At 35.8% G+C, this 72089-nt stretch overlaps 1 pseudogene; it reads left to right on the top strand.

The window, feature by feature from the left end:
- The first annotated feature begins 40814 nt into the window (after positions 1–40814).
- Positions 40815–41584, top strand: LOC101720522 (ferritin light chain-like; annotated as a pseudogene).
- The last annotated feature ends 30505 nt before the right edge of the window (positions 41585–72089 follow it).

Below are 72089 nucleotides of genomic sequence, written 5' to 3'. Positions count from 1 at the left end.
TATTTGTTGGTAAATTTTTTATTACATTTTCAATTTCACTCATTGTTATTGGGGTGTTTAGAATTTCTATATCTTCTTCATTTAACTTTGGCAATTTGTATGTATCTAGGAATCTGTCCATTTTTTCTGTGTTTTCCATTTTATTGGAGTACAGGTTCTCAAAGTAGGTATTGATGATCCTCTGAATTTCTGCTGGATCTGTTGTGGCTTCACCTTTTTCATTCTTAATTGCATGGATTTGAGCCTTTTCTTTCTGTTTTTTGATAAGGTTGGCTAAAGGTTTATTGATTTTATTTATTCTTTCAAAAAACCAGCTCTTTTATTCATTGATTTTTTTGTATCATTCTCTTAGTCTTCATTGCATTGATTTCTCCTAGGATCTTTATAATTTCCTCTCTTGTACGAGCTTTGGGTTTGTTATGCTCTTCTTTTTCTAGGAGCGTGAGATTCTGCATTAGGTTATTTAACTGGGTTGTCTCTGTTGTCCTAATATGGACATTCACTGCTATGAATTTCCCATGTAGAACTGCTTTCATTGTGTCCCAAAATTTCTGTATGTTGCACTGGCATTATCATTTGCTTGGAGAAACTGTCTAATATCTTCTTTAATTTCCTCTGTGACCCATTGGTTGTTCAGGAGAGTGTTATTCAATTTCCATGTGTTTGTGGGTGTTTTGTGGTTTCTTATGTTATTGATCTCCAATTATATTTCACTATGGCCTGATAATATACAGGTTATAACTTGAATTCTTTTACATTTACTTAGATTTGCCCTATGAGCTAGCATATGATCTATTTTGGAAAATGACCCATGTGCAGCTGAAAAGAATGTGTATTCTGATTTTGTGGGGTGGAACACTCTATAAACATCTATTAAGTCCATTTGTTCAATAGCTTGGTTCAATTCTAGAATTTCATTGTTAATTTTTTTCCTCAATGATCTGTCTGTGATAGAAGAGTGTTGAGGTGCCTCACTACAATTGTGTTATTGTTTATTTGGTTTTTCATGTCCATTAATATTTGTTTTGTATATTTGGGGGCATTTGTATTTGGTGCATAAATATTTAGGATTGTCATCTCTTCCTCTTGGATTGTTCCCTTCACAAGGATGTAGTGACCATCTTTGTCTCTCTTAATTAGTTTTGGTTTGAAATCTTCTTTGTGTGCAAATAAGCTTGCTACCCCTGCTTTTTTCTGGGATCCTGTGCCATAGAGAACTGTTGTCCACCCTTTTACTTTCAGCCTATGAATTTCCTTTTGAGTTAGGTGTGTTTCTTGTATACAGCATATTGCTGGGTTTTGCATCTGAATCTGTTCTATCTGTATGTTTCTTTTGATTGGTGAATTTAGGCCATTAACATTTATAGTTACAATTGATAGATATTGACTCATTCTTGGGATGATGTTTTATTGTTGTTGGCTCTTTTCTTATTTTTCCCCCTTTCCCTTTAGTGCCTTAACTTGCGTGGTGTCTTCTCTCTGTTGGCCCTTATGGAGTTGTGACCTACATTGTCTTCTTCTAGGATATTGCATAAAATTGTTTGGAGTGCTGGTTGGGTGTTAATGAAATTTCTCAGGTGTTCTTTGTCATGAAAATATCTAATTTCCTCATTGATTTTGAAAGATAATTTTGCCAGATCCTACAATCTAGGTTGGAAGTTATTTTCTTTTAGTTCTTGAAATACTTCAGTCTAGGCTCTCCTTGATTTGAAGGTTTGTGTTGAGAAATCTGCCATGATTCTGATGGGCTTTCCTTTGTAGGCGATTTGTTTCTTTTCTCTAACTGCCTGTGGAATTTTGTTCTTCTGTTGGGTTTCTGGGATCTTGACTATTATATGTCTAGGTGTAGATTTCTTTTGACAATGGCTGGGTGGAGTTCTATATGCCTTCCTTATCTGTGTGTCCAATTCACCACCTTTGTATGGGAAGTTTTCTACTATTACTTCTGTGAATAGATTTTTTATGTCAATTGTACTTTCTCCTGTTTTTTCGTGGACTCCTATAAGTCTTATGTTATTCTTCTTTGCATCCTCTAGCAGCTTTTGGATAGATTTCTCATGGTCCCTTACTATCTTTAAGAAATCTCTGCTTTCATGGTCCTTAACTGCGATCTTGTCTTCCATATCTGATATTCTGTCTTCAGATTCTCTTAGTCTGCTCTGCATGCTTTCAAAGGACTTTTTAATCTCCTGAATATCTATTTGAATATGTTTCATGGATTCCATTTCTTTCTTATGTTGGACAATCATGGTTTCCATTTCTTCCTTATGCAGGGCGTTCATGGCTTCCAGCATGTTTCTGATCTCATGTATTTCTTTTTTTTATTGTTAAATTCTTTTATTGGTACATTTTAGGTATACAACACAATTACATTTCTCATTGAGAATTGTACCTTTACATAATGCACCTTGGTTCTTATTTTTTCCCCATTCCTATTCCTCCCTTCACCCCCTCCAACCTTCCCTATTTACAAAGCCTTTATTTCCATTTTTTCCATTTCTCATCATTTTTCCTTTCACTTCTTTCCTTTCGTCTGTCCCTCCCACTACACCTACCCTTTTGGACATTTTCTTCCTATTTTGCATTATCGATTATTCATTCTAATCATTGGTACATTTTAGGTATACAATATAATGACATTCATCATTGGAAATTTGCACCTTTGCATAATCTCTCTTGGTTCTTATTTTTCAACCTTGCCCAGCCCTCCATTCAACCCCTCCATCCCTCCCTATTTACAAAGATTTTATTTCTATTTTTCCATTTTCTCCTATTAATCCCATTCCCTTCTATCCTTTCCCTTACTCCTCCCACTTCTTTCCCCTTTGCCCCTTTTCTTCCTATTTCACATTACCTATTATACATTTTAGTCCTTATTCACACTTTCAGTTTCTCACACCAGAGAAAATATTCAGTATTTATACATGTGTGTCCTATTTATTTCACTTAAGAGTACCAGCTCAATGTGCATCCACTTATAAATGTCTTTAATCTCTCATTTTTTATGGCTGAGTAGTACTCCATTTTATAAATAAAACACATTTTCTTTATCCAGTCTCCAGTTGATGGGCATTTAGGCTGTTTCCAAGTTTTAGCTATTACAAACTGTGCTTCTATGAACATGGGTGCATATATATCACTGTGGTATGATCCTTTTAATTCTTTGGGGAAGATCTCCAGCAGTGGAATAGCAGAGTCAAATGGGACTTCCAGTCCTAGTTATTTGAGGTATCTCCATACTGATTTCCACAATGGTTGCACCAGTCTACACTCCCACCAGCAGTGGAGCAGGGTTCCTCTTTCCCCACAGCTCCGCCAGCATTTGTTATTGGTTAATTTCATGATAGCAGCCATTCTTTCTGGAGTGAGGTGGAATCTCAGCCCTGTTTTCATTTGCATCTCTCAAATGACCAGTGACGTTGAACATTTTTTCATGTATTTATTTGCTATTACTAATTCTTTGAGAAATATCTGTTCATTTCAGATGGCCATTTTGGGATTGGGTCTTTAAATTTGGGAGGTCAGATTTCTTTAAATTCTTTATAGATTCGAGATAGTAGACCTTTGTCTGAGGAAAAGCAGGTGAAGATTTTTTCCCACATTGTGGGTTGTCTCTTCACATTGCTGGTGGTTTCTCTTGCTGTGCAAAAGCTTTTTAATAAGAAGAGATCACACTTGTTCATTGTTTGTTCTAGTACAGGGACAACTGAGGTTTTGTTCATAAAATCTTTTCCTACACCAATGACTTCAAGAGTTCTAACTAACCTCTGTTCCCACTGGTTCAGTATTTCTATTTTAATATTGAGATCTTTAATCCCTTTTGATTTTAGTTTAGTGCATGGCGAGAGATATAAGTTTAGTTTTAATATTTGGCAAGTTGAAGCCTAGTTTTTCTAGCACCATTTATTAAAGAGGCTATCTTTCCTCCAATGAGGGTGTTTGGCTCCTTTGTCGAACATGAGATGGCTGAGTGTGTCTCGCATTGTTTCTGCATCTTCTAACCTGTTCCACTGGTCTTCACATCTGTTTCTTTGCCAGTACCATGCTGTTTTTATCATGGTAGCTTTGTAGTAGAGTTGCAAGTTGGGGACTGTGATACCCCTTGCCATGTCTCCGTTATCTAGAATTGCCTTTGCTATTCTGGGTCTCTTCTTGTTCCAAATGAATTTTTGGATTGTTTTCTCAAGGTCCATGAAGTATGCTGCTGGGATCTCAATTGGAATTGCATTGAATTTATATAGCAGTTTTGGAAGTATGGCCATTTTCACTATATTAATCCTTCCTACCCAGGACCAGGGGATGTCTGTCCATTTTCTGATATCATCTTCAATCTCTCTTTTCAGAATGCTATAGTTTTCAGAGAAGAGGTCTTTCATATCTTTTGTTAGGTTGATTCCTAGATATTTCAGATTTTTGAATGCTATTGTGAAAGGAATTATTTGCCCTATTTCTCTCTCAGTGAGTCTGTCATTTGTGTAGAGGAGAGCTATTAAATTTTGAGTGTTAACCTTGTAACCAGCTACTTGACTGAATTTGGTTATTAAGTCTAAAAGACCTTTGGTGGAGTTCTTGGGGTCTTCTATATAGAGTATCATGTCATCTGCAAATAATGCCAATTTGACTTCTTCATTTCCTATCTTTATTCCTTTTATTTCTTTCTCTTGTCTAATTGCCATGGCTAATGTTTCCAAAACTATATTGACCAACAGTGGTGTTAGTGGACATCCTTGTCTTGGTCCTGATTTTAGTGTGAAGGATTTCAGTTTTTGACCATTTAGTATGATATTGGCTGCTGGTTTTTCATAAATGGTTTTGATCAGTTTGAGGTAGAGACCATCTATTCCAAATTTTTGTAGGGTTTTTATCATAAATACATGTTGGATTTTTGTCAAATGCTTTTTCCGTATCTATGGAGATAATCATATGGTTTTTGTCCTTGTCTCTATTGATATAGTGTATTACATTGATTGATTTGCATATATTGAACCATCCCTGCATCCCTGGGATGAATCACACTTGATCAGGGTGTATGATCTTCTTGATGATCTTCTACATTCTATGTGCCAGTCTCTCATTAAGGGTTTTTGCACCTATGTTCATTAGTGAGATTGGCTCATAATTCTAATTTTCAGTTGGGTCTTTCTCTACTTTAGGGATCAAGGTGATGCTTGCTTCCAGAAATGAATTTGGGAGTATTACTTCCCTTTCAATTCATTGAAGTGTTTAAACATTAGTGGCAGTAGTTCCTCTCTAATTGTCTTGTAGAATTCAGCAATGAAGCCATCAGGGCCCAGGCTTTTCTTAGTTGATAAATTTTTAATTATGTTTTCAATTTCATTGGTTGATATTTGGTTGTTTAGAATTTTTAGGTCTTCTTCGTTCAACTTTGGTAATTCATATGTATCTAGGAATCTATTTCTTCTCTGTTTTCCATCTTATTGGTGTATTGGTTCTGGAATTAGGTATTGATGATACTCTGGATTTCTGCTGGGTCTGTTGTAATTTCACTGTTTTCATTCCTAATTGCATGGATTTGGGCCTTTTATCCTTTTTCTGATAAGGTTGGCTAAAGGTTTGTCAATTTTGTTGATTCTTTCCAAGAACTAACTCCTGGCTTCATTGATTTTTTGTATCGTTCTTGGTCTCCATTGCATTGATTTCTCCTCTGATCTTTATAATTTCCTCCCTTGTATGAGCTTTGGGGTTGTCCTGCTCTTCTTTTGCTAGAAGCTTTAGATTCAGCATCAGGTTGTTTAATTGGGCTCATTCTGTTTTCCTAATATGCATATTCACTGCTGTGAATTTCCCCAGTAAGACTACTTTCATTGTGTCCCATAGATTTTGATATGTTGTATTGTCATTGTCATTTAATTGAAGGAACTGTCTGATTTCTTCTTAATTTTCTCTGTGACCCTTTCGTTATTCAGAAATGTGTTGTTCAATTTCCACGTGTTTATGAAATTTTTCCAGTTTCTTTTGCTATAGATCTCTAATTTCATCCCACTATGGTCTGATAATATACAGGGGATAACTTCAATTTCTTTGCACTTACTTAAACATGTTCTATGTGTGAGTATGTGATCTATTTTGGAGAATGACCCATGTGCAGCTGAGAAGAATGTGTATTCTGATTTAGTTTGGTGGAACACTCTGTAAACATCTATTAAATTCATTGGTTCAAGAGTTCGATTGAGTTCTTCTGTTTCATTACTTTGTTTTTGTCTAGTTGATCTATCTATTTGTGACAGTGGGGTGTTGATGTCCCCCACTACAATTGCATTAGTGCATATATGATTTTTCATGTCCATTAGTATTTGTTTTATATAGTTGGGTGCACTAGTGTTTGGTGCATAGATATTTATGATTGTCATCTCTTCCTCTTGGATTTTTCCCTTTACAAGGATGTAGTGCCCTTCTTTGTCTCTCTTAATCAGTGTTGGTTTGGAATCTACTTGATCTGCAAAGAGGATAGCTACTCCTGCTCTTTTGGGGGTTCCCGTCACATGGAGTATTGTTTTCCACCCTTTAACTTTCAGTCTATGAGTTTTCTTTTGAATTAAGTGTTTTTCTTGTATGCAGCATATTGTTGGATTTTGCTTCTTGACCCATTTTGCCAGTTTGTTTCTTTTGATTGGTGAATTGAGACCATTAACGTTGATGGTTATAACTGAAACATATTGACTTGTCATTGCCATGACTTTTTCTTTTTGTTGGGTTCTCCCCCTTTACATTTAATTTCTTGTCATGCCACATGGGTTCATTCTGCTTTGTTTCCTGGGGTTGTGATCCTCAATGTCTGTTCTTAGGATATTGTGTAAAATGTTTTGGAGTGCTGGTTTGGTATTCACAGAGTTCCTAAGGTGCTCTTTGTCATGAAAGTGTCTTCTTTCTCCATCCATTTTGAAAGATGGTTTTGCAGGGTACATCAATCTGGGCTGGAGGCTGTTATCCTTTAGGGCTTGGAATATGTCATTCAAAGCTCTTCTTGCCTTGATGGTTTGTGTTGAGAAGTCTGCTGTGATTCTGATGGGCTTTCCTTTGTATGTGATTTGTTTCTTTTCTCTAACTGCTTATAGAACTTTGTTCTTCTGTTGAGTTTCTGGAAACTTAACAATTATATACCTATGTGTAGATTTTTTTTGATCAAGGCTATTTGGAGTCCTATATGCCTTACTTATCTGTATGTCAAGTTCTTTTCCCCTGCTTGGCAAGTTTTCTTCCATTACTTCTGTGAAGAGATTTTTTTATGTCATCTGCCATCTCTCCTGTTTCTTCATTGACTCTAATCATTCTTATGTTATTCTTCTTTGCATCATCTAGCAGCTGCTGGATTGATTTCTCATATTCCCTTATAATTTTGAAGCAATGTGTCTTTTCCTGGTCATTAATTGCAATCTTATCTTCTATATCTGAAATTCTGTCCTCACATTGGCTCATTTTGCTGTGTAGACTTTCAATGGAGATTTTCTCATCCAGAAATCTATTTGCATATGTTTTATGGATTCCATTTTTTTCCTATGTTGGGATTCCATCATGTTCCTCAACTCCTCTCTAGATTTATTAATCATGTCTTGCACTAGGAGCAGAATTTCTCCTGTTATCTGAGAAATTATTTCTGATTTCATTTTTTCTAGATCCCCTTTTGTTGCCAGTTCAGTGGGTCCAGGTGGTTCAGTATTAGAGTGTTCTACCTCATTTCCCTTTGTGGTTGTTGTAGTTGATCTGGAAGTCTGGTTTTGAGACTTATTTATGTGGTTTCTCATTTTGACTGGGGCACGGGGTGCAGGTGCTATTGGTGCCCTCACAGATCACCCCCTCTGAGGTGGGAGAGCTGGGACAGGGGCTGGGAGTGGCAATAGGAATGGAGGCCTGGAATCCCCTTCCTCTGGACAGGAGGAGTGGGATGGCAGCTTAGAAGCCCCTACCTCTGGGCTGGGAGTGGCGGGAGGGTTGGTGGCCCAGAAGCCCCTTCCTCTGGGCCGGAAGCAGCAGGCTCATCTATTTTCTTGCCTATTTCTGTACTAGAGCCTCTAATCATGTCTTTCTCTCTACTCACCATCTCTGTATTTATCTGGGAGATTATTTCTGCTTTGAATTTTTCTAGAGCCTCCTGTGTCTGCTTTGTTACTTCCTCTATTATCAGTTCAGTGTGTCCAGGTGGTTGATTATCTGACTTTTCCACCTCATTTCCCCCAGAATTTCCTTTTTGTGGCACTGAATCCTGTGTTTGTGCCTTGCTTAAGTGTCTTCTCATTTTTCTTTTTGGTACTGTCCTTGGTTTAATTCCTGAGTTGGTATTTCAAAATTTCTTAATGCAGATATCTTTGTTGCTTGTATTTAAAACCCTTGCGGAATGATTGCTTTTCAGAGGTGTCTTCCAGATATGGCTTGTTTTTAGGTTTTGAGGCTTTAATGACTCTGATGCTATTTTATTTTTCTTATACCAGGAAGGAAAACTGATTAGATCAATCATAACATGTTAGGCCAAATGTTACAGTCAGCAATACCATAGCATCATGCGCAGCTTCGAAAATGACAATTTGTGGTAGTTATTAATCTATCACATTTAACTATGTGAAGTATAATCCCCTGTGCCTCTGTAGTGTGTGACCAGGTAGCAGAAGAGCTGAAAGGCGTGGAAGGCGGGATGGAATTGGACCTTGCCGGCACCTGTGTGGCTAAGTGGAGCACCCAATGAAGGCAGGGCTCCAAGCTGCTCCCAGGACCTCACCGTGCCATTGGCAGGCACCAGAACACAGCCGAGGAGCCTCAGGCTGCTTGGCCGACCCGCAGAGAGAAGCACCTATAGGATGATGTTTGAAAAGTTAATATCTTATCATTATGTTACATTTTTATCAATGTGTATTCCCTAATTTAATTTTTACTTATTCTGAATGTGAGAAATAATGCAGCAAGTAAGCTTTCTTTCATGTTGAGTATATATGCTGATAAACTACTCCTGAGTTGTTCTCTTTATTGCCATTGTGAGAAAATTTAGGACTGTTAAATACTTTCTGGATATTAGAGTTACTGTACAGTCATATATTTTCTCAACCTTTTAATAGTTTATTAAGTTTCAAACTTCAGAATAAGTTTCAAATAGCATATATTCAAATTAATTTTTTATATGACTATTATTATACCCTTCATAGTTCATACTGTTTTTGTTTTCTTTTGTGATGTCTCATTCAAATTCAAAGCCTTGAACATGGTAGACGTGGGATATAGAAATGAGCTCTATTTAACCCATATTTGAATATATGTCCCATTGTCTAAGTGTTTGTCACGGTTATTGCTCTATGTAAATAATAAACCTAAGTACAATAAAAAGTAAAATAAAGTAAAATAATAAATCTATAGTAAAATAAAATAGATAATGTAACAACTTCTTTTAGAAGTGCTCACTAATGATTTCTTTGTATCTGTTACTGTGATTCAGGAAAATTTTCATTTTTTTTATTATCATTTACAGCAGCAGAGATGTGATAACTATATTTTTTTTGTGGCACTGGGGATCAAACCAAAATTGTTGAGTCATATCCTCAGCTCTTTCTTTCTTTTATTTTTTTTTATTTTGAGATAAGGCCTTGCTAAGTTGCCCACACAACAGGGACCTCAAACATGCCATTCTCCTGTCTCAGCCTTCTGAGCCATGTGTCACCATGCTAGGCTCCAAGATGAGCTTTAAAAATATTGCCATATTGTACCAAATATGGCAGCAGTATAACTAAAGCCCTTTTCACTCACGATGTCAGGGGGCATCTCTTGTTCTCATAAAGTGTCTTTGTCATAAACTATGATGTTGCATTTTATTCCCATGGAAAAAAATCCCATAATGTTTTCTGAAACAATTGTATCTTTTTTTTGATATGATATTATATGAGGTAATGTGTTCCACTAATGACAAATTCTTGTAAATAACCCTAAATACAGATGATTGCTAAATAATTAATGAAAAATACATTTAGGTAATGTAAGCAAGTATTGTTCTCAGATATGAATATAAAATTTTTCTGATATTATTTACAAATAATATAGTGTTTCAATTTCATGTACCTTTTAAATGTTTTAAAATATTTCCATATCATTTCATGAAAATTCTGAGAAAGAAATTAATTTGCTCTTAAAGACTATGGAATTATTGCACGAGTAACTTTGTTTTGGCTATTCGTGATACTGACCCTTTAAAGGCCAATAACACATAATCAGCCATTCCTTGATCACTCAAATAGAAATCTAAGGACGTTTTACAGTTGAATAGTTGCATTTCATTGTGAAATGGGGTGTATCCACAGAAATAACCCTTTTCATTTTACCTAATCCCAAGAAATAAAAGCTTTAGCTAATAATAACTCATCCTTTCATTAGAAATGTAATTCTAGTAACGGAAAAATCTGAAATAGATGACCTCATACGATTCACCATGGAATGTCAAATAGCTTTGAGTTAAAGAATAGAATCAATTCACCAAACTAGTAGGTATGAAAGTTTATTTACAGGCCCTCTTCCTGTGAGGGAAAGCAATGATGGAGCACTCCACAGCCCAGACCCTTTACAATGTTAACATTGGTGTTAGGATCAGAAATATCAAGCACTCAAATTTGATTTCTTCAGCTTGTAATTTAAAAATACTTTATCTGACACATACACATAAGCCCGGGCAAACCCACCTCTATTAAAAGGATGCTCAGTACACAGATATGAAAAAGATCTGCATTTAAAATTATCAGCTAATTTCAACCAAGGCGATAACTACTATATAATGTGAGCAATAACATTTCATTCACAAATGGCTCATCATGAACTCACTTAATGGTAGATTATTTACTTTATTTTGTATGAGTGTAAATATTATTTTAATGGTTTCTATGAAAATATGTCACTTTAGCAATTTGATTTTAGGTCATTGGAATATTATATAACAGTTTTTGCTATTAGTATTTTATGTTTTAAAATGTTAATGTATCTATACAATCACCATAAAGCAATAAGTAAATACATATGTATAGAGGTAATAAAAGGATGTAGTAAGAGACACAGACAATATCTACAGTGTGACTTCATTTCTACACATGCTAAAAACTGGAAAATATAGCCATATCACTTAAAGATACATTCAAAAATAAAAAAAAAACCTGTTGTTTAAAACATTAAAGTAGAAATCAGCACATTGATGGGAGAGAATTGAAACAAAAATACAAATTATGGTATTGGCTGCCAAAGTGTAGATATTGTCTTAATTATTCACTTTCTTGATGTTTTCTTAGATGGGTGTTAACTTATGTGTATGAAATTTTATTCTTTAAATGTTTTTTTTTGTTTTTTTTTTTTTACTGAGTATTGAACCTAGTGTCTTTGTACTGAGCTACATCCCCAGCTTTGTTTTTATTTTTATTTTTAAGACAAGAATTTCCTAAGTTGCTAAGTTGCCCAGGCTGGATGTAAACTTGTGATCCTCCTGCCTCATCCTCCCAGACTATAAATTTTATTGAAGTGGAAAAACCTTGGTAAAATCTCACATTATATTTTTATTTTTTGAGGGTGAGTAAAAATAGAATGTGAGCTTATTTTTTGGACTGTCAGTTTCATTCCAATATTCTACCTAACAGTGTTATGGTAGAGTCTTGGTGTCTTGATTACTGTAATGTCACAATAATACATGCATTATGATATTTCAACCTTTTTTTTTTTAAAGAAAGGTGTTCTGTCTGTTCTGTTTTTAAAATTCTATATGGTTGTTTAAATCAACTGGTAAATTTCTTCAAAATTATCTTCTCATATTATAACAGATAAAATTTAATGTATGAATTTTCAGAGAATTGATTTTTTAACAGTATAAAATCTATTATACATCTACATTTATTAAGTATTATTTTATCCTCAGGAAGAGTTTTTTATGGTCTTGGGGATTGAACCAATGATCAGGGATTTCACACTGAACTACCTCACCAAAGGGTTTTCTTTGAATACTGTAATTTTTAATTTAGAATTTTTGTCTTTTATTAAATTTATTCATAATTATTTGTATTTTTGATGCAAATTTTTAAAAGTTATTGCATTGTAATGATATTACATAAACATACAACTGGATCTTGTTATCATGAGTATTACAACCTTGCTAAATTTACTTGCTGCAGTAATAATTCTTTTGCAGATTCCTGTGTAAAAGCTCATACTGCTGCAGTCGGACAAACTTTGGCTTCTTTTCTGACCCGTGTGCCTTTTACTTCTTTATCTGCCTCATTTTAATGGCTGCATTCTGCACTGGAGAACTGAATGGAAGAGTTGAGGGTCAGCATTATTAAAGTGTCTTGAGTCTTGGGAAAAATTTTAATATTCCAGAGTTAAGTGTGACATTCGCCACAGATTTTTGTAGATACATTGTATAAGACTGAAGATTTCTTACAGTTCTAGAGCATTGCGAAATGATGCCATGAGCATATTTTATCAAAGTTTCTTTCTAAATCTCTTAAATTGATGTTGTGAGTTCTCACATTTATTAATATAATCATTGACATTAATTCTATTTTAAAGCTAATCCAATCTTGCACTTAGTGTAAATGTCCCATGACCATTAGATGGTATTCTTTTTGTATTTGATGGATTAAATTTGTTAATATTTTGGTAAGGATTTTGCTTCTGGTTTATATTATTTTTAGATTTTATACTTGAGGATATAGCAGCCTTATAAATATATTGTGAGTATTCTCTCTTTTCTGAAAAACAAAAGCAAAAATAAAAAACTTGTGTTTTCTATGTTGATATTTTCTTCCTCAAACATATTTGTGATATAATTCACAAATGTAACCACCTACTCTTCAAGTCTATTTTTTAATAGGATATTTGATAACTAACTAAATTTACTTAAGTATCAGCCATTATTTTATTATTTTCTTTCTTATCATGTCATTTTATTTTTTCCATCAGTATTTTTTAAGAGTTCCTGTTTATCAGCCAGGAGTAGTGGCACAAGCCTGTAAACCTAGCACTCTAGGAGGCTGAGGCAGGAGGATTGCAAGTTTGAGCCCAGCCCAGGCAATTTAGAAGTTTAGTGAGATTCTGTCTCAAATTTGTTGGAAAAAGGGCTGGAATGAAGGTTAGTGTGAAAATCATGGGTTCAATCCTTAGTGTCAAAAATTTTTTTTTTTCTTTTTACTTTTGATTTCTAAAATTTTTAGTGGGCTATTCCAGGTATAGCTCTATTTATACCTACTCTGCTTAAGATTTTCTGGGCTTCTTAATTCAGTTTATAGTTTCATAAATCTTTTAAAATTTGTTTTCACCTTTCTGTCTTCTCCTTCTTGGACTTCAATTCCATAATTGCTATAGTCCACTTGCTAATTCCTTCATGAAGCTTTACTCATTTTTTGTCAAAACGTTTCATTTCTGCTCTCAAGAATACATAATTTCCTGTGATGTATTGCTATGGACTGAATGCTTGTGTCTCTGGCTGAGATTGTAATCCCCACTGTGATGATATTAGCAAGTAAGAACTTTGAGAGGTCATTTGGTTATGAGGCTTGAGCACTTATATATTGAATGAGTGCCCTTATAGTTAGCCCTGGAGAACTCTTTAGCCTTTCTCTCATGTGAAGATATTAGGAAAACTTGGAAGAGAGTTTTTGCTAGAACATGACCATGCTCATGTCCTGATCTTGAACTTCTAGGTTCTAGAACTTTGAGAAATAAAGTTCTGTTGTTTAAGCTATCCCATTTTTGGTACTTCATTATAGTAAGCAAATTAAGACATATATCTATGTAATTTGGCTTATCTTTTCCATTTTCTAGATAATGTTAGACCCATCATTTAATTATTTTTATTTTAGATATTTTAATTTTTTATTGTTCTAAAATTTATTTTTTTTCTGTTTTTACTTGTTCAATTATAACTCATAAGGCAGTTATTACATAGAAAATCTAGAAGTTATATCCTATTTTTCATTTTAGGAATCACAAACATTATGTATTACAATTATATTTTGGGGACGATATTGTCAAGCATAGCAATGAATGTTTACATATAAATATAATAAGGTATAAAATACCTACTTTTTATTGATAAAAGCCAGCAAGCAAGGTAGATCAGGATAGTTACAGCTGACATGAAGGATATGAGCATGTTCAGTTTGTGTAAATCCATATATTGGTGGCACAGTTATATTTTCTACATGTACACATAAAGTGAGGAATGCATATTGAAAGAAATTGGCAAAGATAGTCAATATAAGAGTGTTTTCAAGAAAAATGGAAAGTTAACTATGTAGAACATTGTTGAATGTTCAGTTCAAGAGAGATATAAGGGATATTTTCTAGTAATTACAGCATAATACCTATCAATGGGGATTTTGGCTAGAGCAGGTTCTTGGATTATGATTGAAATCAAATAAAAATAAACTTATTGAGAAAGTAATAAGAGATGGGGAAGAAATGAGAGAGTATATAGAAAATGTTGAATTTTACACAGAGGGTAAAATTCTATATGGGATATGTAAAATTATGTACTAACACTGATGGGAATGATCTGTAAAACAAATTAGAAGTTGAAAATACAGGAGCGGGTAAAGGATAAAATTAATACAATACCTTGGAGAGGTGGAAATTTTTACAGTCCCAAACAAGCATTATGTGTCACTTGCCTTTGTTAGAAGGAAGGATAATTCTAACAGTTTGTGGGTATAAGGAATAAGAAGAGGGATGGCATGGAAAGTGAGCAAAACTGAAACTGAGTGTGTAGCTTTTTAGAAGGAACATGAGGAAATATCTGTCTGATGAATTCATACGAGACTGGAGAGGGGAAAGTGATGGAGACAGGTTGTTTGGAGAAAACACAGTCTGAGTTAAGGAGTCATAGTTGTAGGGCAGTCAAGGTATTGGCCTCACAAGTAAACAGGTAGAATTCAAGTGAAGTTTCTTAGAGCAGATAATAACAAGGAACTGAGAGAGGATGCCATGGTGTGTGTGCTAATCAAGACCTTGGGAGTCCTTCACAATGATTCCAAGAGTTACAGTGGATAAAATAAAGACAATTATATTTGATGAATAAGATGTAAGTTACATGGACCATTAATAAAAGCACTGAGAAGGGGAAACTGTGAAAGACCATAACACTTGTAGGGTGAAGCTCAAGTTTTCATTAAACTATAGAGGATTTAGAGGTCTGGAACAATGAATAGAAAAGATGGCACTAATACTACCCTCAGAACAAACATAAAGAAAAGTGTTCTGGTTTTATTTCTAAGACATTGTAGTGTTCAGAGGAGATTTTAAAATGTATAAAAGTATGATGAACACAAACACAGTTAAATGAAGTTAGTAGAAGAGTTAAATGTAGAGAATGAGTTAATGAAACATATATATATATACACACACACACACACACACACACAATATTTTGAGACGAAGCATTATGAGTTTGTTATGACAGGGAGGCCTCTGTTTTGGAATAATCTGTATAAATGTGTATATGAGGCCAGATAAATTCCATAGAGATGTCTCAAAACAATGGCCATTGTATCTACATGTTCATTTTAAATATGAGAAGTTGCTGTTTGGCTTCTGTATGATGAAGTTTGGATAGTATGTGTGTATGTGAGAAAGAGGAAAAGGTGATGAGAATGATCAAAAAGAATGCATGTATTAACCTCTAATTGTAATAGATGTAGCCTTCATTCTATAGACAGATTTTTGATATGATGCATCGGGTTGGCTGGTGATTGATGCTCTGTCTTAGTGCAAATGGATAGAATCTTAGATTGAAAAAAGACAGGAATCTTATTAGGACAATACAGATACTAATTCCTGGTGACAAAAGTTTTTTTTTCCCCCTCAGGGTGAATTCTGTGATCAAATAGAATAAAGATTATCACTGTAACCAGCCCCACACCCGTATCCTTCAGAGAATTCTGAAAAAGAAAACATGTTTAGTTATTCTGCAATATTTTTATTTTAAAAATGTAAATGAATATTTAGGTTTATATAATATCATCACTATACAAAAGTAAGAGAGTAAGATTTATAATTATTCCCATTAGAAATAAATAGGATAAACTGCTACTTAAAATTTAAATATCTACAAGAATCAGATTTTTCCCCTGCACTTTTTTAATATTGTGTATCAGGGTGACAGTGAAAGGACACTCTTAATTCCTGTGTAATACCCTAGAGAGTGACATTTGCATGGAATGTCAAGTTCTGCGAAGTAGCTGTTAATTACTCTGCTTTCTAAGATATTTTTAATTTAATGTGAGTTAGTAGATTTGTGTCAGTTTCTTCCTTCTTTACAGGATACAATATCATTTTCAACTTATCTCAGGCTTTAGCTCCCATCAAATTTCAAAGTGACCTTTTGTTGCACTGGCAGATCTAAGATTATATCAATTATAAATCACAATGTCTTATCAATCAAAATGTTACTCGTCAGGCTGCTTTTCTGCTCTGATCAAATACATCCTCAAATGTTAGAAGCCTATACTTGAAAATATGATATGAAGAGTTTAATTCTCCTATCAGTGAGTGCACATAAATTTCATTTCCACTAATATTAATAGGAAACTTACATGTAGGTGTCCAGGATAAAAAAAATTCTAAAAAAGAATATTAGAGATTTATCCTTAAAATTTTTTTAAAGAAAGTAGAAGAGGTAAATGCCTCAGCTGACCTTTAATACATACATGATTGTAAAGAATCATAACAAAAGATTAGAAGAAGGCATTTTTAATTTTTAATTTTATAACTCTTCCAATTAGAGTCAGCATGATACTTGGTAGTATCCAGTATCTAAGAACTGAAGCAAAACACTACATGTGTTCACTATTTAGAGCCTGAATGCTTAGTTTCTAAACAAAGTGGATCGGAGTGACAAGATGAATGGCAGTCATACAAAGGTTGAGTTGGAAATGTACCTTATACTGAATTAAATGTGATGTATTTGTGTTTATTCTGTTATTTGTGAAGAATTTTCTCTCTAATTTAATGCTTCTTGATGTTTGATATGTATTGGAATACTCTGTAGAATTTTTTTAAAGGACAGAGGAAAAACTTTCTCATTCCACTGGTGTATGTCATGGGCATCACAATGAATTTTAAGAATAATTAATCTATGTTATATATCTTCTCTATTTCTTGAATGAAAAGAAACACTTTTTTCACAATTTGAATCACATATTTAATGTTGCAATATTAATTTTATTCCTCTGTCTTAACTATTTTCAAACCAGTTATGCATTAGATAATCAGTGGTATGTTAGAATTCAGAGCATGGGGGAACAAACACTGCTATTATATTTTATCATGCTTAGTTTTCTGTTAACAAGAATATCTCAGAAAATCAGCTTATAGAGAGAAAACATTTATTTTGGCTCACAGTTTTAGAAGTTTCAGTCCATGACCAGACTGGTCTCATTGTTTTGGACTTGTTTTGAGGTGGTGAGTGCATATGGAAGAACAGTACAGCTTACCTCCTAGCTGGGAAGTGTAAGAGAGAGAGGAAGGGGCCAGAGTTCCACTCTTCTATCCAAGTGTTTGCCCCAGTGACCTCATGGCTTTCCACTGGGCCTCAACTCTTAAAAGGTACCACGACTTCTTAATAGTGCCAAGTTGGAAACTAAGCCTCTAGCATATAGGTCTTTGGAAGATATATCAGGTCCGAACCATAGCATCCTTTTGGGCTAGGATTCAAATCTTGTTGAGGGAGAACCCATACCCCCTCACTCTCTTTTGCCTCATACCTTCCTATAGCGACAAACTCCACTTCCATTTTGGTTATGGAAGAATGATAGAGTGAATTTGGTAAAAATGAAATTTCTCCTTAAATTTTATAGATATTTAAGTCCTAAGTAAAGTTGTAAATTAATGTTCCTTTACCTGACTTACCTTTTTAAATTTCCTGCTAATATCTCACCATGGAGGAAGGTAATTTTCTACATTACCTTTCTTTAGAGAGTTACTTGCTGAGAGTGTTGTGGATGTTAAAGATTAAGATAGAATAAAATTCTTTCATCGTGTCTCATAATTGTTGGTGTGATACTTATATGAAGTACAGAGTTTTAGTGAGCTTAAACTTATTTTTATGTGGCCCTGGTGTTCCTAAATGCCCTCATCTCAGATACATAGATCTATTCCCGTAGTCAGATACCACATCAGATACCTATTCTCAAAACAGATGTTAAATCTAATCTCTGATATAGTATCTAAGTGCCTTGATCTTTTTTTCTTCGTAGTTTTGTGGTATGTTCAACCACTGCCGAACCCAATTTATTTTTCAACTACACATTACAATGGTTAATAATGTCTCCTTCAGCTCCTTGGTCTGCTGTGTGCAATTTCAAAACAATAATGGTTAAGTAGGAATTGAATTCAAATATTAATTGGAAAAAGGTATTGTTCTTATGACTATTACAAATATAAAGACATTTATATAACCAGACTATGATCATTGGTGACCGAAATGATTCATTCATCTACCAGAATTGTGTAGGTTTTCTGAGAATGGGAGCTGAAGAACCAGCAGCACCACTTGCTGATACAGGATCTGTAGTAAATGTCATATGTTAGTCATGCAGAACTGGTAAAAGGCTCCAGCCTGTGACATGCAAATAGCACTGACAGAGCCATGCAGAGTGGTTTTTATAATGTATATTTGAAAAAGCATTTTGTGCAGTTCTTCTTGAATAGAATTTGAGGCTGAAGTGTCACGCATTCAACCTAAAGGAGGGGTACATACAAAAGGCAAGAAGAAAATAAGAATAGAGTTGAGGCTGTATTCTAAAGCTCAGTTGAGGATTTATTCTGTTAACCAAAGTGGATACTGAAGCACTTGTGCTATGAAAGACCTTGTAGTCAGAGACTAGGTTAAATTGGGCACTGAATTTTCACCTTCACAGACATTGTTGATAATGCTGATAACTATTTTCTTCATGTCTACTAAAATGTCTCCTTGCAGATATTACAAGGGGTTCTCAAAATGATTAGCTCATTGTTTTCTGTTCTGTCCTTTTCTTTGTCAGATTCTGATTGGATTCACTCAAAATATTACTGGTGCAAATCAATTTCCTCCCCTTGTGCCTTTCATTCTATTTCAATCCTACATCCCAATATCCAAAATACTTCTGTGTCTTGTATCCATTTTTTATCCATATAGTAAATTTTGGGATCAAAGGTTTGTTTTTTTCCCTTTTTTCATCTTTCCTTTTTCCTCCCAAGTAAAGTATCTTTTTCTGCATGTTTGTGAAACATTCTGTTATTTTTTCTTTAGTTCTTTCCTGCCCTAGAGGTTAGTGTTACACAAGACCAAGGTTGAATCAGCAGTCTTATGAAGAATCAAAGAAACAAGCCACCACACTTTCATGGACTTATCTTTTCTATCCACTGTTTTTATACTTTTTATTCTCCCAATTATGAGTCTACTATCAGGAGCATTGCTATTGCTCATGGAATGGAAGACAGCATCATCCTCTTAATTTTTTGTTAGTTTTATATGACAATTTGTTTTCCTTTACATGTCCATTTCAGAAAACACATTTACAAATTACAAAGTAAAATAAAAATGCTAAATCAAACATAAAACAGAAGACTTTTGTTGTTCTGTTGGGTATGATTTAATGATTTAGAAGAATTTTTAAAAAGAATATTCTATTGAAATCTCTTACAGAATAGTAAAAGAAAGATTATTCATAGAAATGGTGTATTTTAGTTGGTTGGTATGAGAATCTGTTTCTATAGATTTGAAATTCATTGTTTCAGAAAATTAACAACAGAAATGAGAATATATTTTATGTAGTAAATTATTATATAAACATCAATTTTAAAATAAATTACATGAACAAATTTCACAAGTAGGAGGTAAATAATGATTTAGCATAAACAGATAAATGCTAGAGTTTCAGAAATGATTTCAGGAAATATTAACAGAAAATTAATTTCAGTTACCCTGAATAAGACTATTGTCACAAGAACCAAGAGAGACTAAAAAAAATGATGAATAGCTATTTATTGAGCTGAAGTGCTAGATACCTAGTAGAGTGAAGCAAGAATCAATGCAAGATAGGTTTTATTTAATATCTTTATTATGTTTGAAAAGTGTAGTAACAAAAATGACAAAGAATTTTCAAGAATTGATTCATGAGATAAAGATTAAAATCACACAGTATTTATAGCTTTGTCAAAAATGACTTGTAGGCAATGATAAACATTTACAATGACTGAGATTAATTGTTTTAGAGGGTAAAACTAGATACAACTAAGCTAATTTGTTTTCCAATTGTTTTTAGCATGCATCTGTTAAGCTTTTAATTTGTGCTAAGTGTTGTTCTAATGTGTTTTACTTGTATTAGTTCATTCAGTCTTCAGGACAATCCTGAGTTGGGCACGAACACCTTTTATCACAGAGGAAAACTCAGAATAATAAGAGTAATGTTAGACTTTTCAGAGGTGTTTCACACTTTGAATAAAATAGAGCTGGGATTTAATCCTAGGCAAGCTTTCTCCAGCAGGGGGATAACTAATTTATACTCTCTACACTCTCAAATTAGATTTCACAATAACTATAAAATAGCTCCAGAAATTATTTGGTATGAGATATAGAAGATTTGATACAGATATTCCTAGACTTGGCACAGTTACATCTCTACAAACCCAGCGTAAGTTGAAAATATCAAAAATGGGTTTAATGCATCTAACATACCCTCATGGTGTAGCAATGCAGTACCCTAGAGTATTGGTTGTTTCTGCTGGTGACTGTGTGGCCAACTGTGAGCTGTGCTTCACTGCTGCTCTCCAGCAACTGAAGAGACTTTTATATCTTGCACATCGCTAGTGTGTGAAAAGGAAAAATTCAAAGTAGAGAGTATTTTCATTTTCATATTTCATCATTACTTTTTAAAAAAGAAATAACCTCTCATTGTGTAGCATTAATTCTGAAAAGACATTTTGAGTTGATAGACTTTTTAAGGTCTATATAGTTTATGACTTCAATAGAAAAAAATAATATGTGACTTTTAATAAAAAGCCTTTCTTACCATGGGCAGGTCTAGAATTGCCTAAGCCATTCTGGCATAGCCCAGTGGGCTTTGTATTCACCAAATCACCTTGGTTGTCTGGTTTGATAGACCTATGCAACCCAAGTCCTGGGAAGAAGGAAGTTAGGAAATTCTTATAGAATATTATTTTTAATTGAATGTGCCCTCTTGAAAGAGCATTTTAATTGAGATTTAATAACTCTATAAAAGATAAATCTAGCTGCCAAGCAATAAACAGTAATTAATTTGTTAATATCAATTAAATACTAAAAATATTAATTTACATTTAATGTCTACTGTAATTTGCTATAGCTATCTTATTAAATGATAATTAAATTCCTAAATATTCTTACAAATTTAATGCATTAATAACAAGAATGTAAGTACATATTTACTGTATCTGCACTTCTGAGTTCATTACATGGCAATGAGATTTATCTCTTTTATAGTAATTAAATATACTAAGCAAATCTCAGTAACTTTTCCTAACACATTCCATAACTGTTTTATTAATTTCAAATTAAATGCTCATTTAAGGTTTCTAATCTACAGCTGCCCCAAACAATTTTCTACAGGCAAAGCAAAGGTTATTATATGTTTAATTAAACTTTATTTTTTAAACTTTGGGTGGAAGCTTTCTAAATGTGACTGCTGCTTTCTCAGCATATTCAGTACTAACCTTTTGATAATATTTATTAACATTTTGTATAAATACTATGTTTTTTCATATGCTTGCTTTATACCTTTGTTCTCCACCTACTAAATCTGTGACTGTTCCTATTTTTCTCTTTTTTTTCTGTTTAACCCAAGGCAGCAAAGTTTTTTCCTTTCTTTTTCCACCACTAAAGAATAGAGATTTTTGTAGCATCCTCTTCAGTTATCTTTTGTTTTCATTAATTACCTCTTTATTCTTAGGGAAACATTCCCCAAAGGATATTAAAAAAGAAGATGAAGACAAAGAAAGGGGAAAAGGATCATGTGATGTTTGTAAGCAAAAGTGAGTCCAATTGGAAAGGCTGCAAGAGTAACAAGGCTCTGCCAAGGTTCCAGCCTCAGGATGATTTTTGAGAGTAGGAAAAAATATAGTCCTTGCATGTATCAAATGATTTAGAGTCTTCAGTCCTTCCAGATATGATGGGAGATGTCATAAAGACAGGAGACTGCTGTGCAGCAAGGAAAGCACATTAGCTATTAACCTTCCCCCAGCCGATCAACTTTATTTTGCAATCTTCCCTCAGAACCATTAGAATACCCTGAAGAAATAACTTTCCAATTAAAAAGGATCTCAGAGAACAAAGCCATTTTATCTCTGACTCCTGGTGTTCTTTATTCCAATAATTTAAATTGGAATTGATTTTTCAATTTAGCCGTTGACTTGCTATGGACACACAGCTGAAAAGGCCGAATGGAATTGCATGGCTGAAATATTTGTCTTTGTGATGCACTTCTCATAAATTCACAGGAGTCCCCCCTCCTCTTTTTAAAATGCATTTTCTTCTGCTGCCTTTGCCTTAGACAACAGCTTTTTAGCACAGCATGGGCAAGCTGAGAAAACACGTCCACCATGACCTACGGGGCCTCATCTTCCATTCTTCATAGATCCATCTAATTGTTACATCTCCTAGAAAATAAATAAATTCAGTCTATCTAAAATGATAGGGATGCTTGAAGCCCAGATATTTGTTTTCTAACATATAGGAGATTTAATTTCTTGAAGAAAGAAAATTCCTTTTTCAATATATTTCACCTCAAAAATATGTTTTAATGGAGACTGAACTCCCTTATAATTCCTTTCATTATTAGTAGCTAAAAATAATGGATTTTCAATTAACACTTAATAATTTTGAATTAAATACTCCAAATATTAAATTGTACTTTATTACCCTTTTATATTTTATAATAAAAGGACTAGAAATATCCAATTCTTAGAGCACTTGATTAGAGCCAGAACTTTCTTGTCCATTCACATTTCCAATGGTTTTCTCTCTGTGACCTTAGAAGAAATGCCACAGTCTTTGTCAGTCTTCTTCCTGTTTCCTCACCCTGTCACTCCAGCAGGTGTCTCTACTTTCCTTTGTCTTTAGGCTCAAAACCTGTTCTGAGATCAGTACTGATGTGAATAGCAGGTATGGGAGGAAGCCCTGAGCTCACAACATTGTTTAATTTCTGCTAAAGACCATATTGCTTATTACTCACATGCCCTTGATGTTTTTGCTGCTCATTGTCTTTTATATGATTGTCTGAATGCATGATCTCAGACTCTGTCCTTGAATACTGGCACAACAACCTCTTATAAAGTCAAGAGTAAAAGAGAACATGGAACCTGTTGGAATGTAAATGCTATTGTAACATGATCCTTAAAAGTATTACTTGCTACTCCATTTCTCATGCAAAAACAGTGTTTGGCATCTACTTGGTATTCAAAACTCTGCTGAATGTATGAATTATACTGTGGTTCCCATCTGACTTTTCTTCTCTATAACCAGTTATAAATTAATACAGAGAGAGAAAATACTTGTAGTAAATATGATAAATGTACTTCTGTACTGACTGCTGAAACAAGTAGATATTAGTTACCACTACATATTTTCCATACTAGTATGACAAGGTTTTGGCATTGGTCCTTCACCTCTGGGTATTGCATGATTTACACTTTAAATGCACCATGATTAAACTAACATCAACAACACATGGCAGCTTTGGTCACGTGCCTAGCAGAAGAATGAGTTTCTCACCAACCAACATCTGAACACAGAAGATATGTTTTTACAGCATTCATTCATTTACCGCATCTATAGAGGCCTATTGTGTGCTCCCCACTGCTCTGAGAACTTGAGGCTGTCCAGCAAATAAACACAACCGAAATACCTTAGCCCCATATAGCTTACAGTCTAATCTAAAGAGACACATTAAAAAACAAGCCTAAAGTATAAGATGATATAAAAGATTAAAGATGATGTAGATTAGAATGTGAACAAAGTAGCATAGTGTTGGGGATGTGGAGGGAGAATGACTGCAGTCTATAGCAGGCTATTCGGAAAGGCTTATTGAGATGGTACGTGGGCAAAGTTTGGAGGCAGGTAAGGGAAAAGTCTTCTATGAGGGAGCAGACTGCAGTAGCTGGCACAGAATGAATGAGCATGGGAGGAGTTTAGGTCAGAGTGGAACTGAAGCCAGATTCTGAAGGACCTTGTAAGCTACTGTGGAGACTTTCATGGCTTTTATTCTGTCAGAGAGACACAATCATTGCCAGGTCTTCCTCAGTTATTCTAGCCCTACTTAGAGTAAGCCTAGTGTTTTATGGTGGAATACCTAATTACCTAATTGTGTACATTTTTGCTTTTTCTGGGGTAGGGAGACAGACTGGGTTCATTTTTTAAAACAAGACTTATCCTAAATTTCAGAGATCACATTTCTTCTTTTTCTCTTGGTACTAATCACCCACTTTACCCAACTATGCTACTATTAAGCAGAAGTGACAGGCTTCATATGCTCTCCTCATTGAAAGGTAGACAAATGAAGGACAAGTCATCGCTCCTCTTTATTTATGTTTCTCCAGGTTCTGTTATAGAATAAGGGCTCCAGAAATGAAATATTCACCTTAACTGAGAATTTGCAGAAAGACAAATGATGTAATTAAAGCAATGTTGACAGAAACTTGGGATCTTCTTTCTTAAACTGTTTCACTAGTTTTTTGTTGTCAAAGTAATATAGTTAAGAAAATTTTCCTGGAGTTTCCTAATGCAGACAACAATCACATTCCAAATACTGTTTAGCATGTTCTCAGAAAATCTATTAATTTTAAGATTTCCCTATTTCAATTTCAGGAAATTTTTTTCTGATATGTATATGGGTTCAAATTCATTTACTTACATATATAGATTTCCTGTATTTTCCTGGCTCTGGGAGAGTTCTCTGTTTGGTCAATGACAGAGAGTAGATATAAACTTTTCCTCATTCTTTTGATGATTCTGTGAAAGCACCAGTCCTTAGAAGATATTCTCACCAAAACTAACAGATGGAGAGAGCAAAGAGCAAGAATCTTTTACCTTCTGCACATAAATATCTGGAATAACATACTTATTCATATACTGTATTTTGGAGAATCAGTCTCTGGATTGCTTTTACTGAAAGTCGTCTTCAGTTCAGTATTCAGTAAAGTACACATCAGCAGAGGAGAGGACATGATCATCATGGCAGGCACACCAGTGACACAAATTAAGGTCTTTTGTTGTATTTTATACATGGTTACCCCAGCTTGGGCTGCTTATAACAAAATATCATGTATGGTAGCTTAAACAACAAATATTTATTTCTGATAGTTCTAGAGGCTAGGAATCTGATATTAGGGTGTCAGCATAGTAGTGTTCTTATGAGAGCCTTCCTCTTGATTCATGTTACAGATGGCTGCCTTTCTGGTGCATCCTCCATCATGTGGCAGAGTGCACTCATTTCCTTACAAGGGCACTAATTCCATTATGAAGGCTCCACCCTTGTGACTTCATCTAAATCTAATTAACTTGCAAAGGCCTCCATCTTCATCATCATCACATTAGCAAACAGGGCCTCCACATAGAATTTCTTGTGAGGGAGGTGATTGGAAACTGGACAGGCACAAACATTTAGCTACAGCAATGTTTAACTCTGTGTAAGTTCGTTTTCAGGTTGCAAATATGACTTATGATTAATAAATGTAGGAACAGTTATATGAGACTGTTGTATAATGTTATGAATGAAATAACACATTAAAATGCATTAAGTGATTGAAATGAAACAGTGGAATGAGATAGTTTTATTTTGCTTTTCATAATTATCATTTCTGAACTTTTGGCTTTTTATAGGTATATTATTATTTTTAGCAGGATTTAAAAGTAGTAATAATTAAAAAGCTTTTTAAAGTACAATATTGCCTAAATCATACTTCAGACGTGTATTCAAAAAAATGTGCACTGGGAGGCAGAAACCTAAGTGCACATATATGTGAGAGCACAGAAATTCTCCTTAACATGTTCTCTCTCCGAGAAATGTTTGTGATCATTTTTTAAGATAAGAATTCGCCTCAGTATTTACATGGATTCTAATTGTGAATTGTTTCTTTTCCCCCCAGCTCTCAATGTAGAAAGAAAAAAAAAACCATTCTGCTTATTATTATGTTCACTAACTGCCAAGAAAAATATTGGATTTGGATCAGATATCTAGCAACAGAAAGCATTAGATTTGCTCCAGAAAAAATAATGGTTTGGCAGGATATTTTTAGTAGAAAAATAGGGAATAATTTGGAAAATAAACATTAAAATAGTGAAAGTTGAAAACCACAGCTGGATTATTTGATCCTCAGTGAACTTTTCTATTGAAGTCTGAATGAGTGATGGAAAAGAGAAGAATAAAGTGGGGCTGGGATATGAGATCAGGAGAGAAAAGAAGCTTTTATTTTCATGTTTCATCTGAATGAACTTGAAGACTATTATGACATTTTCCTACAGGTACTTAAAAGAAAATCTGAGTTTTGAAAGAAAAAAGAAAATTCAGTGAAAAAAACTCTTTGTAAACAATTCAAAAGCATTCAGATCCCTAGAGGAACTTATACTTTAACTTTTTCAAAAAACAAAAATTTTGAAATAGTTGATGTTATTTCCAAATAATTTTAGCACACTTAAAAAATCATTAAGTAAGCAAAGAATAGCTTCTCTGGTTCCACAGAGTCCTGCCTGTCTACTGTAAAATGTTCCTCTTCTTAAATGTTAATTTGACTATGCTCATAATCTAGCTATTTGAAATTAACAATAATGTTAAACAAATAGCATTTGTTTAAGATACTGAATAGTATACAGGAAAAGACTGACAATGAGCAGGTTTAGGATTATTAACATACACTGCCTCATGTAGTGAGTGTTTTCTTCCCTATAAGTAACATGCAACTCAGACCATAGGTCTTTTAGTTAAAATGGAAAGGTTACTTCCTTTTGTAAGTACTTTATATTAATTTGATTTTTCTACTGAGTTTTGAAAAATATAGTTTAGATTTCTAATCACCAGATGTAAAAATGGATCTAATGTGTCATCCTTTCAAAACTTCAGTTTCTATTGTGCTGAGATTATTGTCCCCACTTTTCATTTTCTTTTTAAGTAGTTTATATATTCATGTCTTTTGCCATGGGATTTTGTATACCTTACTGTTAGTCAGAGAATCCTTGCCTGTCATGCTGCCTATGGACACAGTCACCTGATTTGTCTTGCCTAATGGAATATGGGAAGAGATAGATCCAGGTCAAGACCAGCAGAGGCCACATCCAACCAAGCTTAGTTAAGTCTGGTATAGCCCAGCCAAACCCAGCAGCAGCCAGAAATCTCCTACAAAGCACAGCTCTAATTGGACATGAATAAGAAACAAATGTTTGAGACTCAAGAAAATTCTCCAAGAGAATTTGGGGTTGCTCTGTTGGTGCAGCAAATGCTGACTAATACACACTGCTGTTTCGGTAGATGTTGACAGCACAAATAATAAAATAAGGTTTTTAAAAAATAGCAGAAAATGGTTACCAAGAAAAAAACCCTAAATAAATCATTTAACTTCACTTGCTCTTAGTTGACTTAAAAATCACAAATTTTGAAAGTCAAATAGTTGGATCATACATTATTAGTTTCCCAGTAGCATTGCTGAAATTATGTCTCAAAAGAGGGTTCTGATCATAACAGTTGCCTCAGTTAATTTTTTGGGACGTGAAACTTGATACTAGAAACACTGACTCTTCATCTGGGCCTGCAGACATCTGATAGATGTTAGGATGGGATGAAAAGACTTGGCATCTCTGCCTTCATAGTATGTCTGTCTTCTTTGCTGCCTTCATCTTTGGGTCAGATCCTACTTAGCTCTACATGTAGATGTGTTGAACTTTTGAAAAATGTTTTGTCAGAAACTATGATAGAGTGTGAAGTTGAATTAGAATTACCTAGCCTCTCTTCTCACATTGAAGATGAAAAACATCTATGGGCCACACTGAATAGAAATACTAAACCATGAAAAGAGCAAAAAGAGGTGGCACTTGAGTTTTTAAAAGATCTCTGCTCATTTCCTGAAGACTTACAAATTCCTTCCTACCTGTCTCCTAGCTTACCTGTCTCCATCTTATTTCTACCTATATCTGTAATTGTTCAACTCCCTGCAGTTGAGAAGCTTGATTGGGAGCAAAACTCCCTCTTCATTCTCTGGGGCCACTAAAGCCTTTCTTTCTCCCCAACACCCATCTCTCAGACATTGGTTTTTCCACGTGTTAGTTTCCAGGCCTGGGATAGTAACAAAATAAGTAGGGAATGGGCATCAATATAGAAACATAATTATTATTAAAGCTGTCAGAGTTGTTGCTGTTATTTTTCATTAGAATATGAGTTAAGCTAAGCCTGGTTCTAAAGATTTCCCCACTTAATTGCTCTTAGAGACTGTGAGGCAAATTCTGTCAATCTAACTGGGAGTGAAATTGCCTGATCCTGCAATGGTGAGTTATATAAACTTTGTTCTGAGGTGGATTAGTTTACAAACTGCTAAGGTTGTATAAACTGTTAAGTTGTGTTCTCCAGCATTGGACTATTTATTTTATACTTGGAACTCACTTCTTAGATAATGCAGTCAGCACTCCTTTTGTATTTACTTTCTTTGTCCAGAGAAACTTTCTTTGATCCAGTTCACTAGACAACTAAACACGAACTGCCTATCCCTACAAGTTAGTTCTCTTTCATTACTGAGTCATATAATGCTAATCATTCAAGCTTTGACATGACAGACATTTCACTGGATCACAGACTTGGTAGGTCCAGTGGGGACCACCTCCCCGCCAGCTTCCACAGTTTTTCTTATTTCTGTTTTCCTTTGCATACTGACCTGACTAATCATAAATAAAATAAAGCTATTCCAAGGGATGTAAAGAATGGCATCTGAGCCCAATCTTACAGATGTAAATCCACACTCTAAAAATAGTAGTCTTGGTTACTAGCTTTAGAGAAAAGCTTCAGGGAGATGTATCTGATTGGCTTAGCCATGCTAACTTATCCCAGGGAGATTTCTAATTGACTTGGCTGGGGTAATTTGTCGCAGGGAAACCTCAGATTGGCTCAGCTGGGTTCCCACCATTGTGACCTACTGTGTTTGGTGCCTTGACTGATCCATTAAAAACACACAGGAGTAAAAATGGTCACAACTTAGTAGAAAATTCGGATCTAAAAGGCCCCTAAGTAGACAAAACTTGAAATCACTCCTGTGAAATACAGATCCACTCTCAGTCAAGTAGTTCGTATTTAGGTGGAAGAAAAATAAATCTTGTATTATTTCTATTTCTTTGCTTGAGCATCTATGATTCTGGCCCCTGGAATTCCTGTCCTTACCCAGTCCAAGCCTCTTATTTATTTTCTACCATGAGATATCTCATGATTTCCAACTTTCTGAACTAATGAAATTAGTGAGAAAATATTTCATTATTCTATCACCAACTTTCTTGTTTAAAGCTAATATATTGAGATAAGGATTTTAAGTTCTTAGCAATGGAAAGTGGGATCTAGGGGATGAAGGTGAAGGAGCGATTAGGCATTTGCTGGGAAGAAAGACGATAGTGAAAACAGAAGACTACAGTGGAACATAGGAGCTGGCTTAGTTGCTGAAGACTTTATGCTCCTAAATATAATCTTCTACTACCTCAAATATTTATTAAAGTTATTAAAATCAGAAAATCATAGGAGTATGTGTGAATGTGCAGAAGTAAAAGGAAGTGTGTTATGCATCTATATGGGGCCAAGCAAAGTTAACACAATGGGCAGTGTTCAAGGCAGCAAAGAGCACAGGGAAAATTTAAGCTTCACGTAATTTTGAAATGGTATACAGGACAATGCATCCTCCCAGGCTGTAACTTTGGGGGTGCATCAAAGGCAAAATATCTCTGATGAGTATGAGACCATTACTGACTTCACATATGCTAATGTCCAATATCAATATCCCTATGGACTGATCAAGGAAATCAATTATTTTAGCTTCATAACTGTAATTTTTAGATATCAGCTGAATGTCAGAGACTTTCTTGTATGTATCACATGATGCTCTGTTGTGCAGTGTCTCATGTCATCTACTCTAGTTTAATGTAGTAATTGAGCTGTTTGAAACAACCACCATTTATTTTCTCATGATTTCAAGGGGTCAGCAATTTAGGTTGAGCTTGGCTATGGTCTTCCATTTCGGTCTTGAGTATGATGGAGAAAAAGTGTATGACTTCTGTCATCCTTTGATACAATAAGTGAGGCTTTTAATTTGTTTATTTCCCACAGAAAGACAGAAATGGTCTCAGCAGCAAAAAGAAGGAAGGAAGGAAGGAAGGAAGGAAGAAAGGAAGGAAGAAAGAAAAGAAAAGAAAAAAGGGAGAAAGAAACCAAGACCAGATGCATTTGTAAGACTCTGCTTGGACCACAGTTGTAAAATCTGTATAGTTTAGAAATAAAAAGTAAAGCAAATACCTAATGCCCATGAAGTCATCCTTCTCTATCTATTTAGTCCCCCCTTCTATATTTCTTCTGTAGAAATTTTTTCTAACCCTAAAACTAGATGTATCTTTCTCGTCCTTGGTTTAATCATCATAACCCTTTATAGAAATCAGTCTAAAAAGCTTTCTTGGTTTTGATGAACTTCGCTATCAGGATCAAACTTATACTTGCAGACTCTATCAAATGATATTTTCCTGTAGAAATATAAATAAAAGTAATATAATAATATTATTTTCTATATGCTTCATACATTGGCAATTTTGTTACCTCTGCTAGATATGCTATACTTAACTGTACTTGTCCACAAGTCACGCAAAAGTAAATACTAGCATTTACCCAAACTACGCTGCTCCTGACCCATTTAGACCTTCCATTCTTTAAATCCCTGGACAAAATGATCCACATCTGCTTCATAGTCACTGTTTTGTGATTGTGACATGCCTGTTCACATGATTTCTTACTGAAATTATTAAATATATCAATTATGATATCAGAGTTCTGAGAGAGACAGATGGATAGAGCTAGTAAAAAAATTATATTAAGATATATACTAATATGTTTACTTCAGGAATTAGCTTACACAGCCTGAGAACTGGCTAAGAAAGTCCAAAATCCATAGGACAAGCTGTAAAGTACAGCCTAGAACTCTCAGGCACAAAAAGAAGTTTCTATTCACAAGTGAAATTTCTCTTCATCTTAGAAGTCTAAGCTCTCCTCTTAAAGGGTTACAACTCAATAAATCAAGTCCACTTGCATTAATTAGGATAATTTCATTTGTATTTATGATTGCAACTACCAAAAATCACTGTCTCTGGGCTTTTTACTTCTGTAAAATACCTTTGTAGCAACACCTCACTGGATGTATGATTACACATCGAGCCTTGGAGCCGCTGAGTTCATCCCTTCAAAGGCCATCACAGCCGGGTGTGGTAGTGTATGTCTGCAATCTCACCACTCTGGAGAGGGTGAGGGAGGAAGATCGCAAGTTTGAACCCAGCCTAGGCAAATTAGTGATTTAGCAAGACTCTGCCACAAAATAAAAAATAAGAATAGGGCTGGGAATACAGTTCAATGCAAAGACCCTGGGTTCAATCCCGGTATCTAAATAAATAAATAAATAAATAAATAAATAAATAAATAAATAAATAAATATAGAAATAGAAATCATGACAATTACTGGTATAACTTTAATATGATGTGCAATATTTTTGGATGAAGAAAGGGGCTAAATGCAATTTAGAACTGATTACACTTTAAAATGAGTAATAATTTTGTAATTGATTATTTTGATATTTTCTCCCACTAAAGTTAGAGGATCATTCAATCTTTTTTGGTAAGATTAAAGTAAATAGTTTTTTATTAAATACAAAGTTGACAAAAATTGCTTAAAATAGCGAGATAAGTAAATGTATGTATGCAATAGGAATATGAATACAATTGAAAATAAGAAGTACGGTTTAGTTTGATATGCTAGATATTAAAAATCAAAGTCAAATATAAAATATAAGAAATAAACATACAGAATCCCATCAATTTAAGAAGACAGTTTTCTTTGAAAAAACATTTTAATAAGAAGATTTTGACTGTATGGGCTAATTATAAATTATTATCAAGATAATTATTAAAAACATTTGCATTCTTATAAAAGTTTCTATTAATAAAATTATATATATGTGTTATTTTCTTTATTATGTATAAAGTAACATTTTTATAGAAAAATATATTTTACTTTTAATCAATCTACATTTCACGTTTATCCTTACATTGCGTAAAATTCATTAACCCAGTTAACATTGAATCCTGCATTATAACTTTAGGGACCACGACAATTAAGTGGAAATATCATGTCTATGTAATTTGAAAATTCAAAAAATTCTTAATTGATATTCTAATTATTTTTTAAAAGATTAAAATCTTGGAAAAGAAATATGCTGACATATTTCTTTGCTTACAAATTGACATTTTATTGCCATATTCTATCATAGCATGAATACATTATATGATAATAATAGTAAATATAATTTCATGTATGTGTTAGTTTTAATATCTGTCACTACAATAATTGATATTACAAATACAGTGGTGACCTAATACTAAAAGTATTTGAAAAGAGTTTTCAAGGGAACCAAAAAAAGATAAGTTTACAATGGATGTGTTTAAAAATTAATATACATTTTCAGGGCATTCACAGGTAGGAGGCAACAGATATAGTCCTCTAGTCTAGCACATCATACTCATAACATCTATTTGCTTTGCTTTGTCAAAACATATGAAAAATCATTAAAGTGTTTTAATAAATGTCTGGTTTTCCTGCTCATTCATCTTATAAATATTAATTAGCCATGGATCAGGCAATTAAAGTTTAATCAATTTGCACTAATTAGCACCACATACTTGCATAAAAAGATAAAACCAACTCCTGCATCTGGCTGTTATTTGCAGTTTTTGTCAAGTGCTGATGAGTTTAATCTTGAAGAGAAGATTAAGAAGAAAAGAAAAAATAAATCAAGAAAGTAGTGTTAATTTTATTAAATTTTCACTCAAAGCACTGGTCAGGAGTATCGTGGAGATAAAGCCAGCAACATTACACTTTTTTTCCTGAGGTTTGGTTCACCAGAATCTTCTTTATAGCCTTGTCTTAGGGGGAGGAGCTCTGTTTCCTCTCCTTGTGACTCTGTCACATGCATTATTCTTACTTTTCACCATAAATCTAAATGTAAATCTGGCTCATTTCTGTTCTTTGTGAATTAGACATTTTTAAGTGAACAGCAACCATAGCCATATTCTTTAAGGTTAATCTTTCTTCCTTCAGAATGAATGTAAATAGTCTCTATTGACAGTGAAATTATAAAGTTATACCTCTACAAATAAGATAAAAACTTTGTGTAACTGTGACAATGAGAAAGATCTTGCAAAGACTTAAAGTTTGTTCTCTGCTCTTTTGTGGGCATAACCTTGCTCAGTACATTCTTGTTCCACATAGGCTTTAAGAGAGTAACTCCTGCTTCTCTGTTTTTGACTTCTGAATTTGACTAAATAAATTACACTGCCAATCTAGCAAGGAGACATTGTACAGTGCATTTGCATTACTATTTTGTGTTTTAATAACCAGAGAAAATAAAGTGTTCCATTACTGCCTATTCATATAATTGACAGGGATTATAGGGAATGGAACTAGTCTTTAATCACTGATGGAAATTTATCTAAGGCTTGGCAGGTAAAACTACATGTTTTAAGATGATTTAGCATTGTACTAAAAAATAGAGCATGATTCATAAAAAAGCTATGCACCATTTACATAGGAATTTTTATTCAGTTTATGCAAGAATAGACCAGTGAATGGTTATTGATATTTTTCAAATAAAGTATGTATGATTCATTAAACTCCCTATTCCCCTGTGAACAAACCACTGCTCTGTTAAGCACCCTTTGAGTGCATATCCCATAAAGAAAGCAGAGGTAGAAAAAGAGGGTGGCATGCATCAATGTCTTCTTTTTAAAAAGTGTCTAAAAGTGAGATCGCATAATGGTAACAGATAACTCTCTAAGCTATCATCTGGATTTCAAAACATAAGATTTTTACATCCTTATTGAAGCAAGTGAACATGCTTTTTCTTAATGCATAATATGCATACCAGCATAGCAATATATATTTGTATATGTTTTTAAAAGTAGGACTATGAATTGAATTCCCATGCTCTAAAATATTTCTATAATGAATAAAAAAGTGTATGAAAGATGCTTTATGAAGTCTAAATTATTATAAAAACATAGCTTCAAGGGGCAAAGAAAGAAGTTATCTTGGCTTTGCTTCAGTAGCTTCATCATAAACAATTCCCATATTCTTATATGACTAATATTTAAAATCCTCAGTGTTATGTTTATAGGTATAGGAAAGCTAGAATAATGTACCAGTGGGACTAAATACTCATTAGTGGCCTTCCATCTTCAAGATTAAAAGGTGTAGGTATTGTTTTTAATCATTTTAATTCATTTTCTTTTTCTGTACAAAATAAGGCCTAATTTTCAGTTTTACAAGTATTTACTGACTGAATATTTGTTTAAATGATAGTGGTATGGGTAACCAAAATCATTTCACCCCAGAAATAGTAAAAATAATTGAATGCATTAAACTTAGAGAAAGTCAGACATTATAGTTTTCTTCAAATATTTCAATATTTAAAATATAAAAAAGTGCTTAAAACTCACGGATTCCACAAAGATAAAATAGAGGAGACATTGGAAAATAAGCATTTATTTCATGTAGAAAACAACCCTTGAAAAACTGTTGACCAGCTTGAGGCTTGAAGTCCATTGTAAAGGGTATATTCAAAGGACAGATGATATTCACACTGTATCTCCAGTTAACAGCCTTCTTCGTAAAATTGTAAAGAATGAATATTGTGATATTGAATCTTGATCGTCAATGAGATTTGTTTGAGAGTTTAATAATATACACTTCTGTGAGGGTCTGTGTGTGTGTCACAGGGCATGCTTTTAGAGACTCTGCCTGGTCACTCGCCCCTTACTCTCTGGTGCTCTTTCCTTGGTCTCTGTTTCCTTGGTCTCGGCTTCCTAGCTGCCATGAATCGAGCAGCTTTTTTCTACCATTCCCTCTACCATGACTCTTCTGCCTTGGAGGCTGGAAACATAGAATAAAACCTCTGAAACTGACCCAAAATTGTAAACTTTAAATTGTGGGTGTTGGATGTTTTGACTCAGCAATTCAAAAGTTAACCAATACAAATAATACACATCCTGGATCACCTCAAGTTTAATGCCAGAGACCAACAGTTTAGTGTTCTGTACCTGATGTTATTAAAATCACTGACTCCCTTAATAGGCAACTGGAATATAGATTGGTAGTATAGATTTGGCTACTATGTTCTGTTCAAGGCCAATTTCAATAGCTTCTCAGTCACAGTTTGACTTTACCTTCAAAGGGACATGATACATCTCTTCCCAGTTATTCTTTTGAATACCCCCAAAGCATGACATTGCACATAATCATGGTAGGCAAGATTTTAGTTGTATCCATCTCTGTTCAAGGGCACATTTCTATGACCGTACCAATTAATGGTATCCCCAGCATAGGAGAGTCATGTGACACTTACAAAGGAGCTGGGTAGGTGGGGTGTCATTACCTCACATAGTACAAGGCCTTTTCACCTTGAATAAATTTCTGAAAATTATTTGATAACTTAAGAGATTACTGCTATTGACCTTCTCAAGACCCATTTATTATGTAAATAATGAGCTCTTTTTCACTGCCTTGGTGAATGTTTGACATCACTGTTCCTGACATCCAAAGCTGAGGGTGAGGAGAGTAACTACAACAAGGGTCTTGTAATAGTGGACATTTCGAAACATTATGATTTTTAATAGGACTTTTCAGTGCTTCTTTTGAAGCTTCCTTTTTGTTTTCTTGTTTCTCTCTGATTCCTCCCTTGCTGCTTCCATATCTGTATCAGTCAGCTTTTCATCACTGTGATCAAATCCCTAATATACACAACTTAAAGGAGGATAGGTTTATTTTTGGCTCACAGTTTCAGAGGGGTCAGTTGACAGTCATCTGACTCTAAGCCAGAAACATCATGGCTGAAGAGTATAGTGGAGGATAGCTGATCACCTCCTGGCATCCAGGAAGCAGAGTAAATGGCAAAGAGCCAAAAAGGAAGGGCTAGGGACAACATAAAACCTTCAAAGCAATACCTCAATTGACTTGCTTCATCCAATTAGGCCCAACTGCCTAATAAATCCATTCAGTGAGTGAACTCAACAGTGGATAAATCCACTTGATTCAGTTATGATCTAATGATTACTGATTCCTCCTGATCCAGTCACTTTTCCAAAAGTCCCACCTCTGAACACATGAGCTTTTGGGAGGATATTTTAGATCCACCTAGTCACCTCGAAGAGATGAGATACCAATAGATGCAATAGGACCTGACTACATATTTTTTATTATAATTTTATATAAGTTAAAGTGTTCTAGAAATGCCATGAGTGTTTACTGGAATTTGTGCTTTTATTATATCTGCTTGGATATATAAATTTCCGATCTAAGACTAATTTTGTAACTAAAATTAAACAAGAATTTTTGCTATCAGAATAATAAAAATGGTGTCATATCTTTTTCATCATAGGGGTTGAGTTTTAATCTCTCATTATTCTTTCCTTTTACAATAATATTCCTTTAGTGTCAAAATAAGGGAGGGAAAGCATAGTGATTTGAAGGAAAGATGAGTGTCTTGTTTCATGTGTGGTAGCCATGGTTTTAAGGATGAGAAAAAAATTTCAACATTATCAAAGTAAACAAGAAAAGGAGAATTACAAGCTTTTCCCCCTTTGACTATTATAAAATCATCCTATTCTTCCTGTTTTTGTAGCCATGAAAATTATATAACCATCAGTTTGTAGGTCACTTATTGCTTAGTTTATTTGAAATGTTTCAGATAAATATAGATTTATTTGAGAAATTCCAAAAAGTTTTATATTTCTGAATATTAGTTCAGCACAAAAATATTCAAGGTTAATTAACATTTTGGAGACAATATCAATGTAAAATCTAAAAATATTGTGTTTATGTCATCTCAAAAACATATGATCCATTTTTTCAGCCTTCAGAGCAATGAATAATTTGTTATCAGTATTGGTCATTTTTAAATGTCTATAAATCTGTATCTTCTAATGATTACTCTTGCTCTAATACTGATTTCATTAGGTTTGGGGGTTTTCTTCAGTGGATTGTTTGCTTAAGTTAAAAAATACTTAATAAAATATATATTTTATTAAATTATAGAACTGATGAAGTTTTTTAAGAGCTTTTACATACAAAAAATTTGTTCACATTTAATGTATGCAACTTGATATTTGGAAATACATGCAAATGTAGAAGGAAAGTTTTGGATGTGATCAAATAATCCTTTGAAACAAGCATTTCTGTTGTGGAAGCTAGCCTTACAGGTTGTCTAAATGAAGCCACAGCATTGCCCTGAATGGCCACAGAGGGCACTCCTCCTGCTTGCAAGGTGCCTGTTCAGCATCAGGCTCTTTAGCAAGAGAGGGAGAGGGAGAGGGAGGAGGAGGGGGATGGGGAGCGAGAGGGAGAGATGGGGCGGGGGGGCTATTGTATATGCAAACTATTTGCCCTCATGTGAATGAAATGTAAAGAATGTAACACAGACTACAGTCAAGATAGACATCCCCATGACTCCAGCGCAACCATCTCTAACTGAAGTATATAAGAATTTCAACTGGACAAATGTGCTATCAAACCATAGAACTATAAAAGCTAATAATAATTTTAGGTTTTTGTTTTATTTTGGGTAATGATAAAGTTTATATAACAAGTGATAACTAGAATAGGATTTCTTACCAGGAAGTGAGTGGATCCATCACAAAAATTTCAAGTAGTAACACTGTCTTTGCGGCCAGTTGGTGATCTTTGACTCAAAGCATCTTAATAAGAGTATTAGTTAAAGACTAAAGGATGGTGAGGAAATTGTCATTGAAAACTGGAAAAAGGATATATATTATGTAGTTGCAAAATGTTTAGCAAGACATTGGAAAAATAATAATATGTCTTATGAACTAGCTGAATTGGCCCAGGAGATTTCTACCCAGTGATAAATATGGTGATGAATGTATTTTAGCTATATATGACTTGTGTCTACAGAGACATTAACTAAAGAAGGAGTTGTTTGATTTCAATCCAGAAACAGATAAACCATTGTTTTATTTTATGAAAAAACAAAACAAAATTTTATAACAAAATAATAAAAGAATAACAATAGTTAATGCACTGTGTTTGTTATCTTCAAAGTGGTTACTCAGAGTATCAGACATGAACAAAAATGATTGTCTGACAAAGAAGAAACATATGAGCACAAAACTTTGTCTTCAATGAACTAAGAGAAAGTAGTAGTATAAATGAAATAAATTAGCATACATATTAAAATATTTTTGAAACGACAGTAGATAATTATGAAAGATGAACTTAAGGAATTCATAGGTAAATGAATACAACTTCAGAAATAAGTCAGACACACATGCTTAAAAATCACATGATTTCTCTTATATGAAAAAGCCAATATATATATATGCAAATGAAGAGCAAAACAGAAGTTAGACAAATAGAAAGTGGGGAAAAGTTCATATAGTTTCCTAGATGAAACATTTTTGAGTCAGGACTTGGTATGTTTTTGTCTCTGGAAAAAAAATCTAACATAAGAAATAATCTCAGCCTGTAAGGCCTCAAAATAAGGTTTGGCAGTGCCTAGCAGATCTGCTTAATGAGAAAGATTTCTACAAATCTTAAGAATCTGATTTTCAGCCTAGGAGAAGAAGTGCATGTCTCAAAAAGAGATTTCTGGTTGTGATATCTTTGCGAATGGATCAAAATTAACTGAAAGAAAATCAAAACTTCTAAAATGTATTTTATTTTTTTTATTTTTCTTTTGTGAGCCCTGGGGCTTCACTGTGAGATATATCCCAAGCCCTATTTTTTTTTTTTTTTTTATCTTGAGTCAGGGTTTCACCCAAGTTGCTGATTTTCTCAGGCCATGCTTGAATTTGTAATTGTCCTGCCTCAGCCTCTCAGAGTGCTGGGATCACAGGGATGCAAAACCATGCTTGGCCATGAACAAAACATTTCAAGTTATTGTATCAGCTTGTACTAAAATATTCAGGGATAGTTAGAAATGAAAAGAGTCCCTTTAGCATTAGAGCTTCTACAATCAGAAAATAGGATGAAAAAGGTATTCAGCATAAATGTAATCACTTTTTTTTTAAACAGAAAAGAAACAGTAAGCCAGAGGATTGAGCCAAGATCCCAGAAAAGTAAAGAGCCAGTTATATATTCTTGACAGAATTTGAGAATTGCTGAAGTCAGGAATGGTTGTGTGTTTCTTATTGTCCCGACTTTTTTCTTCTGGGCTAGAGATCAAACTTAGATCCTTGTGCATGAAAGGTAAGTGTGTAAAGCAGTAAATGCTGTCTATACTTCCAGCCCTTTCCCCCTTTTTAGTAAGAATATTTATTGAAGTGTTTCCGTCAGTTATGGTTTAGGTCCAATACGTCCCCATAGATTTTCTGTGTTCTAAGGTGGGGTTTTTGGAAGGAGCATAGTGGATCACTGTATTTACCAGTTCATAGCTGAATGTACTGTTAGGAGGTGGGGTTTGGTTGGAGGAAGCAGGTAACTTGGGCCATAAACTGGAAAAATGTCTTCTTGTTCCCAACTCCTTTTTCTCTCTGCTTCCTGTCTGCCATAGGTAGAAGAGCATTCTTCACCTTACCTTTGAGCCAGTCAACCATGGACTGAATTCACTAGAATTGTGAAGCAAATACACCTTTCTTCCTTTAAGTTGCAGCTGTCAGGTGTTCTGTTCCAGCAACAAGAAACTGATTAATCCATGCTTTAAAGTTTTATGTTGTATACGTAGAAGGCAGATAACTTTATTTAACAATGATTGGGCCTTGATGAATTGTATCTAAGAAACCATACCAGAAGAGCCTAATCACCCCTTGGAAATATATCCATGATAAATGCCCAAAGTAGTATTGGATGATGCATGGAATAAGACTTTGGCACATCTTGTAATGGTCTTAGTGCATTATGACAGTAGGAAGAATGTAAATAATCTCTGGCCAGGGGTGGCTATAAATTCTTAACCACCTGTCTGTTTCAGAAGCAGAATATGGGCTGCATCTATTTGTGTTTCAGCCAATAGAACATGCAATAGAATACAGAGGAAGTACTCATGGGTCCTCCTTGGCTTATGTCTGGAAGAAATTGGCATCTTTTGATTTTTCTTCTTAGATGGCAGCTGCCATGTCCAACTACCATATGACCATTATAATCAGAAAATGAAGCAATATAGAAAGAGATAAGAAATGAGGCATATGATCAAAGGCTTCTTAGATCTTCCAGTAAATACAGCTATAAGTAAGAACTGAGGCTCCAGAAGTATATATATATACACATACATACATACATACATATATATATATGTATATATATATATGCACACACACACACACACACAGTTGATCCATGGCAGCTTCCCTAGCTCAGTTTCTAGACATTCTGGAAAAGGAAAAGAGACAAGCCATTTCTCTCCCCTTTGAACACTTGGGCAAAATTAAATGGTTGTTACTGTAGAGATAACAATTTATTTCTCAATTATCTAGGAGACAAGAGAAACATGGTTATATCTGAATGATATGGCCTAACACCGGGGAGATTGATCACGTGGAAATGGAAAATGAAGACACATTTTGATGGAAATTTGGTAGAAAATGTGATAGAAAATGGTGATGTCAGCGGCGTGTCTGGAGGTCCCAAGGCTCTGTCTCTTGCTTCAACAGTGTTTGGACAGAACAGACCCGGGGACTCCCTCTTTTTCATCCTCCATCCACCTTCCAGTTACAGATTACGGAACCATGATCTCGCCCATCTCCTGCTTCCAGGACCGGCCAACACTGTTCTTTTGTGGGTAGGTCCTTATTGCTGACTAGCCATGACTTCTCAGATTTGTCAGAATTATTCCACCGAGGTGGAGGCTGGCGTCAACTGCCTGGTGAATCTTCACCTGCGGGCCTCCTACACCTACCTCTCTCTGGGCTACTACTTCGACTGTGACTATGTGGCTCTGGCAGGAGTGGGCCATTTCTTTCGCGAGCTGGCCGAAGAGAAATGTGAGGGTGCCGAGCGTCTCCTGAAAATGCAAAACCAGCACAGAGGACGAGTGTTCTTCCTAAATGTGCAGAAACCTTTTGAAGATGAGTAGGGTAAAACCCTGGATGCCATGGAAGCTGCCCTGGCCCTGGAGAAGAACCTGAACCAGGCTCTTTTGGATCTTCATGCCTTGGGCTCTGCCAAGACAGACCTCCATCTCTGTGATTTCCTGGAGAACCACTTCCTGGATAAGGAGGTAAAGCTCATCAAGAAGATAGGCAACCACCTCACTAATGTCTGCAGGCTGGCTGGCCCCCAGGCTGGGCTGGGTGAGTACCTCTTCGAAAAGCTCACCCTCAAACATGACTAGGAGGTCCTGGAGCCCGGTGGCCTTTGAGGGGCTCCTGCTCACTTGACATCAGGGCTTTCACCTAACCATCTCCCTCCAGCCACTAGGCATCTTTTTCACCTCTCTGGAGCCCCCTCCCAAGTCTTGGACCAAAAGAAAATAAAGCCTTTTGCAGGAAAAAAAAAATGGTGATGTCCACTAAAAATGTTTGAAGACTAAGTTCTGAGAGTTAGGAAGAGTATAAGGCCTCTTAAAAATAAGAACCATGGAAAATTCTGAGGAGGCATGGGCCTGGAAGGAAATCACAGATGTCAACAAATAGAATCTTTTCAACATCAGAATTGATCCAAAATAGTTTTCTATATTTTACTAGTAGGTTTTTTATTTCAAGCGCATAGTTTGTAAAGTTTTGATTTGAAAAAAAATTAACCAAAAACTGTACATAAATGTATTTTTTGAGAAGCAAGAAACCAGTCTTGTCCCTTTTGCCCATATCCAGACTTTCTAGATTTTTGTTTAACACATTAAGAAATAAAAACAAAAATATTTCCAACAAGAATATATTATTATATCTGCATTCTATAGTTCAGTAATCATTAATAGGTGATTAGATTTTTTTTTATTTTAGAATTTTTCCTAAAAATTAGTAGTTTCTCAAACAATGGTGGATAGAGACCATCACAATCATTTCTAGCACCTTTTATATTTCCTGAGCTTCCATGGAGTTCTTGGCACTGTACAAGTGTTTTAATTAGGTCCATTTTCTCATGGGATGACATGATAGAGAAATGCAAAGAGGATGCTATTTAAATATGAGAAAGGGTTCCAGGGACCAAGGGGATTTCTCAGTAATTGGCTTTCTATTAATAAGAAAGGGAATTCTAGAGAAAATTTCAAATTATGTTGTGAAGAAGTAAATAGGAATGTTTTTACAGGGGTGAAAAGACATTAAAATCTGGAAAACAACCATGGCTATTTAGTACTTGTTCATGTTGTCCATTTTCTGTTGCTGAAACAAAATTCAAGAGACCAGGTAAATTGAAAAGAAAAGAAGTTAAGTTTTGCTAATGGTTCTCTCCCAAGATTAAGGAGTTTCTCTGATATTAGCTGTCTTATTGAAGAATTCCAAAATAGTTCAGGGCATTTGTACAAGAGCACTAGACTGGCTGTTATAGGAGATCTACTCCCAGGATTACCCATAAACCTATTAATTCATTACTCCATAATTGAAAGAATGTATCATTCTTCATTTGAGTGCAAAGCTCTAAGAATCTCCTAAAAGTTCCACTTGGTCCCGGCTTTACCATATGACCTTTTTCATCATGTTGATTCCTTAGAATTTAGGAGCAGACTATTGTTTGGAATCTAGATTCCTATTAATGTGAAATTGATTTCATAGTCCTAAAGACAGTCCAAGAAAACTGAGCTTAAATGATCTCTTCAAGACCACTCAGTTTTGTGTAAATGGTACATAATTCCTTTATACGTGGGATATTATAGAAAAAGATAGAAATGAAAATACGCACTTCAGGGGGGGAAATAAGGATAAATTCACTTACATACATCAGATTCAGTGTAAGGCTCTTACTGTAATAGGAAATCAGGTTGATCTTTCATGAATTTGCTTGTCTATAATTTCTTCAGCCATCTCTGTTTTTATAGGCCTTTCTCTTTGTCAAAAGTTTTGACCAGTGCAGACACACTGAAATCACATTAAGTAACCTCCAATGTTAGATACAAGGGAAATATAATTTTTGTCTTTTTATACATATACTACTTTGTTTTCTAACAAATCAGGGGGAAAAGTTTTATTTATATAATCTGGAAAAGGCCATTTGGAAGCAATTAACACATTACCATTGTATTTTGTAAACTAATGAGTGTTGTTTAATCATAGTTATAGTAAAGAAAATAGAAATATAATAAAAGCTGAGAACAAATACATTCTTTTTCACTAATGCTTATTCAAAATTTTCTCTGTGGTACTAATTCCTTTCCTAACGTTAAATGAACTCCTGGGTAAGTCATTGATATTTCTCATGATTCTTGGATATTCCAAAAATCTTTCTTCAGTTTTAGATCTAAAAATAATTATAGATCAATAATTAATATTTTCAATTCAGTGCAATAAAGAAAAAGTTCAAATTCTATTTCAAGTGAAAACTTTCCCCAATTCATTCCTCTTTTAGGAAAGAAGCCAACATAGGGAGAAGGGGAACCTGCCATCTTCTTCTGTTTAGTACCTGCTGGGTTTCTTGCTCCTGATCAAATATTGGCTGGGTATATGAGCTTCTGAAAGATCAGGAAACAGGTAGAAAATAAACACAAGGGAGAAGGAAAGGATACTTCACTGCTACTGTTGTGTGATAACATTGGTTTTCCATACAATGGAAACATTATCAAACTGACTGTTTCTCATACCAGTGTATGCCTAAAAATACACACCTGCCCTGATCCAATTGATGCATAACCTCTTTCTTCATCTAATTTATTAATTAATTTTATTTTGGTAAAATTTACCAATAAATTTAATTAATTAAAAAATACTTCTTGGCTAAAAATATTAAGTGACTCTTGAAGATTGCATATAACTTGGTCTTACCATTTTTGGCATATTTTCAACTTAATTTTTGATATTTTTTGCCTTTTAATTAATTGTTTATTTCATAAAATTAAATGTAGACACTTGTGCCATTGACTTTAGGGTCTATGCCTGGTACCTTTACCTTGTCATTTCATTACCATCTTCTGTCATCTGATTTTTCTTCATCTGTTTTTAATTTTATGACTTTATTTTATAAAATTACTTGAATAATTTTAGAATTTAATTTTTGTCCACTTACTATAATGTCATGTGTGATTCTTGATTTAGAAATGTTGTAGCTGAGAATGACTTCAAAGGTTTGTTTTAACTTGAGATAAATGAGCAGAATCGTGAGGCTTTAGTATAATTGATTAGCTGAAATTTCATTAGTTTAGGAAATAATTGACTAAAAATGGTTTACAAAGAGATACTGACTATTCTCTTATCAGACACTTATTCCATAATTATTAAGAAGAATAGGAGGAAGTTATGAAAACCAAGGTCATATGTAGGCCAGAGTGAGTGGGCACACTTTAGTATGTCATAGTTTTATATTACCCTACTTTATAACTTAATCTACTTTATTTTAATTGATAGTAGTTATTTTTACATAGACTATCCTAACAGTTTATTAATTTCCCTACATCATCTATTTCTTTCAGAATGTAATTTTCCTAAGAGCAAGGTTTCTGTTCACCTGTTCTCTTTGTGTTCCCAGTGTCTAAAACATTGCCTGGCTCTTAATAGTAACTCCTGAAATAATGTTTGTTTTAAATTGCGTGAATGAATGAATAATCTTCAATACTATTCTCATTGCTCCCTTCATACACAAAACTAGAATATTCACAATTAAATTCCTTCTTATATACCTTCCTACCTCCCTCAAGATTTAATTTCTCAAAACTTGAAGCCTAAGTCCTAGTCACTTTATGATTCAGTGGACAATGGTATACTAAAGAATTAACAAACAAGTAAGATGGGATGCACAAATAGTACAACCTTTCAACAGAGAGTGACTATGCATCTTCTTCACAGTGCATTTGGGCCATTCAATTTCCAAGAGAGGTAGAAGTGTTTGTTTTGCAGTGCCAAAGATGGAACCCAAGACCCTGCATACACTGGGCAAGCACCTTACCACTGAGTTACATCTGCAGTTTCCAGTTTATTTTTAAAAATCTAGAAGAATGGAAGAAGAAAGTAGATAGACAGTAACATCTTTCTCTGATACATATGAAATTTACAATTTCAATTCTGAGCTAAGATGTGTATTTTATACTTTAAAGTAAAAATTCCTCTTATTTGCATTATAAATTAACATTAATATAGAATCATATTTGCATTTTAAGTCAAAAAATACTGTTATCTGGAATATCCTACTTAAATTTGCAATCTATTTTTTTCTTTTTTTTTTTTTCTGAGACAGGTTTTTACTATGTACCCCAGACTTTCCTTATGTTGGTGATCCTCCTGCTCTGGTCTCCCTAGTTCTGGGATTATAGTTATGCACCAGAACACCTGCCCATCTTTTTTGGGAGAAGTATTATAATACTTTTATAATACTTTCTGTATTAATAAGATCTCCCACTGCTAGGACACGATACCCAATAGCCACAACTTAAGGAAGAGATGTTAATTTGGTTCACATTTTAAAGTGATTCAGTTCATTATCAGCTGGCTTCCAGACAGAATCATCATGATATAGAGAGGTGCTTAGTACATGTAGGCCAGGAGGGAGATCAAGAGAACTAGGATAAAGAGAAAGCGGAAAGGGACTAGGCATAAATCCCCATAGTGTAGCCTTCATGATACATTCAGACACATCCAGGAGTATGGTTTCCCAATCCCCCAGGCAGATTCCAAAGCCAACCACCTTGAGGCTTCACCCTAACTACCATACCCTTCCCTTGTCAACAAACACATCTTAAAACATACCTAGACCCCAAATAAAGACAAGAACAAATTTATAATTCCACCTCACATAATAGAAATATCCTGTATACAACTGGAGATACACCAGTCTCTTTCCTGTACTCTCTGTGATTCCTTTGGGCTTTCAAAATTCCAAATCAGTGTCTTCTGTGACTCAAGACAAATTTTAGCTGTGAACCTCTATAAAGATCAAAAAAGCTATATTCTCATTCTAAAAGAGAGGAATAGGGGGACAGAAAACAATTGGACCAAAGGAGGATGGAAACCTAGCAGGACAAACATTAACTATTCTTATAGCTCTGTATCAGGCACTGTGAGCACAAGTCTTGAAATGTGAATTCCAGCAGGCTTGGGGGCCCCACCCTATGGCATTTCTGGTTGCAGCCCTTGGTGCTTCTCATTTGAGTTACCTCCACTCATGTTCTGTGTATCAGTTAGTGTTTAGGAGGAAGAGATTATACACACACACACACACACACACACACACAAACACATGCACATGCACTTTTAAGGCTTGTATCTAGATGTCCTTCTAAAGCTTCATGTGATCATAGATGGGGAGTTTCAAAGTGGTTGGATTAAGGTGTGTGAATATGACTTAAGGGTGTGATGTTGGGATTATAGGTGCCCCATGCTGGATGTGGGTCGAATCACTCAATAAGCTTGCAGCCTGGATAGAATACAAATGGGACAGAAAGAAAGCAGCACGCTGCTGCTTCTGCTGCCTCTGCTACTGCTGCTGCACTGCTTTGCTGCTGGTTGCCTTCTGCCTGCCCTGTGTTGGCAAGGACCTCTTCTCCTCTGTGATGCCCCTCTGCCATGCCTCCTTGCCAGTGGACTATGGAGTGAAACCTCTACAAACTGTGAGATGAAATAAACCTTTCCTACTTGAACTTGTGGCTGCTGTATTTCAGCAACAAGAAAAATAACCAAGGCATGTGTGCGTGCACACATACACACACACACACACACACACAATTCTTTGTGGTTTGCAATGTAGACTTACAAAGGCCACCTGCAGAGTCAGGGTTAAAGAAATGCGAAAGGACCATCTGTGTGCTGGAAATCAGAGGTCCAGTCAAAAGCCAAAGGCTTGGAGCTCATTGCAGAAACCCCTGTAAGTTGCTATCAGGAAGCTGAAGGGTCTGTGCACACAGTCCTGGTGATGGACGTTCAAAGGCTACAGCAAAGAAAGGCTGGAGCTCCTCCAAAGAAGCAGAAGAGAGACTTAATTCTTCTTTCTGTTTTTGTTCCATCCAGACAAGTCAATTGATTGGTGCTATCCACATGCAGGGTGCAGCTTATCTGATCAGTAAGTCAATTATCTAGATATACCAAGAACTGTGATAAACCTATCCATTAGGATTTTATTCAAGCTGACACCACAGCTAACTATCACTGCCTGAATCTTTCTTCAGGCTGTGCACAGTAAAATGAGTCTTGAGGAGCCAATTTCCTAGGAGGCCTTTCTTCAATAAGTATACCAGGGGCTTGTCTCAAATAAAAGATTTATACATTTTGCACTCTTGAACCTACCTTGGGTGGGTTTCTGCTAATTCCTGTGATGTCCTTAATGTATCTCTATTCTTGTTTGTATAAAAAGCCTTTGGTTTCTTTTTAATAGCACATCTCTTCAGAAACTACATTTCTTTGGTCCCAACTTTACATACGGCTCCTTCTCTGCCAAATTTCACGTTTTTAAATTTTTTTCTGCTCTGCCTTTGCTTCCACTTCTCAATATAAATCTGGCTAAATACACCCAGTGGTAACCATTCTACAAGCCTAAATGTTGAGCTGTCTTGAAATCTTCTTTGCTAGATTAATTACTTTATTGCTCTTAATTCTTAGTCTTCTGCAAAGTCTCAGGACATTGACAAAATGTGGAATATTTTTCTTCCAGGATGTATCACATGACCTGTAGCCCAACTGCCAATGGAGATCTGTTTTCCAATTGATATCTCTTGAACCTAGCCTTTTTCTGTTTGCATTCTTGCATTCCTGGCCTTCTAAGCTCCAACCAAATTACCTATCAATCTCTGTTTATAGTATTTTGGGATTTCTGTAGCATGCATATCAAAAATTTCCAAATTTCCTTCCACAAATCAGTTCCAAAGATCTTTAAATCACATGGCCAGATGTCATCATAGCAATGACACCACTTCCCCTGTACAAATTTTCTGTATTAGATTTCCTTTTGCACAACACAGTACCTGGAACCAAAAACTTAAAAGAAGAGAAGTTTAATTTTGCTCACATTTTAAAAGGATTTAAGGGAAGTTTAATTTTGCCCATGTTTTAAGGGGATGATCAGCAGGCTCTGAGAGAGATACAAAATAGTGAAAAGGCACCATGGAACAAAGCTACTTAGTTCAGGGTGGCCAGGAAAGAGTCCCCAAGGCCAGGCCTCCATGACCCACGTAGGCACACAAATTATGCCCCATCCATCCCCTGGGTAGATCCCAACTACCACAATTTTTTCCTGAGACATTTATTTTATTTCCAAACATTCTAAATTATCCTTATCATTTTTATTTTAATGTTCACATCATCTTCTCCTTCTCATGAGCAGATTGTGTGATTCTATGTCCGTAACCTGTCTGTTAGCTCTTTCTTCCTATTTTATGAGGTCATTTTCAATGTCTAATATCATTTGGTCTTAATTTTACCAAAAAATGAAAACATATTAAAACTCAGATATCTAATTCTAAATATGTAACTAGTCTTCTATTTTAATAATTCTTATAGAGTAAATATATTGCAAAACAATTTTGCTTCAAGTGTGATTATTTTCGTTATCTCTAAATAAGTTCTGAAAATAGTTTCCACTTAGTCCATTTCTGTTTAGCAAAGGCCTTTACACTGTAATATGTTTCTAATTTGATTAGCCATCTCTAAATATTTTTGAATAATTAAAGCCTTTTTCTAGCACATTTTTTTCAAGTTGTATTTCTGCCACTTTACAGGCTTGATCTCAGTTTGTGACTCGCCTACAATGCTTTCTATTACTGTGCACTGTTTGAAAATGCCTTCATTGTGATAATCACTGGGCTCCTGGAGTGTGATCAGTGTGGTGAGCATCACTGGCTTGCCTTTTAGATTTTCTTCATTTTCCCACAATGAAACAGATTTTAATCTTGTTTACAGTTATCCTCTAGATTTTAATTTTTGTCAACTATGTAATGCTATTCATTTTTAGTATAATTTATAATATATTATTTTCAAGTTCTTCAATCTAGTATGTTATATTTAATTGCCAGTTGACCACTGAAACTGACTTTAACATTTAAAAATACATTTGATATATTGCATTTGTTCACATTTTCTTCTTGCATCTGTGTAATATTTTTTTTTCCTGAAATGGTGATATGATGCTCAATATGAGATAGTATTTAAACTCTTTGTCTATTGGTCCTATTTTAGGGTTCTTTTAAATAGTACCTTTCAGTTCCTAGGTAAGAGAACTATTAAAATATTTCTGAAGCAGGAATACATATGAGCTTCATAAAGTAGATTCAATCTTGCCATCTTCTTTACTAATTCTTTCCCTAGCATCTTTAAGCCAATCGTTTCTAATACTTGTGATTAAACCTCATCATCATTCTAAACTTTCTTTTCTTGTACTGGAATGGTTCTTTATGCAGATATTGATTCATAATAGGGCAGTCTGTTTAATGCTTTTCTGTACACTAAAACATTACAATTCTTTTTGTTAGTTAAGCAAACTAGAAAAAATATTCTGAAAGTGAATCAAATTGGCTTGTTTCCTTAAAAGTAGCTTCATTGTTTAAGCTGTTTCAAAATGCAAAAAAAATAACAGAAGTGTTATATTTCAAACACACACATATGCATGTACATACATTGACATCTTTTATATCTAGATACCTGCACAAAGCCTCATGCACTCTTAGGTGAGGCTTTTGTGAGGTGATTGGTCATGAGGGCATGATCCTCATCAATGGATTAGTCTACTAAAGAGTTTATAGCTAAATGTGATTTGGAAGACAAGGCCTGGTGGGAGGAGCTGTGTCACTGGGGAGCTCCCAGGGAGGATGGCATGGCCTGGAAGTGTATATCTCCCTCCCTCTGCCCTTGATTGCTGATTTGTGTCTGCCATGCCATGAGCAACCCTTTTCTTCCATGTTCTTCTGCCATGCCACATTGCCTTGGAGTCAGCCAACCATGGACTGAAACCTCTACAAATTGTGGACTAAAGTAAACCTCTCCTCCTTTGACTTGTGGGTGTTGACTATTTGTCCCCTCAACAAGGAAAGTAATTACATAATCTGTAATGTATTATTCTACAAAGGTCATTGACCAAAATAGTGGGTTTCTAATGACCAAATACATTATTTTAAATAAAAGATTATTATTACTTATTAATTACCAGTCTACTTTTTTCATTGTAAAAGAAACATTTCAATTCTTTTGTGGTCACAAATTTGTTGAAAGTTATATTGTAGAAGTGGGCACATTTTAAACCCTCTTTAAAAATTAAGTTAGGTTAATAACTATTTTTGATATCAAAATAGTTCAGTGGGTGTGATCTTCCCCTCAATCTCTGCACTTCCCAATGTGGGTCATTTAATTGACAATTAGCCCACATGTGTGTGCATACATATATTGCAGCTGTCAACAACTGCCCCAAGGAATTTTATAATTTTAAGGAATATATTGTCCTTTATGATTCCCAAAAGATTATCATGAGAATTTTTTGAGCCTGTGAAGACCATGGAATTTCATCTATGAAGACCATGGAATTTCATTAAGCAGGTAGGTACAAACAATTAGAATGGTAAGTTGGGCAAAATAAGGTTATCACAGAAGATATGTACCAAGAATCAATAAGCAATAATAGTAATGTTAGCAATTAACAATTTCTTTGCTTTTGACCTCCAATAATTTCTGTGATTTTTACTTGGTTTACAATATTTGCAAATATTCTATTTATAGTGTATGCTTATATTAAAATAAATTGGCAACATATTTTCTATTTTTAAGAGGTATAGAAAATTAGTATCACAGTTGATCACTTGAAAATATAAGAACAGTGAGTTTTGTGGAACAACAACAAAAAATAAAATTTTCAAATTTTGACAAAGAATAAATAGGGGTTAGAGCAGGAATTATATATTTGGTCATCACTTTTCATTTATTTTTTTTGAAAAAGAAGCTACAATTAGGTAATCCCATTTTATAGATGAGAAAAAAATTCACTCCAAATTACTGAAGACTATCAGAATTTGAAGGGATGGAAGTTCCAGTGGGCTATTCATTTCCACCTGCCAGACTGCTTGTCTACTTACTGATAAATGTGTTTTGAACTGTGCCTTAGTTTCCTAATGGGCAGGTGGACACAGAGGGGTGAGAAGGGCTTGTGTCACTATGAGGTCATAAAAAGAATAGCTAGGCTTTAAGTCCAGGTTCAACTTGCTTGATAGGCATACATTTTAATATTCTGCTTTCTGACTAAAGTAAAACTCAATTTATCAACATATTTAATGGTCTTCTAGGCTTTTATAAATTATAATAGCAGTTATTGATCACATGATATAAGCCCAGAGTGCTGAAGAGATTATTGTTTATATATTATTCTTTTCTTCTTAATCTTCAGTGAAGTGTGCATATGTGTGTGTGTGTGTGTGTGTGTGTGTGTGTGAGCATACACCCAAATAATGGAAAATAGTTAAATAATTTCCAAACGACATTAGTTTAGTAGAATCTAGAAGCAAGAATTACAATGACCAAAGACTATGGAACCCTGCTTCCACATCTCTCAATTTCTAAGAATTTGAATGGTTATCAGATGACGTTGAATTTATCACAGTATTTTTAGTAAATATTTTGTTCCAATTGATATAGACTTTAATGAATAAAGTATCTAAACTCATGTCTGAATTATAAATGTCAGTTTTATAGAAAATACCTGATGTGGTTTGTATGTTTGATTAATCTACAATTTTCTTGGGACCCATTAGCCCATTATTATGCAAACAAAATTGGTTTTCCCTACGATTATAAACAAATCTGGTTGGCTTATTTCAACATAATTCAGCCCCAAAGAAAACATTTTATAGGAATATTTGAAAAAAATTTACAGACAATATAAAACTTTTTTAACATTTTATATAAAGAATTTAAATGTCACAAAAGATAGTATAAAACTTTAAATGGCAGAATAAAACTTTCAGTGTGAGACACTTAAGAAATTATTTTTGTGTCTTTGTTCACTAGGTAGTTTCTGTGTGGTAGTCAGAGTAATAGAAATGAACCTGCAATAAAAATTTTTATCTCCTAATCCTCAGAACCCATGAATATGCTAAATTACATGACAAAGAAAATTAAACAACAGAGGGAATTAAGATTGCTAATCACCACACCTCAAAATAGTATTATCCAAGCAAGTCCATTGAAAATACAAGAATCTCTAAAGGTAGAAGTGTGGGCCAGAAGTAGGCCAATGTCATAGACTATGAGAAATACAGGATAGGCTATTGCTAACTTGGAAGATGGAAGGAGATAACTAGTCAAGGACTGTGGACTGCTCCTGGAAGATGGAAAATCAGCAAACTGAATTAAACTCTAGAGCCTCTGTGAAGAAACATTACCCTGCTGAAACCTTACTTTTAGCCCAATAAAATTCATTTTATATCTATATCCTCAAGAACTATAAGATCATAAATATTCATTGGTTTGAGACACCAAGTTTGTGGTAATTTGATACAATGGCACTAGAAATCTAAGACTCTGACTGTTGTTCAGAGCCATTACATAGTATAGCTGCTGACCATGTGCTTTTTTGGCTGAATACAGAATAATTACTTTGGAGTTGGAAATCTTATGTATGGAAAGGTCAGTTTATACTTTTTGCTCTTTTATCTAGAGTTTCTAAATATTATAGATGACATTTTTGCCACATGGGAAGTATTAAACATGGTACATTTTTATATCCATCTATATATGAATATTTATGATTTTAGGAAATTTTGAGATCACTGAAGATTTTCATAATTTATCTTCATTACATCCAGCTCTTATGGCATCAACATATAGCCAAGAAACCATGTTGATTCACAAAAATATCCAATCAGCTTTAGCAGAGTTGACTCTAAACTTTTTAATAAATAATCACATTCTAATATCTCTTCTTTAAATTTGTTCTTAATGTTGTAACTTCAGTGCCTAAAATAGTGCCTGGTATGATACATTTTCAAAAATATTTATCAACTAAATGAATGGAGAGAGGCACTGTGGGTGTATTAGCTAATAATTTGTCAATTGAATTTCTGTTATTAGTTTTAGAATTTCTATTCTTCTAAAAATAGGACACTAACACTAATTTGTCTCTTTAAGGATTGGTCTTGGTCTTCTAAATTTATCTCAAAAATTATTTTAGAAGTGTTACAAAAACACAAGAAAATATGAGAAAAAATATTGTGTTAAATTTCAAAGGGTTGCTTCCCTTCTGTAGTGTAAGTCATCGGAATTTTTTTAAAAAGCCCATACCAAAAATATTTTGACATGTATGGCACCTAATTTTTATATTATAATGTGATGGTTTAGTGAAAATAAATCTTTGATATCCTAGACATTATAAATACAGAAAGTTACTGTTATATATGGAAGATAAAAATTTCCCAATATTTACTGTGACATTTTACATGTGTTTCGAAAGGAGCCTTAGATTAATCACAAAGGAAAAGGAGTAACTTTACAGTAAAGAATACTAGTGGAGACTTTCTTCTCTAAGGGCTCCCAATATCACTAAAAGCAGAAGAAATCAGACTGATGTATTTGTGGATGTAATACACTGAGATGAACACTTCATCATTTATGTGATATTCTTGTGTCCAAATTTTATAACCTTAATCTTGTTATAAAGAAATATTGCACAGTCCAAATTGAGATACATTCTATGAAGATCCTAGCTATAATCTTCAAAAAAATGTCAGGTCATGAAAGTTGAGATACAGCTGAGGAACTATTCCAGACTGAATGGAACCAAACAGACATGACAAGTAAATGCAATGTGAGATGCTGGATTAGATCCTAAATTGGGAAAAAAGTAGCTCTAAAAGACATTATTTAGACAACAAGAGAAATCAAATTTAGTGTGGAATGCAAATTGGATAATAGCCTTGTACCAATGTGATATTTCCTACTTTTCAAAATTCTACTATGATCATGTAAAAGAGGATTCTTGATACCAGAAATCATATATGGAAAAATTTAGGGACATAGAATAACTTATTTCCAACTTACTTGAATAATGTTTTAAAATTAAATACATATTTTAAAATATAGAGATATTTAGTAATAAAAATTTTGGTAACATTTAAACAATTAAGTGGATTTTTGTGAAGAAGGCAGTAGGTTGTTTTTTTTTTTTTTTTTTTTACTATTTATGCATCCTTTCTCTAAATTTGAGATGATATCAAAAGAGAAACCAAAAATAAAAATAATGCTTAAGAAACATTCTTTGTTTGCTGCTATAAGAGAACTGTTAAAATGTTAGTAGGTGAAATGTTTAGGCACAGAATTTTGAATTTAACAAATCCGTTTCATTTCTCAGAAAATATGCAATCTGAAAGATGTGTTATAATGACTAAAGAATATGTGGTGCTATTTTATTTTCTTCTAAACAACAGATAATAACAATTTTGGCATGAGCATGTCATTTGTGATATTTCCATTCTTCTCTTATTTCAAAGATCAAGGAAATAACTCTTTTAAAACAGTTATAAATCAAGGTGAATTCAATCCAGATATTTGAGGATTTACTTTTACCCTAAAATTTCTAGTACACTGTAGAGAATGTCTAAGATCTAATGACCAGCCAAAATTTTCCATTTAAGATTGGACGTTCATGGGTCAGCCTCCAAGCTAAGTGTTTATTTTTGTACTGCTTTATAGTGAAGTTTGGTTAAAAGACTTGGCACAGTTCTCTTCAGTTTAATTTTCATCCTGACAGAAATGCTGGCCTCAGTGTGTGTATGTGTGTAATTTAGTTGCTGTGCTACTGGAAGTCTATGGAAGATTAATGAATGGTGAGGCTCAGTGGCAGTTGTGAGGGAAAGCAGGATAGAGAAAACCAGCCACCATCTGTTCAAAATGTCTTTTGTAGTGCTTTTAAGGAAAACAGTTATCAGCAGGAGACAAAGGCAAACAATGGCTTTAAATATTAATATTTCTGTTGTCATAAATAAATATTGCAATTGTATGTCTAATATTTTAGCAAATAAATATGAATATATGATTTGGGGTGCATATTGTATATTTATATCAATTCTCCAAAATGGGAAAATTACAATAAGTTAATATTCTTTCCAATATTTCCCCTCAGGATCTTGAAGATAAAATATTAAGCCCAAAGTGAAGCTGTCAGTAAGTCATCTTTTTCCTTAGGATTAATCCCCATCCTTAAAATCATGTCTGCCACAGTCTCACACAATTATGCAAAGACATTAATTACTTTTGTATAGAATCATTATCTCAAAGTTGCCTTCCAATATTTGCAAAAGTATTATTTTATAACCTGAATGCTGTTACTTGTGCTCATTCAGAAAAATCTACATGGAATTTTTCAAACACAAATCATGTGGGGGGGTCTTTTAAAATGCAGATTTTAATTCAGTAAATCTAGGCTTCAACCTGATATGCTGAATTTCTAAAAAAGGCCTTGGTTATGATGATGCAGTTGGTCTATGGGTTGTACTTTGATTAGTAATGATAGAGGTTAACCTTTATTATATCTTTTCTGTAAAGAATGTTGGAATTGCTATTCACAATATTAAAAATATGCATACTATCCCACTTTGTTTTGTTTTTTAAAATTCTTTTATTGGTACTTTTTAGGTATATAATACATTTACATTTATCATGGGGTGCTTGTACATGTACATGATGAATCTTGGTTCTTATTTTCTTCCCCATTACCTGTGGGCCCTTCACCCCTCCACCCTTCCCTATTTACAAAGACTTTGTTTCCATTTTTTTTTTTTCTTTTCTCATAATTTTTCCTTTTCCATCTTTCCTTTCTCCTTCCCCTCCCACCACCCCTACACCTTTGGACCTTTTAATATTTCAAATTATCAGTTATTCCTACTTTGTTTTTGATGTGGCTCTGTCTTTTCAAAGTTTATCATGCACCCAGCCACCAATCATCATCATCATCATCATCATCATCATCATCATCATCATCATCATCATCAGAACAGAAACACTTTAATGGCTGAATAAATATATTGAACCAATACTGGGTGCTTTTATCAATAGTTTTGGTTATATGAGGGAAACATGTACATAACAATTTATAAGTTTTATCTTAATTTGAAAACATAAATATTAATTCCTTTGTCTTTGAGTGATCCAAGGCCAAGGTATTTTATTTTAGTTTGATTCTGCTAATTGGATTTCTGTGTCATCTTTCATGCATAAAAAGTACCCACAGTTCATCACCTTAGATTTTCAGTTTCTATTTCTTTCAAGTGGACCAATAAGTTCAGTTTAACTGCAAAACAGTATGATTTACAGCTTGTTTACAACTAATTTAAATTCATTAATTTTAGGAAATTTAACTTTATTGAGATTATCCAAAGAGCCCAACATGGTTTCCATGAAAACAAAAATACTCTTATTTCTATTATTTGTTGTTATTGCAATTCCATATGATTAATTAAATTAGAGCTTTAAGGGCAAATATAACTAAAATGTTGAGCTCATTATTTCATCAGTGGCAGGGCTGTCTGTGTAATATAAGTGACTTACTGACTGCATATGTGTACATACATTGTGCCACACACATCCATTACTTTGTTTGACAAAATTACAAGGAATCTTTACCAGCTAGGAAAATGCTCTGCAGCATCCAGAGCATACTCACAACACAGAAAATTAAGGAGATGTAAGTCATAATCTCCAAAATTTTTCTTATTATCCCTTCTGACACTTTTCCCTTCTCTTGTACATTTGGCCAATTTTCCTTTCCCATACTGAGTCATATTTCACTTATCATTTACGAGTTTTGGTTGGTTTTGTTTTCTGATTCCCTCTCATCTGGCCACTTTAAATCATCCCCCTTTATCCATTTTCTCAAGTCTATTAATTCTTCTGAGACTCATCAAATATAGCCAAAAATGGCAAAGAAGTTAATGCAATCTGAAATTATTGCCTTGTTAAAAAATATTTCTAGGGCCAGGGATTTAGCTCAGTGGTTCCACCGCCTGCCTTGCAAGCACAAGGACCCGAGTTCGATCCCAGGTACCAAAAAAAAAAAAAAAATCTATATCATACAAATATTTTCTGAAATTTTATTTACCTGATTCATCAATTTGTGTATCAAGGTGGTAGTGCATTAATTCTTTAAGGCACTTAGGTCCACAACAGTGAATTGAACTAACACTATTGCTTACTAGAAAATGATCATAAGGATCATTCAAATGATATAAAATTAAAAGTTTATTAAATACAATGCTAATAAATATTCATGAATTCATAACCTGGGACCCCAAAACTGTCCTTGGACTTTTAAAACATCTTACTTAGATTATGTCTTGGTTACTTTCTCATTGCTGGGACAAAATACTCAACACCCACAAGTTAAAGGAGCTCACAGTTTATAGATGTTTCTGTCGATATTTGGCTAGCACCAAGTTTTGTTGACATGGCAGAGGAAAAAGAGGCTCTGACATGGTAGGCAGGAAACAGTATGACTTCCTTTTTCTTTCCTGTTTTCTTCCACCCAGGCTACAAGCCTATTGATTGATGCCACCCACAGCCAGGGTCCATGATCCACACTCATAACTACTGAACCAATAGGTGTATCAATCCAGTATCACACACCCATAATCCAGTCACTCTCAAAAGCCCTACCTATGAGTATGTGATGCTGTGGGGAAACTTCTAGATAAAAGCTATAACATATTACCTTAGTACCATCAACTGACATTGAAACTATCACATATGAGTAAAATATAACTATATTTTCAACTCTTTACTGTTAAAAAAAATGAGATTTTTTTCATTATTTATCAGAGGAAATGAAGAGGGAAAATATAAAATATTTAGTATGTTTAAAATATACTAAAGTCAAAATTTTATAGAACTATTGTAGAACTCATTGTAAAAAGACAATGATTGGAAAACATATTTTGTAAATTAGTTTATTTACTGGCTACATAAGAAATTTGGTAACTTTCTATATTCAGTGTATACCTCATTACAGTAGAAAAAGTATTGGGTTGAAAGTCTGAAAACTTTAATTTTCATATCATTTCAGAAGTTTATTAACCAAATAATGAATAAAAATCATGTATTTTTAAGATTTATTTTTATTCTATTTTCTTTTCCTAATATGTCTTTCAAAATTAATATTTTCAAAAAAATCTGTTACAGAATAATTAAAGCTAAAACAGGGAATGTATAGTCCACAAATTTAAAAAGTAATGTATGCTTTATATATTATTACATCAAAGCAGAAATTTAGATTCAAATTAGAATGTAGAAAGCAAATTATTTTAATGGTGTAACTTTTCCCAATGAGTAGCAAATTATTTCTATAATATTAAGTGTATTATTCAATTTCTCTTGTTAATGATTTGAAGCAATTACAAGGAAGCCTTTTCAGGTTTTAAAGTTAGGCATTTATAGTATTTATCAAAGTATGATTACCTTTCTTTGACTTTTGCTGTACAATACATATACATGCAAACACACATTCCTCATGTTAATATTCATAGAGCCACCAATTTATGTGGCTATGAATTGATGATACTGTCTTTTAATTATTATTGGTTTGATCACTTTAAAACAATCATGCATTGTTCAAACCTGGCCTTAGCAGACCCCCACTGGAGATAGTTAAAATCATCTTTAATGGTCTGTCCCTTTAGAAGGAACAATTACATGTGGCTATCAAACAACTGTGGCTATCGAACAACAATGAGAAACCTGTGTATCTGGGTATTCTAGTCAGATAAAGCATCAGCTTAGGGCCCATCTTAACTGTTTTTGCTCTTACAGGTATAGAAGATTTTTACTCCTTTTGATTCTTTTTTTTTTTCTTTTTGATTCTTATTACAAGAGATCTCTGTTAATTGATCTACAAAGTTCTGACTAGTATTTTTTATAATTATAAATCTAAAAATTATAAAAGTTATTATAATTTAACTTGGCCAAATACATCTGAGTGCACTCTTGTTTATAAACAAGTTGTCTTATGTGTATGTCTGTCTGTTCAATTTGTTAAAACACATACAGCTGTTATGTTTGAACTTTTTTTTTTTGGTATTTTGAACTTTTTAAAATGTTTGCCTGTAACTCAGGTTGGCTTATAGATAAATGTAATTAAAGACATGCTTCCCCCAGGTTGCCAGATTATCCAAATAATGTCAACTGGTTTTATAAATACAGTACATATTGCTGTCCTTATATAATATCTCGGGAATCTTTCATTGGTCAAAATGAATATTGAGTTAATTGTTATGATCTGGCTCTCTGGTCATCTAAAGATTTGTTAAGATAATTAAACAAAGACTCTTGGGCTTAGGAAACCTACAGACAAAGTCATTTATTTTTTTGGTACCAGGGATTGAACTTGGGACTTTCTGCTTGCAAGGCAGGCAGTGGAACCACTGAGCTAAATCCCTGGCCCTAAGGAAACATACAGGACAGGACTCTCCTTGGTAAATAAAGGAGCATCTGCCTGGAAAAATTTATTCCAGCCTTTGTTCACAAAGGGGACCCTGATAATTTCCATAGCCTCATGGGGAATACATTGCTAAACATTTTATTGTGATATGTATACATTGGTCATGGTCTACATTTTCTGTGGGAAAACAAGGTTTTATTTAAAATCTTGGTACAAAACAAAATTAAGGGACAAAGGGTTTCATGTAGCTGATACTCATTATTTTATGATGTATACATTCATGTCTTCTGAGTGTACAAATCTCCTAGGATATTGTTCATGGTAATGATCTTTTTTGACTCAGGTATCTGCCTTTCTCTTGCACTCAAGCTACTTGTGATAAGAGGTACATGTCAACACAGCATGAGATGGCCAGTCAAATAGTAGTTTTCTTAAAAACGTATGTAATGTATGTTATATGCCTCACTACATTTAGGGATGTTCAGTCACCAAACAGTTAAAACAATATCACACACTAAAATTAGAGGCTAAACATTATCAACACATAAGGTACATTTATAGGCCAATATGTATGTTCTCTTTAGATGGCATCCTACTAAAGGATAACAAATAAGAGTTTTCTTTATGTCATTTAAAGTCTTGTGATCCAATGGAGGTTTTTGACTGACTATTCCATACTAAGATGTGTCCTGTCCCACGGGTAAGTCAACGGAGACCCTAGAGGGGGAGTGAGAATGACAAAGGACAGGGGACATGAGAGATGGAGACAAGACAGGTTTCTGATCAAGTCTCGTGTATTGTGGAAGCTGCTACAGCATATATACCGTAGGGCTAGAGGGAAGGAGCAAGGGGAGGGTACTGGGGCTACTTCCTTGTTGCCGGGTAGACTTGTAGCAGGCCCAGACATGCCCATAAAAGGCACTCAAGAGTTCTAGCGGGGGGGTCAAGGCCCCCCACAGGTCCTCCCTTTTAAATTTATAACTTTAGAAAGGCTTCAGGAAAGCCAAGCCTGTGGCGGCTGAGCCTGTCTTGGGTCAGAGTGACATATGTGTCTGCACCGTGCACCTTACCCGTCATTGGTTAACCAGAGAATCAAGGCTCTGGCACCTGTCTTAGGCGGTGCATGAGGGCTCTCTCATTGCATGGCACGCTTGCTCAGTTGTCCGTCATTGGCTTGCCAGCCCACTCACCAGGTGGGGCGAGAACACTTTGCCACGGCAAGGACCTAATCGACGGTCCGGCATTTGTCCTGGTCAGCCATTGCCAATCTATGATAGTAGACCTGTATGGGCGCTGTTTTTATTGTCTCTATCTGGGCTCTAAGAAAGGCCATGATTTTGTTGTATATTATGGGCCCCAAAGAAATGAGCAGAAGTAGGCCCAATAAGGGTCCCAGCAAAGGGAGAAGATAAGGGAGGAAACCATTGAGGCCAGTCCAGAGGGGATTTTGAGCGAATTCTTGTCGTCGTCTGTTTAGATCTTCCTGAAGTTTGCGAATTTTTCCCCTGATGATCCCAGATTTATTGGCATAGAGACAACAATGTTCATTTAGGGCTATGCAAACCCCTCCTTGTTTCATTGTGAGGAGGTCCAGGCCCCTTCTATTTTGAAGGACCACCTCAGCCAAAGAATTGATCTGATCTTGTATATCTGTAAGAGTGTTGGAGAGAGCTTGAACATCATTAATCAACTGGTTGGATAATTTGGCATAGGAGTGTAACGCCACTCCGATGCCAGCAGAGCCAGTGGCAAAGGCACCGGACACCCCCAGCCCCACAAGCAGGGGGACCAGTGAAATGGCCCTTTTATGTCGCCCAGCGATATAGTCAAAGCTGGGCAAGGGCACCGGCTCATCTCCAGGAATGAGGGCAATGTCCGGGAGGACAGTCGCCACCATGCACAGCCCAGTCCAATTAGTGGGGAGGGAGGTGAACGCCAAGCTCCCTCCACAGACGAGCACATGACCCGGGGCAGGGCAAATGGTGGCAGAGCCATTAAGCATTACAGAGCAGAGAGAGAAATTTTGGACTCCGACAGGTATATCAAAGCTATCGTTGTGGCCCGAACTTAGATAACAAGCTGAAGCATTGAACTGTACTGGCTGGACCCTGAAGGGCAGAGAAAAACTGCAATTGTAACTAGAACTGTTGGCATAGTCAGTTTGGTCGACAACTGGCAAGGTGAGGGGCAGGGGTGTGCCAAGGGTCAAGCATAGCCAACAATCCACAGCAAAGGCTGGGTTGGATGTATTGATCAATTGATAAGTGGCCTCTAAGACACTCAGGGTTTGGATGCCAGGGTCTGGGCCTCGAGGTTTGGGAAGGGCCAGCGGATGATAATTTAGGGAGGCGTACATCTCTTGGATGATAGTCTCCAGCTGTTTTTGTACTCGCTCTTCCCTGAGCTGATCTGAAGGCCCGCCACCATCAAATACATGAATTGGGGCCTGTGGCAGCCAGCAGACATCTTTGCCAGGACTGTCATTGCAGGAGGCTTGGCCAAATTTAGGATATCCAGTGGGGCTGGAAAAGTCCCAGTCACCTCCAACGGAGCCCCTGTAAGTTCTTTGTAGAACAGCAGTTAGATATATTTTTCTATTGGAATGTGTACGTTGTTGGGCTTCAGTGTAACAGGTAGAATGCATCTCTGTGGCCTTGGCACAATTGGCAGGGCATGGCCCTGGTTCACCATTGACTGTTGGTATGACTTTAGGCTTAGGGACGCAATCTCATTTTTGGTTATATCCTTCCGCTAGCGCGGCCTCATAAACCAAGTAGGCAATCTTGTTGCTGCAATCAGTACTACGAGTGTAACTTGTGGGTGCAGCCCCGCCAGAACTCCCAGCACAGTCACAGGGGTTACCATACAGGGCAATGAGCAGTTGTTCTTTGTTAACTGGTTGAAATCCACTTTTTGTTGGCAGTGCCAGGAACAGCAACAGACCATGCAACAGATTTAGGGATGTCATCTTTTTAACCTGTAAGCAAAATTTTGTCCTGCAATGTAAGCAAGGCTGGGCTGTAGATAAGAGAGTTAGGCTAACCTGATTAAGCTTTTGAAGATAACCAATGTGGACATATTACAATAACATATTTAAAACTTAACCAATGTAAATATTTTGTAACAACATATTCAGTGCTTATATATCAAGAATAACCAATGTAATCAATTTATAACATATTTAGATAATATTTGTTGTGATGTGTCTCCCATAAGATTATAATATAAAATTTACTAGGGGGTCCCTTTAATGAATTAAGACCAGAATAATCATTTTCTGGGTGGCCACTTCTATATTCATCAAAAGGAGTCCCAATCTATATTCATTTTGACAAACAATTAAGAATATATATCTTTTTATTTTACAACTGTCAATTGCAATTTGATTATTGCATGTAGGTGACAATACACATTACTTTCATAAAATAAATCTCAGTGGCACTTTGATCAATTAGCAACCTGGGAAGGAAGGCATGTCTTTAATTTAATAATATTTATCTGTAAGTCAATTTAACAATAGGCGAATATCCTTTGAAAAGGAAGGAACATATTGAGCTCAACTGTACGAACACAAACAACAGACAACAGACAAACATATGAGACAGTGTATAAAATTAGGGTGCACTCAAATATAACTGGCCAAATTGAATTATACTATTCTCTTTATGATTATTAGATTATAATTGTAGGCGCCATTGTTAACTGGTTGAAATTGGACAATGTTAGGTCATCGGCATCATCAACACGCTTATCAACTTGTTTTACTAAGCGTTCTGGAAGCCACCTGGCCGACTTCATTTCCTTGGAGTAAACACACACTGACCCTCGGCCCCAGATGAGTACAGGGTCAGGCCCATGCCATGAGTGGTCCAGGGGGTCTCTCCACATCACAGAGGCAAATTGTTTTTGTGTCTCTGGTTGCCAGAAATGGTTAGCTGCGGATAATCCCTTAGCATCCAAATTTAAAAAGTTAAGAATAAATAGTGCATGTGACATTAGGTTTCTGGGTGACCCCTTGATAGGGTACCATTCCCCCTTTTTTATTTTATCTAATGTAATTTTGAGTGTGAGGTTGGCTCATTTTATAATGTCTTGTCCTTGTGGATTATATGGGATTCCCGTTATGTGTGTTATATCTAATTGTTTGCAAAACTTTGAGAAGCCAGAGCTGGTATAGCCTGGACCATTGTCTGTTTTAATTTGTTGTGGACATCCAAGTACTGAGAAGGCAACTAGGAGGTGGGCAATTACATGTTTAGTAGCCTCCCCGGATTGTAGGGTGGCAAATATAAATCCACTATATGTATCAATGTTGACATGTATATATTTAAGATTTTCAAATTCAGGGTAATGTGTGACATCCATTTGTCATAGGGCATTTGGAATTAAGTCACGAGGATTAACTCCAAATGAGGTGTGGGAAGATGGAGGGTGCACGTAGGGCAGGTTTTAACAATTTGTCTAGCTCATTCTCTAGTAAGTTTATACATGAGGTGAAGCATGTGGGCACTGAGGTGATGTAACTGGTGCGTCTTCTGTGCCTGATCAATCTGAATGGAGGCATCAATACTTAGAGAGTAGGCAGAAGCCTGAGGTCTTGTGGCCAGATCTGTTAACTGGTTGCCTTTTGTAAGTGGGCCGGGTAGGTTAGAGTGGGCACGAAGGTGCCCAATATAAAAGGGCTTGGATCTTTTTCTGATTAGATCTTGTAATTGAATAAAAAGACCACCAATTTGAGAAGCGTGTTTTATCAATCTACATGTCTCTAATAAGGGAACAGATTGAGCAATGTAAGCACTGTCAGTAAAGAGATTAAAGGCTTGTTTAGGGAATGCAGAAAAGACCGCTATGACTGCATGTAGCTGGGTTATTTGGGCTGAAGAACAGCTGGTTTGGAATTGGACAATGTTATTGTCCCACACATAGGCAGCTATCCCGGTAGAAGAACCATCTGTAAAGACTAATAGGGCTTCTGTTAGAGGAGAACAGGAAGTGACTTTTGGGAAAATGAACTCATGTCTATTGGCAAAGTCAATAAGTTTGTTTGGAGGATAGTGATTGTCTATTAAGCCTGTATAAGAAGCGAGAGCAATTGGCCAGGAGTCGGTAGTCTGTATAAGCCAATCGATTTGATCTTTAGGGTAGGGTTGGATAATAATATCAGGTTTCTTTTCAAAATACATTTTTCCATGGTCTCTGTCTAGGATAATTAGGTCTGTAATTGCAAAATAGTAGGGGTAGAAGACCCGTTTAGGGGAAACCGGGAGATGAACCCACATAAGGGGTGTGGTTTGCCAGAAAACAGCAGTGGGAGAGAGAGAGGTTTTGTAGATAACATACTGTAAAGGAGAGTTATAATCTATAAAGGTAATTGTTTGGTTTTGGATAGCTTGTTCTACCGTGCTAATGGCTTTACGTCCCTTGGCGGTGAGCTCCCGAGGTGAAGTGGGGTGGCTATCTCCTTGTAGGGTATCATAGAGAGGTTTTAGGTCATGTTTAGTAAGTTTTAAATATGGCATGAGCCAATTTATATCTCCGAGCAATTTTTGGAAGTCGTTTAAGGTTTTAAGATTGTCCAACCATAAGGTAAGCTTTTGAGAGGAAATGTTATGTCTCTTCATCTGAAATCTGAGGTAAGTATAGGGGTCTTTTAGCTGAACTTTATCAGGGGCAATTTGGAGGCCACGAGACTCAAGGGCCTGTCAGAGATCAACATAACAGGCTAAAACCTCACTTCCTTGTTGTCCCACCACTAGGACATCATCCATATAATGGACAATGTACATCTGAGGCCAGTTGTCTTGGGTAGATTGGAGGGCTGTGGCCACAAATGACTGGCATAGGGTGGGACTATTGGCCATGCCTTGGGGCAGTACTAGCCATTGAAAGCGTTGTATTGGAGCACAGAAATTGGTCACCGGAAGGCTAAATGCAAAGTGTTTTTGATCAGCAGGGTGCAAGGGAATGGTGAAAAAACAGTCCTTTAAATCAATGACAACTTTATAATATCCAAGGGGGATGGCTACCGGTGAGGGAAGACCGGGTTGTAAAGCTCCCATAAGTACCATGGTCTTATTGACTGTTCTAAGATCTTGTAAGAGTCTCCATTTTCCTGACTTTTTCTTAATGACAAAGATGGGAGTATTTCTTGGGGAATTGCTGGGGATGATATGGCCAGCGTGAAGCTGTTCCTGTACCAGCTGCTGAGCCGCTAATAACTTATCTTTGGAAAGGGGCCATTGATCGACCCATACCAGATCATCTGAGAGCCAGGTGATTTTTTCAGCATGGTCTGCAGGAGTGTCAATGACCCCTATGGAAAATGGCCTAACCCTGCTCGGGGGGGGGGGGGGGTCAAAGGACTGGCTCAATGGGCTGTATAATACCTGCAGAATTTTTACCTAGCCCTTTTCCTGGAATGTACCCATTTTTAAACATCTGCATAGTGACGACTTTATTAGGGCTAGAGATAATCATCCCCATTTGTGATAATAGGTCTCTCCCCCATAGATTAATGGGTAACCCTGAGATGATATAAGGTTGAATGGTGCCCTGATTGTCATCTTGGTCTTTTCAGGTCAGATCTTTGGCACTTTGTTTAGGGTTTTGACTCTGACCTATACCCTTGAGGTGGGTGAGGGTGTCTTTTAATGGCCACGCCTGAGGCCAGTCTTCTCCTTTGATGATAGTTACATCAGCACCGGTGTCTACCAATCCAGAAAACTGTCTCCCATCTAACCATAAGGTCATGAGAGGCTTTTGGGCTGAGAGTATTTCCGACCAGTAGACATCGGATGAGCCGAATCCCTGGCTGCCTCTGACATTGTTAAGAGCCTTATTAGAGGTAGGGAGAAGGGGAAGGAGTAACAATTGAGCAAATCTTTGGCCTGACTGAATGGTGTTAATGGCTTTGGGGGAAGAAACCATAACTTTAATCTCTCCTGGGTAATCACTATCAATCACCCCAGGGTAGATCAGCAGCCCATCCATAGTGCTGCTGCTTCTGTCTATTACAAGCCCAAAGGTCTCCTTAGGCAGGGGTCCAAAGACCCCTGTCAGGAGGGCCTATACCCCCATTTCTGGAGTCAATACTGTGTGGATGGTGGAACTGAGGTCCAGTCTGGCACTTCCCGTTGTTGTTCTGAAGAGGTCTGAAATGGATTGTTGTTTGTTGGAGCAAAATTGAGTGCCCCGTAAATTTGTTTGGGTCCGGGGGCCCGGGGCTGGCCCCCTTTCCAGTTTCCCTGGTCTGGGTTATGGGCAAGCGGGAGGGGTTGGCCTTGAGCATCCGTCACGGACTTGTATTTATTTGCCCAATATCTCCCTTTATTGCATCGAGGGCAAGGCCCCGGAGGTGTGGCCCTAGGGGCTGACGCCCTAGGGGCCTGACATTTCTTGGCAAAATGACCCGTTGCCCCGCACCGGAAACATTTGTTACTTGGGCGGCGCGACAAAAACTGTTTGACCGTGTAACCCTGCATGGCAGCAGCCATAGCAAGCCCCTGTTGGTAGGCGGTCTCAATTTCTGAGCAAAGGCGAATGTAACCTGAGAGATCAGTTTTCTTTTTATAAGGGCGGATGGCGGCCTGGCAAGCAGCATTAGCATTTTCAAAAGCAAGCTGTTTAACAAAATCTGTCCCAGTTTTTGCGCTCCCAAAAATCTGACCCGCTGCTGTGAGCAGGCGGTGAACAAAATCCAAGAAGGGCTCATCAGGCCCCTGTCGGATATTGGTGAGAGAAGCACTCACATCTCCTTTAGAAGGGAGCTTTTTCCAGGCTCCAGTGGCTGCGGTCTGGGCATATAACCCTGCATCAAATTGCATCTGTTGATTGTTGGCGGCATAGGTCCCATCCCCCAGAAGCATATCGAGTATCCAACCATTACCCGCCTGAGCATTGTGTCTAGCAGTATCTCGGCAATTTTCCACATATTCAGATTTCCATGGTAAATAGTCACCTCCTGTAAGGGTGGCGCGGGCCAGAGTCTGCCAATCAATTGGGGTGAGCCAATTTTCTGCCACCGATTTTAAAATGGCCATTGTGTAAGGTGCAGTGGCCCTGTATTGAGCTGCGGCCGTTTTAAGTTCTTTAATGACCTTAAAATCGAAACCACTGTGGTGTCTCCACGCCTGTCCCTGTGCGTCAGTAGTTTCAGTTACGGGAAAGGCTTTCGCATTTTTAAGTTCTAAGGATACTCCCGACCCGGATGGCACCCTAAGGGCCGCCCCTCTAACGGGGTTCGTGGCTTAAGTTTGTCCTCTCTATGGACATCTTCATGGGTTTTGCCTGTTCTTAAGCCCTCGAGCTGGGTAATAAGTTCCTGGTGTTCCTTTTCTAATCTTATTTGTTTTTTTAGAAATTTTATCTTGTCCCAGAGTTCCTTTTTGGGATCAACAGCAGGGCATGCCAAAGCGGGAGCATTGGGAGTGTTGGGTACCTGAACATAAGGAGGAGGACCTTGGACTACGGGCGGCCAGGCAGGATTATGATATCTGGCTGCCTCCTCCTCAAGACTGGCCCAGTCAGCCTCCCCCGGATCGTTCTGTGGCAAGGGGGGGTGTCTGAGGTGGCGGAGGGAAGGGTACAAGGCCGATTCTTCCTTAACAGGCAGGGCGGGGTCAGAGGCAGGGGCTGAAAGAGCGGAGGCGGAAGCTGAGGAGCGCTGAAGCTTTTCTTTAAAAGGCTTGGAAGAGGCAGAGCCCGCCTGTAAACCCTCATCAGTTGCATTTTGTTTTTTCTTGTCTGAGTCATCATCACTATCAAAAGACATCAAGTCTTCTCCCTCATTCTTTGAGGGAGTCCCGACCTGCAGGGGCTCGGGCCTCGGCGCCATCTTGGCATCTCGGGGTGTGTTTACAAACTCCTCACTCCGAGGGAGAGTGATCGACCCTTCCTCCGATCAGAGAGCTGTCTCCCCGACCTGGACCTGGATGGCTTGAGCCACCAGCGGATCTTTGGTTTTTTGGGAGATAATTTCATTAATAAGATTCCAATAAGAAAATGCAGTAATCGGGACCTTTCCTGGTCCACAAGTAGCATAATAGTCTTTAAGGGCCTCCCCTACTCTTTTCCATCTCCTCTCGTCAATGGTACCCTCAGCGGGAAACCAAGGGCAGAGATCTCTAATATAATCAAAAAATTTTAACAACTGTTTGACTGTAACCTTTACCCCTCATGTCTGTAAAGTTTCTTTAAGACCTTCTGCAAACAACTCATGTTGGCTAATCTCCTGTCCCATAATCGCTGCTCAACTCACCGAGGTGCAGGAAAGATGGCAGGTTCACGTCAGACACAATCCTCTTTTTTCTATTTTATTTGTCTCTTCTATTTTATTGGGCCCCCGAGCAGCGTTCTTCACTGGATCCCCCGTTCTCGGGCCCCACGCTGGGCGCCACTTGTCCCGTCCCGCGGGTAAGTCAACGGAGACCCTAGAGGGGGAGTGAGAATGACAAAGGACAGGGGACACGAGAGATGGAGACAAGACAGGTTTCTGATCAAGTCTCATGTATTGCGGAAGCTGCTACAGCATTTATACCGTAGGGCTAGAGGGAAGGAGCAAGGGGAGGGTACTGGGGCTACTTCCTTGTTGCCGGGTAGACTTGTAGCAGGCCCAGACATGCCCATAAAAGGCACTCAAGCGTTCTAGTGGGGGGGGGCAAGGCCCCCCACAAAGATGGACATGTAAGTGTTACAAAGAAAATGTCATCATGATTGTCATGCTAAAATACTATGTGTAGCTCTTGATCTTAAGTTTTTCTATATAATGTTTAACTATTGTTTGTTAACATTCTGCAGGGATTCAACTACTAAAACAACCATGGTTGATAAAATAACAGCCCTCTAACTGTGCTTTATACTTCAAAAGTGCTTGATCTTTTAACTATTATAATAGTTAAGCTCACTGCTCCTACTGAAATAGTGATGTCACTGAACTTCTCTTCTGGATGTTCAACAACTAAAGCTTGGAGACCAAAACTAGAAAGGTAACTGGGCTATGAGGACAGCCAATATTTTGGTCCTGGCCCCTCAAGGTCAGCAAAGATCCAGGACACAAAGGAATCTTTCCTACAGGATTCTATATCTTTGGTAAGTCACTCAACCTCATGAGCAGGGAGATTGCTGGGCACCAGAGGAAAAATGTACCACATGCCAAAGGAGGGTCACAAAGAGTGGAAAATCTCCCATGCTATCACTGAAAGCAACATGGTCAAGTAAGGCCATGACCCATCTCGATGGTTGACAGTGACAGAGGACCTGAGGGTCTCTATGCATGTTTCCAAAGTAATGCCTGAGGAGACTTAACTGACCTTGATAGAAAGTAAGATGTTCATACTGATTGACATAGTATGGTCTCACTTTAACTTGCTCTTAAATACACAGGAGAAAAGAATAACCAAAATAGGCATAAAATATTGCCATAGTAATAAAGCTAGATATAAAAAGGGGCTCCAGTCACTGGCCCCTTCTGGCAGTTTCTAGCTATACCAGTAGCTAACCATAGTTATGGAGCATTAGGAAAAAACTATGGTAAAATCTATAAGAGCTCATCTAGAGTTTTAAATTTCTTAAGCAAGATTTGTTTTTCAAATTGTCTCTTATCTTCTTACAGCTAAAACTAGAAAGATTTATGACAAAGTATCAGACTTATAGATAACTTCCATCAAAGAAAGAATCATTGTCTTTCAGAAAGAATCAGTCTCCTCCAGACTCAAAGCTATACAGCTATCAAGATGACAATGCTTGGCACCTATCAAAGGCCTTTAGATAGACCCTCTGTAGAGTAACTCTCACTGCTGATAACAACTACAACCCTCTTCAGGTGGAAGTAGCCAGAACTATCTTTGCCCTTTGACCCTTCACAGCAGTTAGGGGTACTTCTTCAGAGTGGGGAATATTGCAGATAGGTAAGTTAATTAGATATTTTGTACCCAGTTAGACAGGGACAGCCCACAAGAAGCCAACAAGGAGGAGAGTGAAGACACATTCACTGAAGGCTAGCATTGTAAAAGGAGAGAGATTAGCACACCCAGGTAGGATGAATAGCAGTGATTGATATTCTAAACAGATATCAATCACCTGGGTGGGGGGCCAAGGTCTTAACCCAGCCTTTCCAGGAAATATCCCTGACTCACTCTTACTGAAAGTCCTTGTACACTAGCTATGTGACTTGATCCCCCATTTGGCCCCCATTTAATCAATATTACCTGGGTGACTGTACTTGTAATCTTATTGGTTGGTCATGGTTTTGCCCCACCTCATGCCCACCCTGTAAATTTCCACTGGGTCTTATAGTTTTGTCTCACTTTGTACCCACCTCACCACATGGCTTTGCCGTATAAAACATGTTTTAAACATGAGGTGGGCAAGCAACCCACTTTCCAGGCCCCCTTCTGTCTCTCGTAGGCAGAAGCTTTCTTTCTCCCAATAATTTTTTCCTACTGTTAAAAAAAATCATGCATTGTTTACAGGGCACCTGTATTAGCAAAGCTTATTCAAAATGACATTCAGGTTAATTGCTGTATTCTTCTGAGGGTTTTGACCTGATTTCTATTTCAGTAGGCAAAATACAACAAAATTGTTCTTGCTTGTAAATGAATTTCCAGTGTAAATAGCTCAATCAAACTAAAAAAATAAAAAAAAAAACAACAAAATTGACTACCCTAAAAGAATTACTTCTAAAATCAACACAACATTCACTGTAAGAAAAGAAACCAAATAAAACTTCTTTCCAGACAGAATAGACTTTTCTTGCAGGAATTTTGTTCACCAAATTTGTTATGAAAATTGCACTTATCAAGATACAGAAGTGCCCAGGGATTTAACTCAGTGTTGCCTGCCTCCCAAGTTCAAGGTTCTGAGTTCCATCCTCGGTACCAAAAAAAAAAAAAAAAAAAAGAAAGACACAGAAGTGCAACTGAAATCTAGGTAAGCATGAGGTATCATGCAAAAAATTTAAAACTGTAAGCAAGCAAGCAACTGGTGTCATGAAAGAGCTTAGCTATGTCATTCTGGTTAAACCCATACTTCAAAAGTAGGCATAAAACAAAACTAATTTCTTTACTCTCCAGTCTCTTAAAGACTGAGTTATTTTGGTGTATCCCTCAGGAAACTGTACGTTTGATGAACATCATTCATTATCAGTAATTTAAAGTACTCCCACGCACTTAAAAGACAGAGATCTTCTAAGATTTCTGAAGCTTGTAAATATATTTTCTTACATGGCTTATGATTAAGGTGAGGAGTGTTAAGGTGGGACTTTTAACCTGAATTATCCAGGTAGGAGAGAGAAAAAATGCTAGCATGAAGACTCTAATGACATCCAGTTGCTCGTTCTCAGATGTTGGGAGCTGTGTACAGGGAATCGAATT

The sequence above is a fragment of the Heterocephalus glaber genome, unplaced genomic scaffold (assembly GCF_053883595.1).
Source record: "Heterocephalus glaber isolate CG9 unplaced genomic scaffold, H.glaber_assembly_v1.0 deba00001577, whole genome shotgun sequence".
In the NCBI taxonomy this organism is placed as follows: Eukaryota; Metazoa; Chordata; class Mammalia; order Rodentia; family Bathyergidae; genus Heterocephalus; species Heterocephalus glaber.
This window is presented reverse-complemented; position numbering and strand designations above follow the sequence as displayed.